At 36.1% G+C, this 72,089-nt stretch overlaps 1 protein-coding gene across 1 annotated transcript; it reads left to right on the top strand.

Moving 5' to 3' along the window:
• Positions 1-29,596: 29,596 nt before the first annotated feature.
• LGSN (lengsin, lens protein with glutamine synthetase domain) lies at positions 29,597-43,115 on the top strand. The gene is made up of 4 exons (XM_074333998.2): positions 29,597-29,714; positions 30,452-30,649; positions 37,171-37,337; positions 41,704-43,115. The coding sequence occupies exons 1-4, from the start codon at positions 29,642-29,644 to the stop codon at positions 42,901-42,903; spliced, it is 1,638 nt and encodes a 545-aa protein (XP_074190099.2). The 5' UTR covers positions 29,597-29,641; the 3' UTR covers positions 42,904-43,115.
• The last annotated feature ends 28,974 nt before the right edge of the window (positions 43,116-72,089 follow it).

A 72,089-nucleotide genomic window follows, 5' to 3' on the forward strand; every position in this document is an offset into this window, starting at 1 on the left:
ATCTGATTCTCAATAAGTGGTCTGATCTACATAAAAAAGGACAGTATTGGTTTCTGTTATTTCTCAAGTGATATTTAAAAAACTTGATTATCAAACTTCCTTACATGGAATAATACTTCAATGCTTTTAAAGAAATCTCATGGACCATAATATAATGAAATTATTGAGCAAAAATTTTCTAAGTGGCAGTTCTTGGCTACTGACATTCAAGTTCAATGTGTTGAGTGAATAAAAAAATACATATATATATATCTATAAGTGTCTAATAACTTTTTCTTAGACATAAAGTATAGCTATCCTCTGTACATTTCTTGTCATGTACATTATGTTTGTTGAATAATGAAATATGTGTCATGACTATTTCAAACCCTTTTAACTATTTAAAATCATCTTTTAAATATTTTAAATCATCTAATATTATATGCTAGTAAAGAAATACTAAAGTTTTGAATTAAAAAATACTATTGTTAATATTCTTTGGACTGAAATAAATCTATAGTTCCATAAATGAGTATGTATCAGTTGGGGCCCTTAGTGACAAAAATCAGCTATGTTTGATATAAGCAGAAAACAAACTCATAAGGAGGAACAGTGTGAACTATGGCTAAATGCACGACACATACCTGGCCTTACAAAGACACTGCATCACTGAGCACTGGGTGTTGTATCTTGTTCCCCAGCATCACCCCTGGGATACCAGACCCTGCCACTTCTGCTCCTGGAAACTAGATCCGTGAGCCACTGCCACCATCTTAAAAAAGAAATCTTTCTCATGTCTGCTCCTTTGCACCCATAGCCTTTGACTGGTCACTCTGTCTGACTGGTTGAGCACAGGACAAAGGTCCATTCCTACCTAAAGTGCACACAGGTTGGCTGCAGGTATTAGAAATTTAAGAACCTGATATTTTCAGCTTCTGTAGTGAGAGTCAGTCTATAGCTTCCTCCAACACTCTCAGTAGAGGCTGTCCACCCCCACCCCCAAACAGAGAAAGGGTTTTTAGATTCTAGGCAGTAAACAAAACAAAATAGAATGGTACCAATGTCCATAATAAGGGGCTAGGAATAAACAGTGGTCATTATGAATCTAATTGAATTGATGAAGCAAGTGGAAAATTGAATATTCGTAATTTTAACACTCACTGATAATGAAATTTAAAATGACCTAGTTTTAATCAATTTTCTAAAAATTAAATTCCTGTATGGGATCTTGTATCATGTTGTGAGATATCAAGGGTATTTCCTTTTTCTTTTGGGTTCTTGAGAAATGATTAGGAGACAATCATGTAGGAGGGCCTAAAGAGCAGAGAGTTGCTATTTGAAGGCATCTCTGCCCTCACCCCCACCATCTCAATCCTGGTGATGTGACAGTGCCCAGAATGCCACCTTATTTATTTATTTATTTATTTGAAATAATTTTGAACTTACAGAAGAGTTTCAATAATCGTAGAGCTCCAGTATGCTCTTTTCCAAGCTCCCTCTTATGTTAACATCTTACGTAATCATAGGACATTTATCAAAACTAAGAAATTAATCTTGGCACAATACTGTTAACTAGATAATTTATTTGTATTGCACCAGTTTTTCCACTAATGTCCATTTTCTATTTCAGATCCCACATTACATTTAGAAATGCCATTCTTTTTCTTTTTTTTAATTCCATATGCTCTACACACAGAAACTTTGCAATTCTTACCTGGGCTAATCACTAAACTAGGTGCTTAGTTGGAATTAATTTATAAGGTCAATTTCCTATTGTGACAATTACAGCATGGGAGCTGAGGGTGCACATAAAACTTGAAATACCACAGGGAGCATAAATAAGTGAGGGAACTGTGGGTAGGTCTTCCTTTCTTTAATGTTTTATGGAATCACAGAATATTAAAGTTAGGAGGAACCTGAGAGATCATCTTTTCCCAAACCTCATTCGGCACATGAAGGCACTGAGATCGAGAAAATTAGATGATTTGCCTTTAAGGAACAAGTTTTCATTTAGAATGTAGGTTTTTAATCTGCTGGCCTTTCACTACAGCAGCAGATCTCAGTGTGGTCCCCCAGAGACCCATAGACCCTTTGAGGAGACTGTGTGGTTAAAATTATTTTCATAAGATACTAAGACATTATTTGCCTTTTTCACTTATATTGTCTCACGAGTGTACACTGAGTGGAGCTTTCCAGAGGCTGCATGTCATGTGATATTACAAAAGCAGATATGAAATTCTAGTGGTTTTCTATTTCTGGATATTAAAAAGATTTGTAAAAAATTTAAATGGTATCAAGCTTCTATTACGTTTTTTATGTTTTGAAAAATGTAGGTATTTTTATTTAAAATGTTATTTATATTAATATGTGTTATATTTATTATTATCCTGTCTTAAAATATGGTAAATATTGATTTACTCCATGGAAACCACAAAATTATATAGGCAAGAAAAAATACAACAAAACTACATGGCTCAACTGTAAATAGCCTACATAAGCGAAAGGTTTTGGGGTTTTGAATAATTTTTAAGCCCTGTTTCAGCAGTTAGAATGATGTCATTAGTAAGAGAAAGAAATATGGACAACACTATCAGATCTGTTAAGTTAATGATGTTATAAAAAATGTATTCTGTGGCACTCCCCTTCTTTTCCTAACTATAGCCCTGGCTATTTTGGAATAATATTTAACTCATCACATGTGATTGCAAGCTCCTTACGTGCCTTGGAACTCAGAATTTCATGCTTTCATGTTTATGATAGACTTCATTTAACTTTATGAAATCTGTGCTAAATATATGAATGCTTATAGATATATGTCATTAATTGAAAATGTTAAATGAAAATGATTTGAACTAGTTTTGTACTTTATCAACTTTACATAATTGTCATGTACTTTTTTCAAGGAGTTACATTGTTTTCTATATGTTGCTTAATTAAGTTTACTGAAGGGGCAGATAACAGAAGAAATTCCCTTTCCAGAGGCCAAAAAAAACACAAAAAACAAAAAAACCACACACACAAAAATTCTCATGTTCTCTGCCAATGCGTGTTTCTGTTCTGCCAACAATTCACAGATCCTCTCTCTACTCAGCCCCACCCAAGCTATTTTTTTTTTTTAAATGATGTGTTTTAAATCTCAGTCCTGTAAACAGATCTACTGTTTCCTTAGGAAATGAGCTCTTTCTATGCAGAATTGGGGAGAGATGGGTGCTGGGTAGGTGGAGGGGACATCCGGGAGCTTTTGTTATCTGGAAATACAGGAGAACCTAAATATTACTCTTCATAATTTCTTTTGCCACATTCTCTTCAATAAAGGGTATCAGGGGCAGTTTTCTGGTTGTCACAACTGGATACAGATGAAAGAAGCAAACCCCGTAGCTTCTGGAACAAACACTTACCTGGAGAAAGATAAAATGGAAATGTTCTGTCATTGTTGTCATGGCCTTATGTGGACCTTATACTATGATTTTGTGATTGATGGAGGTGGTAAGAAAGACCATTCTTTTCTCTGGGCTCATTCTCACAAATCTGTTATTCCCTTAGTCCCATTGGGCATGTTTTATCCTATTTCTTTAGCAGTTAGTGCTGGGAAGGCAACAACTGTGTGTCTCGTATATTGTTTCATACATATAATACACATAAACATAAACTAAAACTAGAATCATTGTAATTTTATGTCCTCCCACTGTTTCTCCTACAATGAAAGAATAATTTTAATCTTTTACTTAATTTGCATCTTTTGCTCTTCCAATCCTGTTAAATAATTCATCAGAAGGCATTAACTTAGTGGTAAACAACATACTGTTTCCCCTTGTTGGTACTTAGTAAACTTTAGCTTATACAATCTGTTCTCATAAAATTAATCCCATCATTCCTTTCATCATTTTAGTCACTCTTTTCTGGACCTATTCAATTAGATTACATTTTTTCGGCAAGAGTAGTACTTGAGTTGAACAGTCTTCCCATATGTTATCTTAGAAGAATAGTAGGGGAAAGACTTGAATCTTATATTAATGTCTCAGTGGCTACAATCATTTTGACAAATACAGCCTTCTGAGTATAGTATGCATACACCAAATGCTTGCGAATGAAATATGTTGAATATGGACTTACTGGCAATTAATTTTTTCCTATTTATCTTTTAAGCCTTTTACTAACGTTTGGTTTCTTGAAAAAAACAGTACGACTTTTAATGTATCTAATGCTAATATCATGAGTTTAGTTACATACCATATATCTAAACACAACAAATGATTATAGTAGCTGCCTGCATAGTTAGCCTATGATGTAGCTATTAGCCATGTATGTACCGGGCTGACAACATGAGTGAAAGAATGAGTGAATAAACTAGGAAAGCACTAAGGAATTTCCAAAAGGACATAAAATATATACACATAAATATGTATAAGTAAAATAATGGACTTTATTATTCATACAATTTGTTCCTACTTTAATACATTTAAGAGTGAAATTTAACATTTTATAAATTCTTAATATAATAAAATTCCCTGGTTAAAATTACAATTGCTCTAGAAAATTTATTTGATTTCTTGGACCTTAAATAATACATTTTTCAATCAATATTTTAAAGACCAAATCATAAATCACCCTGAAGAAAAAAATTTATAGACCTCATAAAAGACACAAAGCATATCAAAGAAAGGAAATTGCATTAAATGAATAGTATTTATTCTTGCTTTTGCTGACTCTGAACAGAATATGAGGCAATGTGTTCAATAAGAATTCTACCAGGAATATGGACCTTGATGAAAGGAGATTTTTAAAAAGCAAATTTACTTTTGTTCATATATCTTCTCTAAATATTTTACATTTATTTTCAAAATAGTATATCATGTAGAGGATATATTATTACATACTTTCTTTTTATATTAAAAGTGAAAACAGAAAAGCTCTTAAGGGCGATCAGAAAGTATAAATGTATGTATCTGTTGATCAAATCCTCTCTATCAGGGGATTGGTAAACTGGCCACTGGCTAGCCTGCTGCCTGTTTTTGTAAATAAAGTTTCAGTGAAACACAACCACAGTAATTTGTTTACATATTGTCTATGGTTGCTGTCATTCTACAGTGGCAGTTAAACTTGAAATAGAGACCATGTGACTCACAAAGCTTAAAATATTTACTATCTGGCCTATCCAAAAATGTTTGATATTGTTCTTGGTCAAAACCCCAGGTTTAGTCTTTAAATTCACATGCACATTTTAATTATCTTTCAATAGTTTTTTAAAAAGCATTCCTTTACCTTTAAGGAGTTTTCTTTTTGAACATTTGAGAAAAAAAAATCAAGTTAGTAATTTCTGAAAAAGGTGACACAGAAATATATGAAATACAGACCTTCAGCTATCACTCACTTTCTACATATGAAGAACCATTTATTTCTTCCATCTGAAATCTTCAGTATTTAAGAATGCTAAATAAATATATATCGTTCCTAAAAACTAAAAACCACCGCTACCATTCTCAAATAGATCGACAATTTAATTTTTGCTGTAAGTGCTCAAATAAATTTCCCACTCAGATCAGACAATTTAAGGCCAAAAAAAAAATTAAAAAAAAGAGAGAGATCAATATTCTTCTTTAACTTGTGTGGCATCAGATAGGCTCCCACAAATGCAAAGGGACAAGCGTTATTGAAGTTCCCAGACTTTATATTTATGCACATATTTATATTTTCTTAGGTGTTACATTTTCTGCTTGTTTGGTCTGAATTCTTTTCCATCTTGCCCTACTGATTTAGAGTGTGGATTCTGGGGCCAGTTCAGATCCTCATTTTGCCACTTACAAGCTATGAGTCTTCAGAAAGACACTTAAGGTTTCTGTGCCTCAGTTACCCCAGTGGTTCACCTGTACACACTAACTTACCTAGAAGTTCATCTGTACACACTGTTACCTAGAAGTTCACCTGTACACATGAAGAACTCTGTAAGTGTAGATTGTTTTATCTACTACAATAATGTAGCAGTGTTAAATATCTGTCAATTTCCTAAAGCTGTTGTAATTACAAACTTTTACAACTGGAACAGAGGAAGCAAAGTGGAAATTTTAGCTTTATCTAGGTCACAGTTACAAAATGAAGAGATTGATACACATTGTATAGGCACAGGACTTTCATTGAAGAAGCTCAATTAAGGAGCCAAGGAAAGAGGTATTTTTGAAAGTTTTTTTTTTCATTTGTTTCTTTTTCTAAAGTATGTTTGCTTAATAAAGACATATTACTTTAAAATTTATGACGCCATCAGAAATTTATTTATTTGTGATATAACATAAAACATACCAATGGGCACGAGATATATGCCATTTTGATTATCACCATTCTTATGATAGCCAGTACACAATAGAAACCAAATTTTTCAAATGAGCTTGGTCTTTATTGTTGTAGAGTCTACTATCCTTATGGATTTTTTTGTTTTATTTTTTATGTAGATTACAATTCTCTCTGTTTTGCAGAAAAAAAATATTCATAAGTCATGTAGAGTCAGATAGAAGATACAACAAATCTTTAATTCTGTCAACTATCTAGGAGGCAATGTGGTGGGAATATTGTCTTCAGTTTGTGAATCATTCCGAATCATTCTAGAATGATTCGCAACAAACCTGAAACAGGTGTAAATAATATAAATTACTCTTTGAAATCAGCAAAATAGTCAGAGAACCCTGAAGGGTTTGGTATATAAATTGGGTGAAGGGCTCTGAATTTACCTAAAAAATAATCATGAATATAAATTGTTATTTATGGGTGAAGATATCTGACAATAGATGTTTTCAGTCCTTTATCTAATAGAAAGCAAGCACTCATGATAACTTTGGTGGCTACAGTGATTGACAGGAGAATAGAGGATATCCCTTGAAACTAAACCATCATAAAATTTTGATTTAGAATGACATAAGAGACTATATTTTCTCTGGCAATACATACTTAATTCTTATAATAGAAGTGTGGCATTTTTTCCCTAGATAATAAATTTAATCTGTTTCACACCTCATTCATTCATTCAACGAAAATATATTGATCTCTTATTATAAAACAGGCAGTGTTCCAGGTGCTTGAGTTACAAAGTAGAATATAAACCCTCTAGGAATTCACAACTTAGGTGGGAGATATAAAATCAGGTAAAATATAGTATGACGTGGTAAGCACTATGTAAAGTTATGTGAAAGCCAGATGATAGAGTGAGTAACTATACACAAAAATATTAATATTAAATATGACCTTATTAAAGGAAAAAGAGAAAGATCAAGTAAATACAACAATTGAAATAACGGCTCTTTAAAGAAAGAATATTAACAATTCATTTCCTCACTTCCATTTTTATGTTTATTAAAGTTATATATACCTATAGTTTAGAGTCAAAGTTCCTCACCTCACTTCTGTTTCCCCTCCCAAGGCAACTGCTCTCAATTTCTTTAGCTTGATTTATTTTTGTTTTACCTCAATATCTCTAAAAATTGTACTTACATTACTATTTATTCAACTTTAAGTTTTTGGCATTAGTTACTGACTTCTCACATTGAGTAAATGAGGATTTATAAAGCTCTCTTTCTTCCCTTTTTCATGAATGCACAGGCACACTTTCAATTCCTCCAATCCTCCCAATAAAATAATATTGTGATTTTAGTTCAATATTTAGTATTTACATTACTATGGTTATGTAAAGCTATTCACAGTTGAGCCATATAGTTTTATTGTATAATTATTTTTCCTTGCCCATATAATTCTTTGGTTTCAATGGAGTTCATTGCCCTTTTTCCAGTTACTTAGTATCATATATGTTAGAAATTCAATCTCAATTATTTCCCAAACATTCAAACACAAGAGGTATATTACTAATTTATTTTTCTGGAAAAATATTTCCCAGGCCTTTTGCCGTGAAAATATCTCATAGTACTTTATTCTTGGTATTCAGCTGCCATTCTGAGATTTTGCGTTATCAATTTCTGAGGGATTCTATTTACCTTCATCATGATGACTCTCCTGTTACTCAGATCTTTGGTTTTCCTCTGTATTGGTTTTCTATTTGGAGAACCATATCCTTTATTAGTTTTCTGAGAAAGGGTATAGGAGTGGTACATGAAACATATCTTTTTAGTGCTCTTCACTTGATTGTTTTGACTCAGTATAGAATTATGTGTTAAATATTTTCCCACAGGATTTTGAAAACTTTTCTCTATTGTTTTCCAGCTTCCAGTTTTGCCATTTAGAAGTCTGAGTTCCACTTTCTTTTCCTTGTTTTGCTTATGCCTTTTAATTAGATTTTTTGGAACAGTCAAAAGTTAGTATATGTATTAATATCTGTCATCTCTCCCCAAATGGCCTCACCCACTTTTTAAAGAAAAGTTTATAAAGATAAAAGAGCTCTTTTGTCTTAAACAATCAGGTGAAAATTGGCTAATCAAGAAAGGCAGCTGGGGCCGGATGGTTAGCTCAGTTGATTAGAGTGCTCTTAACAACAAGGATGTGGGTTCGATCCCCACATGGGCCACTGTGAGTTGTGCCCTCCACAACTTGATTGAAACAACTACTTGACTTGGAGCTGATGGGTCCTGGAAAAAACACACTTAAGAAAAAATACATACATATATATATATATATATATATATATATACACACACACACATATGACACATATATATGTATATATGTATATATATGTATTCATATATATATATTTATATGAAAGTCAGCTGAAATAGGGAATCATAAAAAAAGCACATACTTTAAACATATTATTTTAAATTAAGTCATATAATTATACACTTATTAGCTAATCTATTGATTTTGAACAATGCCTTTTTTGAGCATATCTCCATTGATTTGAATCCCATGTTGTCTTTTTTTGTATAAACCATTATCATAATGAAACATATAAGAATAATAAGATTTTTATTGTTTTTTTGGTACAAAATCATAAAAACCATTGTAAGATGATCTGAAAGAATAAGTCTTAATAAACTTTCTTCTTCTTCTTCTTTTTTTTACCATTGTATCACCTGAACTGAATATAACAACAATTATTAGACATGCACTACTTTAGACTGAATCCCTCATGAACGAGATTAAGGTCCTCATAAAAGAGACTCCAGAGAGCTCTGTCGCCTTTTCTGCCACATGAGAAAACTGTGAGACACTGAACCTGCCAGCACCTTGATCTGGGACTTTCTCATCTCCAGAACTGTGAGAAATATGTTTCTGTTATTTATAAGCTACCCAGTCTATGGTGTTTTTTGTTACAGCAGCCCGAATAAAGACATGCATCATTTTTAAGTCTTTAAAACATTGAACTTAGTTCTAAAGAAACATTAAATATCTTTCTTCATATTAGTTTATATAATATTTAATTAAACTGTGTATTTGCAATAATGATGCAACTAGGATAAACAATTTTGAAAATAACTACAACTGATTTTTAGTAAGTGTACTGGTGGGAGAAGAAGTTGGGAAACTTGTTAAAATAGCTAATCGTGAGGTTTAGAGTCAAGAAAGAGTCCAGTGATAATAAAGGGGGACTGAAGACTATTTGATTAGGATATTAGAGACGGCGGGGTACTGGTCCAGTGAGTACAACAGAATTGGAAAGATGCTCAGTGAGGAGGTTATCACTGGAAATGAGTATCTCTGACTTATGATGTGCAGTTTGTGCCACTACTGTACAGATAAGACTGCTCTGTCTGTTACATAAAAACTCTTCTAAATGAAGAATAGATAAGTTCTAACAACTTAGTAACATCTAATTGTTTAACTGACTTAATTGGTCAGAAATGTACCAACTCCATGTTTTATGATACAATAATTTTTCCATTTCATCTGGAATATTAGAATTGGCAATAATGATTAATTTGGAGGATTAAGGAAAGAGGGTGTACTGTGGATGCAAACAGCATTTATATTGCTGTGTTTTATATAGATATTGATTATCTGGAAACTTCAGCTATAATTTTTTACTTTGTCTTAATGCTATAAAATAAATAGATGCATTATTAAGGCTTATAATGAGAATCAGCATTTGGATTTGGATGACATTATGAAAAATTAACTGAGTGAATAGGTAAATAAGCCCAATTTAGTTTAAGTTTAAGAGAAAGATGAAAAATTTTCAGGTACTCAGTTTTGTGATTAAGAACAGAGGAGAAAATCTGTCAGCAATATCACAACTGTTATAAACAGTATGTTTGAATTCTATATTATGGTTTGATTAGAGAAACAGGGTAAACTGAGAAGATATTTAAATTCATAAAGTAGAAAAGAGAGACAAAGGGAGAGACAGGTGGAAGGAAGAACAAAGAAAGAAAAGAAAAAGCAGAGTTGATTACAGCAAACATAGAAGAATGACTATGCAGTTACAGAAATAGAACAAGAGAGTCAGACCTGGCTGTCTGGACTGTTGGCCTGGGCTTACAGACAAAGGCCTACACCTCCCAGACAAAAGTTATCAGCTATGGAGACTGTTCACTCATACATGGAAAATGCTTAGAGAGGGTTGGGTTTGATTCAGAAAACAAACCCCTCCACTCCCCTACCAACTGTTCTTGAAGCTACGATTGAAGGCAGCAGAAGCATAATTTCAAACTCCCTTTGAGAATGCATTCCCCACTTCCTCTGACTAAATTATAAAATTGTTTATGGGACCATGTAGGGCGGTCTGTAGATAATTTTATGCTCATTGTGGCCAGCTGGAAAGGGCTAGGGTTTGTCAGAGACTGATATTCGGAGAATTGGAAAGGCTAAAGAAAGATAGCTATAGTTATAGAATGAAGAACAAGAATTAATTTAGAGGCCAGAAGAGACCCTAGAAAGGATAATAAAAATGGGAATTATAAATGAGCAGATCTTTGCTGTTGGTAAAAATCTGGGTCACTTACAGCTGCATTTTTCCATTTGTGTTTTTGTCTGTGGACTTTGATAGCACAGTTGTCTAATAAGTGTTCATCATCTGAGTCTAACAATAGATTTCATTCCAGAATACCATTGTTACATAACAAAAATTCAGTATGTTGGAGAAAAAGTCAATCACCACAGTTTTCAGCTTTGTATGCCTTTGTTTGTAGGGAGTCAGGCATAAATGAGCATTTGTCATTCGACTGTTCTAGTGCATTCCCAGCACACGATGCCTTGGGCATGACACATCAGAGTCTGGTGTTTATCTTTTATTACCTGCCAGCCCCCTCTGGAAAGAGCCTCCATGGAATTCATCATCTGCAGTGTTTGTTTCAGGCATACATATAAATACATGTTGAATGCACTTGTTGGGGATATTGTGGTTTCCACGGGCGTCTTAAATAAAAAAGTGTGAGATGAATAATGAAGGGGACCTTCTGCAGGAGGTATGAAGTTAATAATTAAAATGTTATTTACCAAAATACTGACAGCGAAGATTTTTATTGTTGTATGTCAACTATTTGAGAGCTGGTATGAATAAGGACAGCATGATTATACTTTTGTTATGCCTGCTTTGGAGAAGTTTGTGAAGACACTCTGTTCTTGAGTACACATTGAGTTTATACATATAACAAAATCTAAATTCAGAATTTGCATTAGGAAGGCTCCTTTAGTTTTAATAATCATTTAAAATAACCTCATTAGGCACTGAGTTTCAGAAGCATAAGGAAGCTATAAAATTTTTTTTGCCTATTTTGGTTATTATTGAGAACACAATCTTTGTTTTTGTCAAAGTGTTTATCTCTTTCTAATAAAAATGCTTTGAAGTCAAATGATTCAAGTTAAGAACTGTGGGAGGCTAAAAAATATTAATGCTTTTTCTCCCACATTCTAAGTTTGTCTTAGATTATTAACTGGGCTAATAATCAAATTAATAGACAGATTAACAGGAGAAAATAAAATTTTAATACATGTACATGGGGAATGCGCATTAGCATGAAAATTCCAAAGACAGTGAGACAACATTGGGCATATATAACATTTTGGACAAAGGAGAAAAGGGTGAGGGGTTTTAGATTTCAAAAGCGAAGCAGGTTTTTCTGTCTGAATCTCTTGGGCAGGAAAGAGGGGTCAAAGGCTCTTTCTCAGTCATGTTTCTTAATAAACAGCTTAAAATCAATATTCTAAGAAGGTAGCTTCATGGTGGCAAAACTTTGGTTCCCTTCAGAACCCATTTTCAAATTATGTTTGCAATGCACAGCATTTTAAATAATGACAACTGCTCATCTAGTCTAGAATATATTAAAATACTCAGTTGTCAGCATGTAGCATTTCTCATTGGTTCTTAATGTGTATGTACCCAATGTCTACTCTTGTTTTTCTGACAGACCATTTTGAACAGCTGAAATGTAGACTGGGAGGCATGCTGTGGTCAAGTCTTGGAGGATGTGTTTTTTTTTTTAAGATGAACTTAAGAAAGTATAATGCAAGAAGCACACCTACTATGTGCAAAGCACAGTGGTAGAACAAAGCACTGTGTTTGAAATAGTGGCATATACAGTAGAGACCTGATCCTTACTCCTTCTCCATGTAGTGGAGAAGACAGCTAAAACCTAAGGAAGAATGTGGTCACTGCTATGAATATAAGCAGTGTACTTTGGGATGGAGACAAGAACACGTGTACTTTCCACAACGAAACTGAGTAACACTATGAAGAGGGGATTCGCTGAAGAGTAGCTGTGGCTTATCAAGTAGTGACCTATGATTGTCAGAGGAGTCAAATGATGGACTTGTTTGTGTAAGAGAACAAATTCATCTGAAAGTAAATTGGTGGTTTCTAATGATGGCTTAGAGAAAGAAAGTAATTAGTATGTATATCATCAGCTTTTTGAAATTTTGATTTCTAATTCTTTAACTTCTTGGAGTAGATTTTGCTACTCCTGAGCTTATGGTAACCGCGTGGTGTTTTCTCCCCAACCTCTCACAATTTTAGCCTTGGGTTCCAGATGACCATGACCCAGGTTTTGTGAAAACTCTTAAGAGTCACGCTCTCTCCAGATCAGTCTAGACCAAATGTCGATTTTCCATTGTTAGGAGAATAGAAAAACCAAGCATATAATTTTAAAGTACACAATTTTCACACCAAGAGACATCCTCTCTCTTTTGGGAAACAAATTCCTTGATGACTAAGATGGAACATTATATTTAATAGATGTAATAAAGGAGAGTCTTGGAGTCCACTTGACCCAACTCTTCCACTGAATGACCTCCTCTGTCCTCTTCTGAGTAGGGTCACATTCTCAGGAAGAGAAAGTATATGGGAGGAAGGAGGGAGATGGTGTATGACATTCCATTTGTAGTTAAATAATGTCTGGAAAAGGACAATCATTGTGTTCCATACCAGATGCTCTGGTAACGTGAGCAGCAACAGCATTAGTTTAACTGCAAAAACACGGCAGCTGAACAAATGCTTGATGGATTCAGAAGGGCAGATTGTGTGTGTGAAGAAAATCCCTCAGGATGATCACTGCCCCAAACAGAACAAATTCTTTCACAGAATATTCAGTAAAAATGAACAGTTATTCATCTTAGATTTGGTATTTCCCTAAAGGATATTTCACTGAGATTCCCTTTTCAAAGTAATGTCATAAAGTCATGCATTCAGCCAAATTCTAAGCAGTGGTGAACAGAAAACAGATCAAAAACACATTCTTATATCCAAAAATAGACCTCAGAGATGTATGAAGTTGTGAAATTGAGGGAAATGACAACACATCATAATAATTAAAATCTATTTATCACAGACCTTGTATATGGTACTGAGATGGGCAATATGCCAAGTGAGTTGGGTAAGATCTGTTCTCTGCCCTATAGATGTTTATGATTCATACAGAAAACACTTGCACAGGCAGAAACAGAGGGCTGATGCTTCCACACTGCAGGAGGAATGGATGCCGTCTGGGGAGAGACCAGAGGTTCATCCTGCTCTGCAGCCTGTATCTGTCTGTGTGTCAGGGCACTAAGTGCAGCTCTGTGGGATGCTACGGCTGACCTTCTAGAGGCAAGACTCAAGGCTAGAAATTTACCTACCACAACTTACCCTACTTTCCCTGCTTTATGCCATTGTCTGTGCAACTCTATAAAAACTTCCTGATTCTATTTTTATATTTTAAATGTGTTTTGTATTTTGGATTCAAAGGTTTGAGTTCAAATTTCAAAGTGTTTAGTTCATTTTATATTAATTTATATTTACCTCAAATCTGGCTTCTTCCAGTTCAAGTACCTCTCTCCCTGTTAAAGATTAGGTTTATGTTTCACATGCAGTGTTTGAGAGCACACTCTCTGAAGCCAGAGTGCCCATGTTTTAATCTTGGCTCTACCATGTTTCCCAGAAAATAAGACTGAGTCTTATATTAATTTTTGCTTCAAGAGACACATTAGTGCTTATGTTCAGGGGATGTCATCCTGAAAAATTATGCCAGGGCTTAGTTTCCGGTTAGGTCTTATTTTTGGGGAAACACAGTACTACTTACTAGCTGGATGATATGGGGCAAATTATTGGACTTCTCTGGGCTTCATTTGGATATCAATAGTGCCGATTGGAATAAATTTTGTGGAGAGATTAAATGAGCACATGTTAAGTGCTTAGAATAATGCTGAGATCATAGTGGACACTCATTAAACAGGAGTTATTCATCATATACACTTTACTATATTGTAGGCTGACCAAGAATAGCTCCCCCAAGTTTTCATTTTTACAGCTTTGAAGGGTTACACTTTTTCCTTTACACAGAAGACCTTTTTTTAAAAAAATTAGTTTCAGGTGTACAAAAGCAACATAATGATTAGACATTTATATACCTCACAAAGTGATCATCCCAATAAGTAAGGCTATTGCCCATCTGACACTGTGCATAATTATTACAACATTATTGGCTGTATTCCCTATGTTATACTTTATATCCTGTGACTATTTTTTAAAATTATAGTTGACATTCAATACTATTTTATATTAGTTTCAGTTATACAGTGTAGTGGTTAGACATTTATACAACTCATGAAGTGATCCTCCTGGTAAGTCTAGTACCCATCTGACACTATACAGATTTTTTACAATATTATTGACTATATTCCCCATACTGTGCTTTACATCCCCATAGCTATTTTATAACTACCAATTTGTACTTCTTAATCCTTTCACCTTTCTCTTCCACCCCCCGAACCCCCATCCTGTCCAGTAACCATCAGTTTGTTCTCCGTATCTTTGAGTTTCTTTCTGTTTTGTTTGTTCATTTATTCTGTTCTTACAGTTCCATATATAAGTGAGATCATATGATATTTGTCTTTCTCTGACTTAATTTCACTTAGCATAATACCCTCTAGATCCATCTATGTTATATTGTTGCAAATGGTAAATTTCATACTTTTTAATGGCAGAATAGTATTCCATTGTGTATATGTACCACCCCTTCTTAAGCTAGTCATCTATTGATGGGCACTGGTGTTGCTTCCACATCTTAGCTATTGTAAATAGCGCTGCAATGAACATAAAGGTGCATATATCTTTTAAAATTAGTGTTTTGGATTTCTCAGGATAAATACCCAGGCGTGGAATTGCTGGGTCATAAGGTAGTTCTATTTTTAATTTTTTGAGGAACCTCCACACTATTTTCCATAGTGGCTGCACCAATTTAAATCCTCACCAACAGTGACAAGGGTTTCCTTTTCTCCATATCCTCACCAACACCTGTAGTTTGTTGATTTATGTTGATGGCTATTCTGACAGGTGTGAGGTGATATCTCATTGAGGTTTTAATTTGCATTTCTCTGATGATTAGTGACATTGAGTATCTTTTGAACTTTGTCTTTTGATATGATAATGATAACCATTATATGCTGCATACATTTATATGAATAAAAACATACCTAACCATTTATAGCCCATTAAGGTTTTCCTAAGGTACAGCGACTAGAACTATATTATTCTAGTTCTAGGCATATTATATATTTTTAAAAGATAGAATGCCTTCTCCAGTCATTCTTTTTAATCAGGCCCAGTATTTTTATCTACAGCAGCCCATTAGTTGATCTTGTCACTGCCAGTTCTATAATATTCTTGGATCTTATTTCATACTCTATTACAGACCCAATTCTCATAAATATATACCACATATTATATGTATATTTACATTTTTCCACATCTTTTCTAATCCTTGAAGCAAATCTGTTGCTTTTTTGCCTATCCACAAAGCTTTCAAAAATTGCGTTCATACTCTCTACACAGATAAATATATTTTTAGGCACAAAAATCTTAATTTCTCTGGAAAACATGGAGATTTTTTTTTTTTTTAGTTCACTTATGAAAATGTTAAATAAGATCAGTACTAGTGCCAAGCTCAAGTAATTGACCAAACTTTTTGCTTCCTTTATTATTTCAGCTTCCTTTGTGATTTAGGTTCATCTAATAAAAATAACATGGCACTATGCCTTTAGAAAATAAATCATTTTTTCCCTTCTCTGAAATGGTTGGTTAGGTACATTTTTTCATACAGAATGTTTGTGGCAGATTTTGCGTTGCTGTGCCCCCAGAAGTGAGATTTGCTCTGGGCTTGGTGCTGCTGCCTTGTATTTCGCCCTCTTGTTGGGAATGGACGCGAGATCCAGAACTCTTCACCTAGGGAACAGCCACATCATTCACACTGTGACACTTCTTTCACACAGAGGCTCTTTATAATGATAATTTGTCTATAATTCCTGGGTGGCTGTGGAAATGTAGATGGAACAGGGTACAACCTCATCTGCCAATTTGGGTCTCGGTTATTTTATTGCAAGCGAGCTCAGCATCTCTGGTGGTAGAACTGGAAACGATTTGGTCAGCCCTGACACTTGACTATCTAACCTCTCCACAAATGTGCTTGAGGATAAGCAGTCTGATACTTTTCCAAAAGGGCCACCCCATTTTTAGCCTATTATATTAGGTAAAATTCTGATTCTCTGTAACTTCCAAGAAATGTATCTGTATTTTCCTTCTGTACTTAGTTTCACCTCAAAGAGATACTACTGAACTCTAAATTGAAATGTGAAGTTTTTAAAGAGAAGACTTGAATTTCCTGCTGCCTTTTATATAAAACTGTTCGGCATTTAGTATTAAAGGCAACATCCTTAGTTTTCAATATTTTGTTGCCTGTGAAGTTTGTAAGTAGCATGAAGAAATGAGAGTTTCAAATCACATGTTTGGATTCTGCTACTTTCACAGTGTGAAGTTAGGCGAGTTACTGCAACTTTCAGAGAGTTATCTTCCTCATCAGGAAAGTGGTTCTAGCAGCGTCTTCCTCATTCGTACAACACATAATTCATACACCTTTCTATTATGTATTATATCATGTGCCATGGAACAAAAAGTAATTCATCTTTATTTCTCCTAGAGCATCTAGACCTATGGCTGAACTATTCCAGGTAGTCACTAAGTACTTGTTGAATAAATGAATTAATTTCATACAAAGTAGAATGGTCCCAGTAACTCACTTTTCAACAAAAGTTCTGAATGTAGTATATCTATTCTCTTCAGTTTCTCTTTTTGGTATATTTTAAAATGTGTCTGGTTCCAATCAGTATCAACACATAAAATGTTTACTAGAAACAAGTATTAAAGAACTTATATTAGAAAATTAGCCATTACAAGAATTATTTGTCGTACCAAGAAACAACTCTTTCTGAAAATATTTACTTGTCAAAAATTTAAAGGTTATGGGAAGAGAAAGGACTTTTATTGTTTTGTTCTTTTTTTCACTTTTCCATTTTACTTTATGAGTTTCTGTACCTTTGAATTTTTGCAATAAAGATTATTACATTTATAATAAAGAACAAAAAAATCTCCAGAGATTCCCTGTATTCAGATGGAAACTCCTAAAATGCAACACAGTCTAAAGATTAAAATTCTTTAAAAATGCACAGATCAAGGTCTGGTTTTCAGGATAAGTAGGTCAGTAGGTAATGTCTCCCTAAGAATTTCTCATTTTCTGTAAGTTGGGAAATGGTAGTCCTTTGGGTACTTGTTCGTAATGAGCTTGGGGACTCTCTAATTTTGTGTAAGACTTAAGTGACTTTGCAAAAACAGCTTGGTTGAAGGAGTGAATCACTTACTAGACCATAAATCAGTGTTCTGAGTTTTCAAATAAGCTCCAAATGATGCTTATTTATCTGGTTGGTGAACCAGATAACTACCGTGTTTTCCCGAAAATAAGGCCTAACCGGAAAATAATCCCTAGGATGATTTTTCAGGATGACATCCCCTGAATATAAGCCCTAATGCATATTTTGGAGCAAAACTTAATATAAGACCCAGTCTTATTTTCAGGTAAACACAGTAACAAGGAGAATACTTTGGGCAGGGTCTTGAGTAAGATATGAAATAGATCAGAGTCTACAAACATAGTTAACTACCAGGACTACAGAAAGTAAGTATTTTGTAATTTGTTCTTTTTAATGTCTCTGAATTTTCTTTAATATTGAAGTTTAGTGTTTAGAAAATTCTTTTGAAATAGCAGCATATTTTAGCTATGCTATGAGAAAGCATAGAACATCAGGTTTCGTCCATGTCTTAAAGAGAGTAACCATATTTCTGGAGATAAAGCACGGTGTAGAGAATAAATATAGTGAAAAACCCTGAAGGAAAGGTGAAATTAATATGGTAAAGGGATAGAGTTGTTGTGGAGCAGCTTTTCTTTTTCTAAGTCCTTCCTGAGGAAACGTTGAGAGTCTATGCTCTATTTTCTCTAGAAAAACTGTTTTGATTACATCAACCTATTGGGTTACCATCAGTTCCTAATTGACATCCAAATGGCTCTCATTTGGAATCATTTATGAAGCAGAGATTTGAGTCAAATGTTCCTTCTGGCCTTATATTTCAACATGGTAGACCTTGGTTGCCATTCATTCATTAATTTATTAGAAAATATTTATTTAGTTCCTATTTTATTCTAGTCAATATATTAAACACAAGGATACATTTAAAATGTCACCTTCTAGGAATCTTCAATCCTTCAACAGGGCTCTCTTTGTCACTTCCTATTCCATTCATCTTGGATTCCATATTTTATTATTTTAGTCTCTTATTTGCCAATATCCTCAGCTTATTTTTTATCATTGTCTTCCTGACTTTTTATCCCCACATGTCCAGCAGAACTTTGCTAGAGAAAAAATATTTACCTGTTCAGATTGGCACCACTACAACTTCAAAGTCTCCAGTTCTTGAAGGGCACTCAATATTTTTATTTCTGGAGTTGGCTCTTTCTCATTCTTTGCTATGACTGTATCAAACCATTTCCATCCATTCTCCTTAAACCTTTACTCTTCTATATCCCTATTGTCTGAGCCTCTCCCACCTGGAGGACAAAATTAGATGCTCCACTATTGTCCATCTTTCCTATCCAGAATAAATAAGAAACAAATCATCTTTATTTTTCAGAATGGTTAGAAAAGATCAAGTGTTTAAAATGAGTTTTAAATTCAGATTCTGCTCCTTGTTGGGTGACCTTAAGCTTCCTAAGGCTTAGTTATGCCATTTGAAAAGCACTCATTAAATATTGACAATTACCTTTTTCCTCTCCTCCTCCTAATTCTCCTCTTTCTTCTTATTTTTCTTCTTCACTCCTCCTTCTAACATTCTATCATCTTTTCTTTCTCTTACAGCGACAGATACTGTAAAGTTAATTTCATTTCAACTCTTTCTGTCCTCTCAACGATCTCACTTTATTCTTTTTGTTTTCCTTTTCTCTTCAACATCTTTATTGATTCCTTTTATTAAGCATTTAAATATTTGTAAGTCTTTTATTCCCAAAAGCAACATAAACTTTTCTTAGATCCCTATATATTTCTCTAGTGGCCATCCTCTCTGTCTTCTACTCTTCCTATTTTTGAGTTATATTTCTGGACTGTTTGTACTTGACAATAGAGGATATTTCTGGTGTGCTTATTGTGTTAGATCTTGGGCCAAGTACTTCTCATTCTTCCTCAACTCATTGCAGTCTGGCTGCTGCTCACATTCTTCCACTGAAACTGCTCTTACCAAGACATCTAGTGACCTGGGGAGCAAAATACAATGGGCGAGTCTTAATTCCAACCTTATTAATCATTTCCGTAGCACGGCCTATTTGTGCTCCCTTTTTTTAATACACCTTTTATTTCTTGATGTCAATGAAACCACTCTGTCCCAGCTATTTCTTTCACCTTCTGATCATTTCTGCTCTGACTACTCTCTGAGATTCCATTCCTATCTTTACTCATTGTTGTTTCTCAGTTTTATCTTAGTCCTCGTATTTTCTCAATCATTCTTTTCAGTAATGATTCCAACCACTATCAGGGCAATGCTTTTTCTCTTCCATTTCATTTTTTGGATTCTGACCCACATGGTCCATGCTTGCTGGATTCCTCCAGATGACACGGTTATCTTAGATTTCATGTGCCCAAAACAGAGCCCAGTAATTCCCCTCTCAAGTCTCTTCTTCATTCTAGGTTTCCTAATCAGAAACCTGACTGTTACCTTTTAGACTTCTGTCTCTTTTACCTTCTATATCCAGTTAATTGTCAAATCTACCTCCCAATATATCTGTAGTATGTTCATTTTTTTCCATCATCACAGTCATTATCCTTATTCAGATCAAGGTACTCTCTACCCTGCGTCACCCAAGTGGATATTGAAGTCTAAGTAGTTCCTTGGTTTACAGCTGCAGTGTTTCTTAGAGGGGTATCTAAATATATACTTGGAATGTAAAGAATCACAATATTTGGGCTAAACTGATCATTACCTTTTGGTTTGGAGAAAACAGGTATGTAGGTTAAAGGAAGCTACTTTAATGATACTGAGAATTATTTTACAAAGCACTACATAAGATCTCTAAGGAGGACTAAACATTTTACCAATTGTGATGAAGAAGATCATAATTATGATTTATTTGAACAGGCTGCAAAGTTTCATAAAGGATCAACGTTTACTGGAGATTAAGAAAATTAATCATCTTTGAATGGGTTAGCTATAGTAAATTGTCCAGGGGGTTGGGTTAATTTTGATTTGTGGCCAGAAGAGTAGCTAACTATCTCGCTGGGATAGGCTAGATGATCCATAAGAGCCTAAGTAAGAAGGAAGCAATGGCAGTCACAGGAATGATAAAACTAGTTTTGTTTGGAGATAGGGTTTGTGTGTAAAAATGGCCAGCTGTGGAGCTTGGATGGATTGGAGAGGCTGGATTATGCAGTGCTTCAGAGAATAGGAATTAAGATTTTTCCTGAAATTGATGGGAAATTGTGGAAGTAGCCTAAGCAGAGAAATAATAAGACTGAAATTGTGATTTAGGGAAGTAACATGGAGAGTAGTCTGGAGGATGTATATAAGAATGGTAACAACGAATGCAGGGAGAACAGTTTGGTAATCGCTATGGTAATCCAGGTGATAAGGTGGGAAGTGGAAGCACTCATTTCTAAATGGTGAATTCACTAAACAGAATTATCACAATGTATTTTAATTCATCCTACTTTAATTTATGCTGCTTTCAAGTTTTCACTGTTATAACCAAGGTGGCGTTGAACATGCTTATTTTGAATTATTTTCTTAGACCAGGTTGCCAGATGTAGGAATAATAGTTAATTGGTATGGATATTTTAGATTAGTTGGTGCAAATTTGTGATGTCTTTTTTGAAATATCTCTTCTGTAAATAATTTGAATACACTGTCCACCTTTTTTCTTTGAAGAATATACTTTTTTTTTTAAATAATGGCTAACGTTTATTGTGTACTTATTAATTATGTTCTAGTCTGTTTGAAGAGCTTTGCAAATTCAATTCACTTCATCTTTACAGCCAGAAGAATATACTTTAAGGAAACTGAAGACACATTCTTTTCAGTTTGACATTCTTTTCAGTTTGATTCTTTTAAATTGGTAATCATTGATCCTTTATCCTCCCATTATTTCTAACAGTGATTAAACCTTGATGAATTTTCTTGGTTTGCTTTTTTTTCTTGTGTACCTTTATCATTAACGAAATTAGAGTGTATGTTTATACCTCAGACTATAGCCAGTATACAGGGGTCAAAACAAAGGTTTGGACATTACAAAGGTAACCATTAGAGAAAATTAAAAGTACATGAATATAATCAATGATATTTAGAATCTAAATAACACTGGTTACTTTATTGGAAGGAAACTTATTAGGTCAAATTAGGGTCTATATTTAATGCTTGGCAGAATCCCTTTAGGTTAAGCCTCTTTTGGTTAATTTGATTAAGCCACTGAGTTGAAATGCAAAATGACTAACTTATAGTAAGCCACATAAACAACTCTCAAAAGAAACCCTGTGATGAGAAAATATGAATTATGAAAATACCTTGTAATATGAAACATTCTGTAAGGCCATTCCTGTGTATGAGACAAAGAGTCATCTGATTGAATGGTAACAGAAACATTTCTGAAGGGGGAACCTTTTTTTTCTGGTGGAAATGCCAAAAGAAATCAGAATCAGCCTGTTGCAGTAGAATTTTGAGATTGTCTACGTTAAATGTGAATTAGATTTGCATATTTATGTTTATGTGATCAAAATGAAACTGCGTATCTGTGTTTATGCTCGTGGTTTTTCCAACCCGGTTTATTTCATCCCTCTCTAGCTTCATCTTGGGTGTCCCCTCTTCTGTTTAAGCTTGGCCTAGTTTCTCTGGCTATCGAAGACTCTACTTATGAAATATTCGGCCTGTTTAACAATAGCAGTTTCAGAGTCCAAGTACAAGAATGTGGGGCATGCTGCCTCCTCTGAGAATCCTCACACTACCTGACATACCCTCACCTCTCCGAGAGCTTCTTTGAGTTTATTGTGTTTAGACTCTAGATCTTCTTAGGTAAGAGATTAGAGCCTGACTCAATGGGCATCATCTCCTGTAAGTTAGGGGCCCATGAGGTAACCTAAAATGAGGTATCTTCCTAACAGAGATCCCCAGTAATGCATGGTGACTGGGTATTAATAATCATGACTAACATCTATTTAGTTACTTACTGTGCATCAGGCACGGTTTGTTCAACATTATGGTGAAACCAGAAGATTTTTCAGCTGCTTGATAAACGTTTCCAAACTTATTTGTAAACAGCTGTAGACAAGAGACCCTTGAGGGTCCCCCTAAACCCTCCAAACTTCTCTAACTGTCCTACTGTTCCCCTAAGACCCTTGGATCTCTCCACAATCCATCAACTAAACCCTGTAAGGGCTCTCTAGAGTTCTGCCCAAGCTTCCCAGCACCCCAACAATGATTGAGGGGCATTCTGAGTGACGGTATTCATTAAAGATGGTTTGAGCATTTGTGCTTTGGAGCCAATTGCCTGAGTTCAAATCCTAGCTCTACTACTTATAAGATGTGTGATTTGGGGCTAATTAGTCTTTCATTGATTCAGTTTTCCTCACCTCTAAGATAGAGATGATAAGGTATTATCTAAAGTGATTGTTTTGAGACTAAATGAATTAAACATGCAGAGCATTTAGAAGAGACTTGGCACATAGGGGGCATAATAAAAGTGTTTGTTATTTTTATTACCTGTACTTATGGTTTAATATTTTGACCATCATCCCTGAGTACCACACTAGACACCACTCCTGGGGAAAAATAGGTGGTTACTTGCTGCTGCTATCATTGTGCCTAGGGGCCCTCTAAAATTGCTGAATATTCTGAACAGCATTCCAGGTTTTTGAGATCTCCTTTTTGTAGTTGGCAAACTTTCTTTTATACTTTACTCCTTACATTATACTTCAAATTAATTGCCAACATTTAAAAGTCATAAAATTTCACATAAAAATCCGGATTTCTGGCATTCCTTGGATATTTGGAAAACTGGCAACCCTGGGGAGACATTTTGTCATGGCAATGATCGGCTAGAGTCATGTGTTGGCTCCTTCCTGGGAAGAGGTATCAGCTCTGGTGTTCACCATCCAGCCTGCTGCGCATTTTTGTTATCTGCCTGGAATTTGAGTTTGCTATTCCTGAACTCCCTGAATCACATCTTTCTTTATAACATGGAAAACTTCAACTTCTATACAACATTTTACTACCTGTTCTAGAGTGTAAGATTCTTTATGAAAGGGACCAAGTTTTATTTATTTTTATGTCTTTGACTTTGCATTACCCATAGTAAGTTACCCCTTGTCTTCACTGTTTGTACTGATGAAGTTTAAGCTGGTGGTGAGTTAAGATGGTTTTAACCCTTATACAGGAAAGAGTGGTAGCAAATACAATTATAAAATAATATAAAATTGAGGAAATTGAACAAGTTTTTATGAGTCACACAGATAACATTATATAATAGAGGTGGAATTCCATTTAGTTCAACTGTCAGGCTATGGCAGTGTGAGAAACTCCCTAAATAATTCCCAGTCTTCCTTGACAGTCATATCACCTTGGACAAATCACTTAAACCCCTGTGGACCTATTTCTGCCTTGGCAAAATTGTAGGTAATAATAAATGTTCCCTGGATGTTTTGTGAGGATTAAATGAAACATAAAATATTGTCTGTTTATGAAATACTTGTAAACTGTTAATATACTTGCTGAGTATGATTGTATTTATGGTATTGTTTATAGATGACGATACCAAGCCTTTAGAAGGACTTGCTGCTTAGTAGAAAAGTCAGAATTAGACCCCAAACCACATGAATCTTGGCTAGTAGATTTTTCACTAAAACATTCACCCTGTAACTAAATATAATTGAGAAATTAAGGAGAATAAAAATACTCTAGTGGAGGTGGTATAAACCAGGGATCCACTAAATTTGTTTCCGCTATTAAAGCTATGTATATACTCTGAACATCCTAGTATATAAGAAAATCAAAAAAACTGAACTAAATGTATTCGTCACCTGAAAAAAATTCTTTTTGAGCATCTCTTATGGAGTCAGAGGCATGTACTATGACTTAGTTTTTGGGTTTCTATTGGTGAGATTTTCAGATTAGTAACTACTGTATTTTCCCTGAAAATAAGACCAGGTCTTATATTAAGTTTTGCTCCAAAAGTCGCATTAGGGCTTATGTTCAGGTGATGTCATCCTGCAAAATCATGCTAGGGCTCATTTTCCAGTTAGGTCTTATTTTCGGGGAAACATGGTAGGTGAATTGCCTTTGTTGTTTTCTTCAGATCCTTTTCATTTTGGTGTGGTTTATAGGAAGGCAGGTGAATGTCACTAAAATTAACTTTCTCTGGGCTCGAGTCTCTGGCATTTAGGAAGCAGAATGGCATTTTGAAATAATAAGACCTGTTTATAAACCGCATCTTTCATTCACTCTTGTGCCCCTGGGCAAGCTATTTTGGGTCTCACTTTTCTCATTTGTAAAATGGAGATTCTACAACCCTGAGGATTATGCTGAAGGAATGTGCCTGGCAAAGTGCTCAATTTTAGCACATTGTTAATTCAGTTGTATATTAGAGTTTCAAGCTGGAAGAAATCTTAAAATTTTTCTCATTTGATTCCTTCTGTCTGAATATGAGGGGATCCCTAATGGGTCAAACTAATACAAATGTTAATCTCCTCAGTTTCCTTTGGTATTTATATACCTGGCCAAGTATTTCATTTTCTAAGCAAGACTTCTTAAAAAAAACAGACACATGTATATAGAAAAATATTTATCAAAAATACAATTATATAACATATATTTCTGGCAATCAAATTTTAGAAATAGTGAATATGTACAATAAGCTAGTATATCACTGTCAGAATTCGATCAGAAGTATATCGGAAAAATTTACACAAATATTTGAATAAAATCATAAACTGCTAGGAAAAAAAAAACCCCTACTATCTCACACAAATATAAGATTATCTGGAGTGAAAGAGACTACAATTTTCTAAGAAGTGAAAACTTTAAAGTAACAAAAAGTCTTTATCTTGTGAAATACATCTTTGTTAACATAGAATCAAAAATAATATATCATAATTACATATAAACACAAAAAAGTGAAATTCTTTTTTCCCTCTTTTAATATGCAGAGGCTGAATTGGTTTTATTGACTAATGGGTACAGCTGTGCCTCAGCAACAACTCTGGTCATGTATTTATACAACTTTCTCCCAGATGTGGAACTTATCAGAGCCTGCTCTTCAAAAAGATAAAATAGCTCAAAACATTTTAGAATGTAATTTTTGACCCTGACCCTGCCACTTTCCTCTCCCCTCAAACCACAATGAGGAGATTGTAACAAACAAACACGACTAAAAATAGCAATGTCATCTTTAAAAATAAATTAATTTTTTTCAGTGTTAGCTTTTGTGTCCTGGGACTGTAGGCGTGATTCTGTCCACTATTGGTGTAGTGACAGCCTAGCTCTCCACCCCAAACTGTCCAACTCTCTGCTAAAAATAGCCCTTGACAGGTCTGTCAAGGGATCCTGTCAAAGATTATGATTGGAGTTAGAAGTTTGATCATTTTGTTTAAAGATGTTTTTCTTTACATTTTCTTAAGCTGTAAAACAATTTGAGTATGATATTTGTTTTACACATATAAAACACAGTCATGTTTTGCTTATTTGTAGACAAAATTAGGTTTACATTTAAGAGCAATTTTAGAACACTAGCCATGCCACCATGCAGATTAAAATGTTGAGGACAAATAAACTTTTCTGTAGTTCATAATCTGATGAAGTACACCTCAAAAACTTAAGCAAATATATCTACAAGGGAAAGCAACTTGATCTGGAATTTCACATGGTTCATTTCCACATCAAGATCAAACATATTTATTAGTTGCTTTTTTTTTTAAATTTTATTTTATTAAATTTATTGGGGTGACAATTGTTAGTAAAATTACATAGATTTCAGGTGTACAATTCTGTATTACATCATCTATAAATCCCATTGTGTGTTCATCACCCAGAGTCAGTTCTCCTTCCATCACCATATATTCGATCCCCCTTACCCTCATCTCCCACCCCCCACCCCCCGCCCCCCTTACCCTCTGGCAACCACTAAACTATTGTCTGTGTCTATGAGTTTCTGTTTCTCATTTGTTTGTCTTGTTCTTTTGTTGTTTTTGGTTTATATACCACATATCAGTGAAATCACATGGTTCTCTGCTTTTTCTGTCTGACTTGTTTCGCTCAGCATTACTCTCTCAAGATCCATCCATGTTGTCACAAATGTTCCTATATCATCTTTTCTTACTGCCGAATAGTATTCCATTGTCAATGCAATCCCCATCAAAATCCCAATGGCATATTTTAAAGAAATAGAACAAAAAATCATCAGATTTGTTTGGAACCACAAAAGACCCTGAATAGCCAAAGCAATCTTAAGAAAAAAGAACAATAATGGAGGTATCACACTTCCTGACTTTGGCTTGTACTACAGGGCTACAGTAATCAAAACAGCATGGTATTGGCAGAAAAACAGACACATAGACCAATGGAATAGAATTGAGAACCCAGAAATAAAACCACATAAATATGGACAGATAATTTTTGACAAAGAAGCTAAAAACGTACAATGGAGCAAAGACAGCCTCTTCAATAAATGGTGCTGGGAGAATTGGATAGCCACGTGCAAAAGAATGAAACTGGACTGCTATTTGTCACCATGTACCAAAGTTAATTCAAAATGGATCAAAGACTTAAGCATAAGACCTGACACAATAAACTGCATAGAAGAAAACATACGTACTAAACTTATGGACCTTGGGTTCAAAGAGCATTTTATGAATTTGACTACAAAGGCAATGGAAGTAAAAGCTAAAATAAACGAATGGGACTATATGAAACTTAAAAGCTTCTGCACAGCAAAAGAAACCATTGACAAAATAAAGAGGCCACCAACTGAATGGGAGAAGATTTTTGCAAACAGTGCCTCCGATAAGGGGCTAATATCCAGAATATACAAGGAACTCATGCAACTCAACAACAAAAAAACAAACAACCCAATTGAAAAATGGGCAGAGGACTTGAAGAGACATTTCTCCAAAGAGGACATACAAATGGCAAATAGACATATGAAAAAATGCTCAACATCACTAATCATCAGAGAAATGCAAATCAAAACCACAATGAGATATCCCCTCACCCCAGTCAGAATGGCTATCATCAACAAGACAAATAGTAACAAGTGTTGGAGAGGCTGTGGAGAAAAAGGAACCCTCATACACTGTTGGTGGGAATGCAGACTGGTGCAGCAGCTATGGAAGGCAGTGTGGAGGTTCCTCAAAAAATTACGAATAGAATTGCCATATGACCCAGCAATCCCTCTCCTGGGTATCTACCCAAAAAATCTGAAAACATTTAGAGATAAAGACACGTGTGCGCCAATGTTCATTGCAGCTTTGTTTACGGTGGCCAAGACATGGAAACAACCAAAATGTCCTTCGATAGATAAATGGATAAAGAAGTTGTGGTATATTAGTTGCTTTTTAACCAAATAAATTCTAGTTGCTTTGGAGAAGGAGCTCCGAAAAGTCATCCAAAAATCGGCAATGACCACTTTTCACTGTAGATCCCTTCCACAGTAAGGCTTTCCGGGTTCGATCAGCAAACAATACAAAGAAGTGTTCAAGATCTGGACTGGCAGTGTGACACCCTCGGACCTCCCCATTGGGTTGCACGGTATAGTGGAAATTGCTGTGCTCCTTTACTGGCAGTCCCTGTGAAGGCCTGCCAACTGTAAGCCTCCCAGCCTCCTGGGAATGATTCTGCACTCGACCCTGAACACTCCTCTTACCTTCCTCCAACACCAGGATGAACTGCCACTAGGGAGTTGCCACTCAGAGTGGGTGGCTAATGGTGGCAACTACAGAATTTAACTAGACTTGGTCAAATTATATTTGGGGACGAGAAGCAGAAAAGATAAGACACCAAACAAATAATGGCCCAAGTGCTTTTATTCAAAGCATTTGTATTTTCAAAAATTAAAGGATAGAACTAAATGTATTCATCATCTGAAAAAAATTCCATATGAAATCTTAGAAGAAACAAGGTTTGAAAGGCACAAATGTAGTAGGGTGTGAAGGTAGAGGGACAGCATCACCCAGGCAACCTTCACTTTTGATACCAATTGCAAGTTGTAGAGTTCCCCATGACTAATCTTAGATGGATATGGCTATTTATGAAAAGTTTTTTTTTTTAAAGTTTATTCAATTGGTGACAGAGGAAATATGAAATTAATAAAGACTTTAATAAAAAAAATAAAATGATCACCAAATAGCCTTTTATGACGTGCTTTTTTTGAAGTACAGTAAATATTGATGCAATAAGGATAAGCGTCAGGAAGTAAAGAGAAAATAATAAAATTCTGAGGTACTTATACCTCTTGTTAAAAACATTAGAGATCCTAAAAAAGATACAAATCACAAAAAGATGTGTGAGCTGAAATTTGTTTGGTAAAATTTTTTAGGAATAAATAATGTAAAACACCCCAGAGTAAAACATACAGATAGAAATCTTGACTAGTTGGACAAGATCTTAATTTATTTAATATTTTCTGTATCACATATGAAAGGAGCTACAGAAAATCCAGCCTGTCAGCAGAATGTTGGACCTTGTAATTTTGAATTAGTCAAGTAGATGTGGAAATGACAAAATTTGCCTTGTTATAAAAGTATCCTATAATCACTTTAAAATTTAGCTATCCAACCATCATCCCTTCTTGCCATCCAAATTTAGTTGTGTACATGATCTGTTATTTGGTTTTTTGTTTATTAACTATTACAGGATGCAAGAGATGATGGTAATGAAACTGAAGCCAGCAGGATAAATAAATTAAGAAGAATGAGAAAGAAAGTCACTAAACCACATATTTCTTCAACTGAAATGGGAGAAATGGATATATCCAACTCAAAAGGTATCTTGCTGCTATGATCCCTCAAGAACATGTGGTCAATGACAAACTCAATTTGGTCCCCCTTTTCATAAGACATTTTCTTTTTTTTCTAATGGAGAAGCAAACACAAAGAAATAAAATGTATTTCTACATAGGCAACATGAAGAATGGTAAATATAGGATTAGAATGTAAATATATAAAAACAATCAACCTTAATATTCAGAACTTAAAGGGAGCAGAAATAGGAGGTAGTAGAGGGGAAAGAAAAGAGAGACTACAGCAGACGGAACATATAAGTAAGAAGAGAAGCCCATATTTGCTCTGAGAATAAATACAAAGATCATGACTGAGGATTTGGGAGTCCACAATAAAGACGTGGAATACGTTTCCATACCACATGTTGGATTCCAACAAGACTCTGGTGGATCTGAAACATTGATGGAAACAGAAGTTAATTTGGACAACGGACTCAACCCCAGGACCAGTGGTGTTCCAAGGCAGCGGCAGTGGGAACAGCCAATACTTTGCAACAATAAAAAGCAGTCAGACTTTTTGTAGATTTTATTGTTCTTAAATTTTTTACACACAATTTCATCCCCTATGGTCTGCGACCAGGGTGGGCTACTCCCACTGCCCCTTAGTTGGTATGTCGCTGCTTAGGAATAAATTACTCTCCCAAGCATTCCTCTCCATATAATATTGGAAGACAGTTAAAAACAATGGCAACATATTTTAACATTTTTCTTTGTTACTACAGAAAGGAGCAAAAAACAAATGGTGTGCCACAAATTGGGGGATATGAGCAAACCAGTTCTGGGACCTGGTTCTGCTGAATCTCATCTGCCACAAGATGACAAGGCCTCCCAGAATCAGACAATAGTGATAAAACCTTCGCTCTTGAAAACATCAGCCAGTGCTCCTGGTGCTGAATTTAACCCAGACTCCAGTTCTACTGGTAAGGACTCTGGGATAAACTGACATATGATTCCAGCCACGAATCCTAAATTTGTATTTGAATTAGAGATAATGTGATGTTGGTTGTAGAATGCTAGCCTGGGAGTCGGAACACTTAAGAGAATTCATATAGCTATCATTTGTAAAGTGTTTTACAGTTTTCATTACCCACTAGTCTGCTTATCTAGAAAAGGGATGGGTTGTAATGGATGGTCACTCAAGTCATTTCTAAAAGTGAAATTTCGTTATTCTAAATTTCTGGCTTACTAATAGTGATATGGCTATTTTGGACTATGAATGTATTGGTTAAAAATCTCTGGGCCAAATTGCAGAAACTAGTTAAAAAGAAGTTATTCCCTTATTCCACAAGGGAATCCATGATAAAAGGGTTGAACAAACAAGATTTGGAAAGGCACAAATATAGTAGGGTGTGAAGGTAGAGGGACAGTATCCCCCAGGTAACCCTCACTTTTGATACCAATCGCAAGTTTTGGAGTTCCCCAAGACTAATCTTAGTTTTGATAATTCTCTATATGGATTCACAAAACTCACTGACAACAATTATACTCAAGGTTAAGGTTTATTATAGTGAAAGAATACAGATTAAAATCTGCCAAGGGAAGTGACTCATGGGGGAGAGTCCACGAAAGCCCTAAGCATGAAGCTTCCACTTGCTTTCTCCCAGTTGAGTCATGGACAACACTATTCTCTTGGTAACAGCGTATGACCATATGCACAGAGTAATGTCAACCAGAGAAGCTCACCTGAGCTTAGTGTCCAGAGAGTCTTTATTGGGGCTACACAGCCAACTGTCCATATAACTGACCTCAGTCTCCAGTCCTGCTGGGGGTCAAGCTGATACCATGTGACTCAACAATAAATGACATTGCTACATTTTCTAGTGTGGCCAGAAGCCCCAGGTAAACAAAGACACTTTTGTTAGGCAGGAAACTCCAAGAGCTTAGAGATTACCTTCCAGGGGCCAAAGGTAAAGGCTAGAACTCTGCTTGGGTAAGGTGAAATTTTTACTACACCTAGAGCCTAAGAAAGAAGTACAGACTGGGAGTGAACACTCCATATATACTCCTATATTAGTTTTTTATTGCCACCATAACAAATTATCACAAACTTAGTATCTTAAAAGAATACAATTCATTATCCAGATCTGTATCTTAGAAGTCTGGACTGGTTTTTCTTTTTCAGGTTTTGCAAGGCCATAATCAGTGTTAGCCATCTGGGTTCTTAGCTGGAGACTCTAGGGAACTATCCACTTCCACTTCATTCAGATTGTTGGGAGAATCTAACTCCTTGCAGTTGTAGGACTGAGGTTTGTTTTTCCTTGCTGCATGTCAACTGGGGTGGTCATTACCTCCAAGAAACCTTTCTCTGGTTCTATATCTCAAAGGCAGCAATGCATCAAATCCTTCTCAGGTTTGGAATCTGTCTGAATTCCCCTTCTTCCATATCTCTTTTCTGCCTACAGCTGGAGAAAGTTCTCTGCTTTTACGGGACCACCTGGATAATCCAAGACAATATCCATATTTCAAAATTCATACATAACCTTAACTACATCTGCAAAATCCCTTTTGCCATGCAGTTTAACACAGTCTACAGGTTCCAGGGGCTAGAGTGTGAAAATTGTTGGGATTTTCTATTCTGCCTATCACACCACCTTTCGTCTCTGCATTTCTTTGTGCTTTGGCTTCATGAATTTCTCCACGAAGAGCAGAGCACTGACAGCCCCTAAGCATCAGGGATTAGCAACACAAGTGCCACAGGGGCCAGGTAGATAAAAAATGAATGAGGTGGGCTGGTATAAGAAAATGAGTGGTGCTGGCTGTGAGAAACTAGAACAGAGGTTAGCAAATGATGGCCCAGGGACCAAATTCAGCTTGTTGACTGGTTTTTATAATTAATATTTATGTATTGTCTATGACTGCTTTTGTGCTACAATAGCATAGTTGAGTAGTTGCAGCAGATACCAAATGGCTTTCAAAGCTGCAAATATTTACTGTCTTGGCCCTTTACAGAAAATGTTTGCCAAGCCATGAATTAGAGGATGCATGCCTGTTCCAAACCACCTCAGAGCTCCAGCCAACGGTTGCTATGGAGAAATATCCACCTGATGTTGTCAAATCTAGTTTTTTTCAAGATAAGCTTGAACTCAAGATTTTTACATGAAATTTTCTGATGCTTAAGTGTCAACTAATTTTTAAAAGTTTTTAAATGATGGAAAGACTAATAAGAAAGCATCTGTTGGTGATATTGGCTCTTCTACATTTTGTGACCTTTGTTTTATATAGTTTCAGCCAAAAAGGAGAGATGCAATTTACCATTTGTTAGTCTCAAGTCAAAAAATCTGAGGAAAGAACTATGTCATGAGCTTTCTTTGCACAGATCAACTGGGAGTATGGGTGCCGTTACTGACTCACCTTAGTTAATTCAGAAGCTCTCTCTCTGGCCCAGGGCTAGATTAAGTTTTTATAGGCCCTTAGGACCAAGAAGTTTACAACCCCAAACAAACCATCTTCATATGTATGTCAAATACATAATTTAAAAATAAGTATAAGAATGAACCCCAAAATAAGTGTAATGAATTACAACATGGTATTTTCTTCTCTGGAATAACTACTCTGAGTTTTAAAAAAATAACTTTTTTTTCAAAAAGAAGTCACATTCCTCCCACCCCCATGCCCATATTTCCACATTTTATTGTTTTTGTCCCTGTTTTGTACCAGGTTATTCTGCCCCCTGGGCTTTCTAACACTGCTGGGCTAGTGTGATATGGTTGGAGGGTGGGATGCTTTTGCATTAGTAGGGTGGCTTGTGGAGTGGCCATGTGGATGAAGGAGGGCTGGCTCTGGGAAAGGAGCATGGCGGATGATCCCGGGCATTCATGAGTTAAATGGATTACAGCGTGTACTCTTCCCTTTTTGAATTGATATTTCTGAAAGCTAAAATGCCTATTCAATCTGTCTTTTATAAGTGACCATGACTTTCTCTCCACAACTGAAATATGTCCTCATTGTCACTGAACACAGGCAACATTTCTCCCAGGCCTCCTAGTTGCTACAGAGCATGGAGGTTGTGTGTGTGTGTGTGTGTGTGTGTGTGTGTGTGTGTGTGTTTTCTTATTTTTTCCTCTAAACACTTACAGCAATAAAACTTCCTCTATAAAAGCACACTGATTTAATTTATTAGTCCTCTTAGGGGATGGGAAAGGAGAACACCTCCCAGGAACTACACTGTAAGCAAAACAAATGAGCACCTGAATTGGGAATCATCTGCCCGCTATTCATCATGTGCAACTGGGAGGGGCTGACCAAAAAGTTTAATTGTAACTAACAAGTATGATTTATTTGAAGAAAAGAGATTCAGACAATGATGCAACAAGATTAGTTACTGCCTTGAAAATGAAATTAGATTGGAGAGGGTTGGCATATTTGGTGAACGAATTATACTTTTTGGTACTTAGGATACATGCCAAATATGTGATGTCAATTTTTGCTTGTTAATTAGACAAGGTCTACACACACAGTATTAATTAATTAAATAAATAATTAATCAAATCACACACCCACTTAATAAAGTCATTGAGTCCCTGTAATATGTCTGTACTGCTACAGGTACTGGGGATACAGCAACAAGTAAAGCTAAGCCCCTGCTTTCTTGAAGCTGACATGCAAGTGGGGAAAGACAGACAATAAATACGTGCTTATACAATATGGCAGGTGGTGATAAGAATTCTGAAGGAAATGAGACCAAGATGGTATATTGTTATGGACCAAATTGTGTCTTCCCAAAGTTCATATGTTGAAGTCCTAACCTATAGTACTTCATACTGTGACTGTATTTGGAGACAGTGTTTTAAAAGAGGTTATTACTGTTGAATGAGCTGTGTAGAGTGGCCCCTCATCCAAATGACTGGCATCCTTATCAGAAGGAGAGATTAGGGGACACACACACACACACACACACACACACACAGAGAAAGAGAGAGAGAGAGAGAGAGAGAGAGACAGAGAGAGAGAGAGACAGAGAGAGACAGAGAGAGACAGAGAGACAGAGAAAGAAAGAGAGAAAGAGAGAGAGAGAGAGAAGATAGACATCTATAAGCCAATGAGAAAGGTCCTCAGAAGAAACCAACCCTCCACACATTTTGATCTTGGATGTATACCCCTCAAACTGTCAGAAAATAATTTTCTTACCACCTAGTCTGTGGTATTTGTTATGGCAACTCAGCAAACTAATACATACACTTGCTATGCAGCCATAGTGCAATTTCATGATCTTAAAGTGAATCAGTGATTGGACCTGTCCACATTGTGATCAAATCTCATATAATTAATACTCCAGGTGGTTGATAATATTTTGTTCATTTTTTTCAACATTTTTCACCATAGTAAATTATCTCACCTCTATGGCATATTTATTATCTATAGTTACTCAATAATATAAAGCTGTATGAGGGCAGGGCTTTTTCTGACTGCTTCTTAGATCTATGTCCAGTATAAATAATAGTGGTAATTAAAAAAAAATGTATCTTGAGTGAATCACTGTTTTCTTATTTTAAAATAATACATATTTATTATAGAAACTTTAGAAGATACAGATAAGGCAAAGAAGCAGTAAGATTACCTGTGATCATATTACTGGTGAACAAACAAAATGACCTCACTCCTTTAATAGGAGATGTATTCTGACTGTTTATGTCATTAAAATATTTATAGCTTATATATAATTGCTTGCAATGTTTAGAATACTGATTATCTGAAATTTTCTATATTTTAAAGTACCTGTACATTTTATTTTCTTTAAGGAACATTATTCAACTTGGGCAGAAAACCCAATACTTCAGAATAAGTTGGGAATACAACAACTGCTAATTTAGCATGAAATATTTTAATTGCTACAGCTTAATTGTTTGTGTTAAGTGGAAGGTAGTTATAAACCCTCAGGAGTCTCAGAGTAGCCAAATGTATCAGTGACAGGACATTATCTCTAATGAATTTGCATAGGTGGAACCAGTAATTTGTTTTCCTCCATGCTTCATGTACTTAAAATGTACTTAATCTATGTTTTTAAGCTGTCAATCTTTATGCTTATTTTTAAAGCTTAATTATACATTGAAAAAGATTACCCAGGTATCACTTTAAAATCATAGCTGTTCGATGCCAGTGATGTGACACATTGATGGGTATTCAGATTCAGACATGTTCGTGATACCATTACTAGATTTAGAGTAATTGTGTTCACTTTATGCATTTAAGAAACACTTATATGGTGCTTACTGTCTTCCAGGAATTGTTAAATAAATAACTTGCTTAATTGTCATACCAAGCCTGTAGGTATATTGTGTCAATGTGAAAGCTGAGACAGAGAGGATAAGAAAGTTGCCAGGGCAAAGGCAGGATTTGGAGGGAGACGGATGGGCTTCAGTGTTTGTGCAGAATTACTACAGTCTGCTGACTCTCCTAAAAGTTGGGACATTAGCTAACATTTATGATGAATACTATCTTCCTGACCTTTCTATATGATTTAGACATATTCAGTCATTTTATGGTGATGAACCACCCACTAGAAATCAAAAGATTCAGATTCTAGTTTTAATTTTGGCAATGAACTGAGAGTATTATTTGGAGAACCTCATTGTACCCTCTGGGACTTAAGCTAACATGTTGAAGTTGGATGAGATCGTTTATCTCCAAAGTCTCTTCTGACTCTAAAGTTTTAGAATTTGAAGACTATCTTAAAATTTTTGAAAATAATATATTTTTTTAGCTTTCTAATTTTAAAATTGAGTACTCAGTCTAGATTTTTCATCTCCTATACTCTTAATCTTGACAAACACTTTTTTGCTTGCTTATTCATATAAATCTAAATTTGACAGAAAGATGCAGATGTCTTCAATTCAGATGCCAATATAAAGATATAAAGCCTTTTTGGCAAACAAAACAAGACAAAAAACATATAGGAACTTTTAATTTAGGTATTACCAGTTTGTTCAAGAAGCTCAAAATATTTTTAATGGTAGTCATCTATGTACAGATTTATGTGGTGCCAAAGCTGTCCAGTTATATAAATATATTCTAATTTTCATAAGCAAAGGCATCTTTGGTAAGTACTTAGATATGATATTGCTATATGCTTATATTAATAATCTTAAAGTTCACCCAGTCCCAAATGATAAATAATCTCTTAGAGACAATATTCTTGGGAATATGGTAAAGGCAGAGTAAAAAAGGTAATATCTCTAATCTAAGCCAATGACATGAATATACTGGGGTGCCAAAAAATGTATGCACATAACTTGTATTCATCTTTTCTTATCAGTATATATTGAGTATTACAACTTTAATACAGTTTTTTTCCTTTCTTAAAATGTATATACATTTTTTTTTTGGCACCATCTGTGTGATGCTTTTGTTAATAATCATAATGAACAATTCACTACTCTCTAGCTTCCTTTCAGTTCTCAGTTCATAATGATCTAATGCTCTAGAACCATCCTTTATCTTACAGATAACACCAGCAACAGCACTCAAATTCCGACTGCACCTCAACTCTCCTCTAGAATGAAGCAGATTAAACAAGAGATGACCAAAAATCACCTTCAGTTTGTGAGATTTGAAGCAACAGATCTGCATGGGGTGTCCAGGTCTAAGAGTATCCCTGCACACTTTTTCCAAGTGAGTTTTCCAAGTAGAGTTATGCTTGAATGTAATTTCATGACCATTAGCAAGCAAATGGTCCTTATTACTCTCTGTTATTTTATTGTAATCTATACAGCAACTTTAGTTGAAAAACAATAATTTATTTTGCTCCTTCCCTTGTCCCTCCCCAAACACATTATTGCTCCCTGAGGAGCTGAACATATACTTTCAGCTTCCAAACAGCAATTTCTTTACCCAATAGAAATATAAAACTAATTAAGACTGGTAATTTTAGTCCTTCTGCCTTGAGTAATTCCCCTCCACAGAATTATATTTTTTATTTTACTGCAATTATGAAGATTATATTTTGTTTGACATAAGAAAATTGCAACAGAAGACCCAGGAGTAAATATAAAGGGAAAAAAATTAATTAAATAGAAAGAATTGGCTAGATAAAAAGCACATCCCTTCTAATTCTGATAAGAAAATACCCTATTGTTGTTGGATGACTTAATTAATATTAAGTTCTCAAAAATAGTGATATCAAGAAATATTGCATTGTTGAATATGTTTGGAGACTTTCTGAGATTGTTTTTCAGTTTATGTCATGTATTTATTTTAATAACGGATTTATTGTGCTACTGAAATATTGCTTCTTAGGAAGAGACACCAGTCAGTATTATATACAAAAGTATAAAAGTTAAGCATACTTTAAGCTTATTTTTTAAAATACATCTTACTTTTATCACTTTCATATCAAATTATAATTTTCTAATTTGCTTTATGTTTGAAAAAAATGGGCGTCTTCAAAACACTTTTTCAAAGAATTCCAACAGATTCAAACTTGTTTCTTAAAACATTCTTTAGATCTACAGATATTATTTCCTTTTTATCCAGGCAAGAGCACATGTTGGTTAATTTTGATAACAAAATGTGAAATTTATTGTGGACAGGCCCAGAATCTAATTCACTTGAATTTCTTTCAATCAATAAGAAAACATAACTAGCACTTCAGCCACTTGCCAGAGACCTCAATATGAAACTGTTTGCTATTCAGCTTTTATCAAATTCTAATCATTTATTCAACTAATGGCATCTAAAACTACATATTTTAAACCTTACTCTAGTCTTTATGAAAATATAATTTAATATGTTCCCTACATTTGTTGAGGATTGATACAATTGACATAAAGAGAAAATGTCTGCCTTCTTATTTTAAACTGCTATTGAAAATATTTTCCATTATCTTGTTCAACGTCCCACATATAAGAAGCACTTTTTCTTTTTTTAAGGTTTTGATGGGGGAAAAGTTCATCTATCATGAATATTTTAATATAACTCATTATACTTCATCTCAATTGCTGTATTTATTCTTAGCCCCCACTTTTTAATACATTTCATTACCCCTTTCATTATCTAGTTATTATTATTTTATTCTTATTTAGTGACCAAATAGTATCTATATATTTTTTTAACAAAATGATTTAGATTTATTTTGGAGATTGTAAAGGTATAAACAAGAGTTTACATCATGAATATTTATAATTTAAGATTAAATAATTGATTTTGGAAAATTTATTGTGACTAGACATTAAAAATAATTTCATCTGTGCAAACCAATCTAAACAACATATATATATATATATATATATATATATATATATATATATATATATATATGCAACTCTGTATGGGAAATTCAATAAACAAAGAGTGCAGTCAATAATTTGAATTTGTCAATGGCTTAGTAAAAAGTAATTTCAAACTTTATAAAATAATTTTAAAACTGTTTTTCTATTTGTGGAAAACAAAATGCTAATGTGAAAATTATTGTTAGACCATAAAGGGATATAAAAGATAATATAATCCATCTTCTTCATTTACAGATGAAGGGAATAGGCCCAGAGAAGTTAAGGAAAGCATTTTAAAAATACTACAGGCAGTTAGTGGTAGAGCTGGGATGTCAGTCAGAGAATCCTCACTTCCATTTCCAGTGCTTTTTTTTTTTTTTTTTTTACTGAAATTTCTGCCTCTGGCCTTTATATTTCCTTTTATTATTAATTATAGCTAAGTGTTCTTTCTTATAAAATTGAAAAAAATGTTGATTTTTAAGACAAGTCTTCTACTAAGAAAACAGGCAAAGGTTGTTACGAAATGGGAAAAGGCCAAACAGGGAACTTCTGATAATGATGGTTTCTGCTTCTTTTAGAGAATTTACCATGTGCCTGGCACTGTGCTAAATGCCTTTCAAACATTAGTTTATTTAAACTTACAAACAACTTATACTATCTCTGTTTTACCAAAGAATTGGTGTTTATTTAAATTATATGCAGATAATGTAGGTTCTTTCTATCTTTGATTTAATCAAAACATGATACATTGCTATAGAATTCATAACCAATTCTTCGGTTATTTCAAAAGGTGACCTTTACTGTGGTCCAAATTTCAGTTATCAGAGATTTGAGCTATTCTGTAAGAATTTTTATTGAGCCCCTGGTGTTCTATATTGGAGTATGAAGTTGTCCTAGTGCTTTATATTTATAAACACAATTTAAGTTAACAATCGTTGTCATGAACAAGATCTGTTTTTATGTATTTATATATTTGCCACCACTAATAAAGAATTGTTTGAATCCAGAATGTCCAAAAAAGAATAAAGAAAATGACAATTAAAAAAGAGTGCTCAGAAAAATACTGATTAAATAACCTGAAGTTGTGACTTTTTACTATTCTGTCAATTCGTGAAGGACTATTGGAGTGAAATGGTAACAAGCTAGTTTCTATTGTTTACAGCCAAGTGAATACAAACACAGATTTAAACTGCAGCAACTCTAGGTAGTCTCATGAATAAAATACATTACCCCCCATTTTCGATATATGCAGAACTAACATACAAATTTTCAAACTAAGGAATTGACAAGTAGGGAAATAACATTATTTCTTACAGTGAAAATCTGAACGAAAGGATTTCATGTTTAGTATTCTAAAATCCCACAATGTATGTGTGTGTGTGTGTGTGTGTGTGTGTGTGTGTACAGTTTATACAGACAGGTCCTTGAATGAGTTGAAAAATTAAACAGGCAAATGAGAAGTGCTTGACTTACTCAAGTTTATTACAGGTAAAAGGAGATTTGGATCAGCCAAATCAAATGGCACTTGGCAATACGTATAGAGATGGTGGAATGTGAAGAAGGGTGGCACACAAAGGCAGAAGAATAAACTAGTAGCTTGCCTCTGCTAGCACCAACCTCTCCTGGGTAGCCATGCTCTTTGCGATTTGGAGGTAGTACAAGAAGCAATTTGGCTTGTAGGATGTCAGTATGTTTTATTAACATCATGATACTCACTGACATCACTGGAACCAAACTTTATAGTCAGCTTTTTCTCCATCCATTAATGTAACCTTCAACACATGAAGCCTTTTTGATATTCCCATGACACAATTTCTAGAAATTGTTTTATGTGTCTATTTGACTTTAAAACCTTACCACGTCCCTGTTGTCTGGCACATAGCAAAAGCTAAATAAACGACCAAATCCATTGACCCCAAGAAGTATATTGCTCGAGAGTGTTTTAGTAGTCACCTAGTTTATTATGTGTGTTTCACAGACATGGAAGCTGATGCACATAGTCCAGCGACTTGCCTAACTTCACACAAGTAATTAATGGAAGAGCTAGGAATAGAAGTCATATGTAGTGACCCCAGGTCATGTTGACTGGAAGGCTACCACATTTTGGAAATGATAACTTTGGAGATATGGGTCCACATCCACAGGCAAGGTTTCTGGGACTCTTTGAGTCTGTGAGGTAGTTCATTGTTAAGTAGGCTGTAAAAGTGAATGAAGAGAAGAGTGCGGCTGTCAGCAGGCTTGGCCCCTCTGGTGTTAGGACAACTATCCTGTGTGTTGTAGGACTGACTAAAGTCGGGTGAGACGGACTAGGAATTCTTTACTGTAGACTTTTGAGAGTCAGCTAACTATGGAGATTCCAATAGAACAAGCCCAAAGAAAGCCTTATCTGAAGTATTAGGAACTATGCCATAAAACTAAAAGTGCTTTAAGAAGTACTTTTGGTTATGATCACTTCAAATAATTCCATATAGTTTTACTTTACCTTTGTCATTTGCTGTAAAGCCACTTTCTTTCTCATTCTACCTTTTATTTATGACTGCTATTTTCAGATTCAAGAGCGTATGAAGACTTCAAGGCTAAACATATTAAGAGTTATTTTTTAAAAATATCTTTAGGATTTTATTTTAAAATATTTAAAATTTATCTGAAATTAAGGTAGTGTTGACCAACAGATGTGAAACACATTTTTTTTTCCTCATCAGCAAGTTCCCCCCTCCACTTCTTGCTTTCAAGTTTCGAAACTAAATTGCTCTATCCTTTAACTTCTTTAGGAAAAAGTGACCCATGGTGTTTTTATGCCCCGAGGTTATCTTGAATTGATACCAAATCCTAAGGACAATGAAGTGGATCACATAAGAGCAACGTGTTTTAATAGTGACATAGTCCTGATGCCAGAGTTATCAACCTTTCGAGTTTTGCCATGGGCTGAGAGAACAGCAAGAGTGATATGTGACACGTTCACTGTGACTGGTGAGCCTCTGCTGACGTCCCCCAGGTACATTGCAAAGCGGCAACTGGACCAGCTGCAGGACTGTGGCTTTTCCCTGCTCTCTGCCTTCATCTGTGATTTTTGCATTTTTGGTGTCCCTGAAATTATCAATTCAAAGACCATATCTTTTCCTGTTTCAACATTGCTAAATAATCATGACCAGCCCTTCATCCAGGAACTTGTGGATGGTTTGTATCACACTGGAGCCAATGTTGAGAGCTTTTCCTCTTCTACCAGGCCCGGTCAGATGGAAATATGTTTTCTGCCCGAATTTGGCATCAGTTCAGCTGATAATGCATTTACCCTCAGAACAGGTGTCAAAGAAGTGGCGAAGAAACATAATTACATCACTAGCTTTTTCATTGAGACTGGATTCTGTAATTCAGGAATTTTGTCTCATAGTCTCTGGGATGTTGATGGGAAGAGAAACATGTTCGGCAGCAGTTCCGGAACTGAGCAGCTCACGATCACTGGGAAAAAATGGTTGGCAGGACTCTTGAAGCACTCTGCTGCTCTCAGCTGCCTGATGGCTCCTGCTGTTAGCTGCCGAAAACGTTATTCCAAAGAGAGCAAAGACCAGAAGGAGAGTGTGCCTACAACATGGGGATATAATGATAACAGCTGTGCTTTTAATATCAAGTGTCATGGGGAGAGAGGAACCCGGATAGAAAATAAACTGGGCTCAGCGACAGCAAACCCTTACCTGGTGCTGGCTGCGACTGTTGCTGCAGGCTTGGATGGACTTCAAAGCAGTGACGGTACATTGGCTGCTCCAGATGACAGCACAGAGCTTTATCAGTCAAAACCTTCTGAGATCCCTTTGAAACTGGAAGATGCCCTTGTGGCACTGGAGGAAGATCAGTGTCTGAGGCACGCTCTAGGAGAAACTTTTATTCTCTATTTTGTTGCCATGAAGAAATATGAATTGGAAAATGAAGAAACGGATGCTGAGAGAAATAAATTCTTAGAATATTTTATTTAGAATGGAACCCTTAACTATTCCTTTAGAGATGTGATTTTTACTTAAGTAGCTGATCTACCAGAAAGAAAAAAGTTGGATTTTATAATTAACAGCAAGCACATTACACATGCTTTTGCTCTTTTTTTGTCCCCATGGAATATTTGACAGATGAAGTGGGACTGCTGAGAGGATTCTGATAACAATAAAGTTGTGGTGAAGCTGTAATATGCAAACTTACCAGGTCTTGTCAGTCATTCATCATTTTTTCTGCGTATGTTGACCTAGATAGAAATATTGAGTGTTGTTTTCAGACAACAGATATATTCACACAATAAAAAAGTCTGAAGAATTAGAAAGCAAATTAAATGATTAAAAAAAAGAAGAAATCATTTCAATTATACAGACAGGTTGTGACTGCCAGGGAGACAAAAATACTTACTAATATAATCTCACTACTCAAGACATATTGAGGATCTATTTTACAAGCATCACTATGATGTTTCTAAATAAATTAAATAAGTTTTGCAAAAATATGTCATGATAACAAGTCAGCAGAAGTGTTCACATATGTCTCTTCTCTTTTTATCCTTTGTTATTAGTTCCTGAAAGGCCTAGAAATTTCAAAACTATAATGTTCACAAGAAACAAATCCGTAAGAAATAGAATTCAGGCTGGGAACGATGAGGTCAAATATTTAAAAGTAGTTAAAACCGTTTTTTTAGACAATGCCTCATATAGTAGCCCAATACATGAAATATAGGTGGAATGGGTATGTGTGGGTGGGGGGTGGGGGGCAGCTCTCTGTGCTTTGCTCCTTTCTTTGAAACTAGAGATTTCAAAGATACCTCTAGTGCTTTGTGAAGTGTGGGACCAACTGCCTAGATAACTAGGGCTATGTTTGCAGCTTAAAGTTGTATTTAAATTACTGATTCTGCTGCCCACAGAGGTTGGTATCTCCCCAGAGAATATTCATTCCAGACCTTTGTTTGAATAAGATAATATTGGAACTACCAGTAAAGTTTAGCTTCTTTTGGGAAGAAATCCAAAATCCACTTACTAGCGAATGAAAACCTTATTCTGCTTAGGATCAAACAGAGATTTTGTGTTCAATTAAAGCTGACTGTAGTCTCAGTTTAGATAGCACACAAGCAGAGGATTAGCATTTGGCTCAGATCCTCCTATTCAAATCTGTAGTACAGCAGTCCTTCCTCTTCTGTGGGGATTATGTTCCAAGACCCCCATAGAATGTCTGAAACCGAGGATAGTGTGGAACTATATATATTATGTTTTTCCCCCTATGTATTTATATGCACACCTTTTCACTTAAAGAAAGCACCTCACGGCTTCTCCTCGGCATATCTGAATTGCCAGCATCACTTCTCTTGTGCTTTGGGCCATTATTAAGTACAATAAGGATTGCTTGCACACAAGCACTGCACATGTGATATGCACATGACTGTCGATCTCGTAACCCAGTTGACTACTAAATGACTAATGGGCCAGTAGCATATTCAGCTTGGATATGATGCACAAAGGGTTGATTCACATCCTGAGCAGGATGGACTGGGACAGTGTGAGATTTTATCACGCTACTCAGAAAGGTGTGCAATTGAAAACTTATGAATTATTTATCTCTGGAATTTTCTATTTAATATTTATGGACTGCAGTTGACCTCAGATAACTGAAGCCATGGAAAGAGAAAATGCAGATTGGGGGACTACTGTTCTCAGTAGCTTAAATAGTGCAACTTGGTCTGTTCTTCACTAATTGCTCCCCTTTTTTCTCCTTTGAGCAGAAGTGTGCTTGGATACATAAGAATAAGGTTCTTGGTGGAGTAAAAGGTGTAGGGAAAGGTAGTGAAGGGTGAGTAGAGAAGGAAAGGAGTCTTCCCTGAACCCTCTGAGAATGAAACCCCACACATTATATCATGGAGGGGAGCGTAGAGAGGAACCCCATGGCAGCTTGCCGGTTGTCTGTCTTCCTCTCGCTTCTCAATGATAACACCTAAATGGGTCAGTTGGGAACACACTATAAAAAAAAAAAAAAGACATTTCTGAGCTTCCATTGTGGCTGAGTATGGTCATGTCATTAGGTTCAGACCAAAGAGGTATCAGTAGAAGTGCTTTATGGATGCTCTAGGAAATGCCTTAGAGGACAGATGCTCTGTTCCCTGCCCTTTTCTTATCTTTCTGCCTTTACCGTTCCTGCTGGCTGGCCTGCAGGTAAGGTGGCTGGAGTAATGCCCTTGGGAATGGAAGCCACACAAGATGGAGTAACAAGATGGAAGCTCTGCTTTGTGGAGCAGAGCTCGATTTGCTCAAGTCCAGATTTTTATTTGAGAGAGAAACAAACTTCTGTCTCCTTTAGGCACAATGATTTTGGGTCTCCCTTACTTGTGGCAAAACTTTCTTATTGGTGTGTGAATGTGACAGTGATTGTAGGTATGTGTGTGTGTGTGTGTGTGTGTATGTGAGTGCATGTGTCTGAGTGTGCATGTACGTGTGTGTGTTGGGGAAATGAGGGATGATGGATTTGGGAATGAAAGAACATAGATATAAGAACAAATAAAAGACAACTTCTTCAATCTTTAACACCTCTAGAGAAGATAATCTGAGTTTAGGGATCCACACATGCAAAAACTTGTATTGTCTCTCATCCTACCAGAGCTGTAGAGACCCCTTCACAGCGCATGGGCCTTTATGAAACATGTTTAGTGCTTTGGCTTGGCTTGACCATATAGAGTAAAAGGTATTATAAAAAAACTCTTCTAATAACGGTATTTGTAGCCTTTATTTTTTTTCATTATTCCTGTTATTAACATTTAAAAAACACTATATTTAGAATGCCCGTGTGTGGAAATTATGTAACTGGGAATATTATCTTCAGTGTTGAGTGGACAGTAGTGAGTTGACAGAAAACAGCAGCTATGTGTTAACAATCTGTTTATAACATAAGTTGCTGTGGCAATCTTCCTGGAAATTTCCCTTAGGTGTGTGCTGATGTATATTCTTATTCTTTAAGGCAAACCAAAAATAAACATTTGCCAATAAACTTTAGGGCTAAAGAAAAATAGGGGTAGATGTACAAATTCAGTTATCTGTTTCTTTTCTATTTATCTGTTCAGAGGGTTTCTATTTTTGAGGGGACTTTCTGCAGATGCTTATATGTACCTTCTCAGTCATAGTAAGAAGACCAGACAGATATTCAGTAGCATTTATTAGGCATCTTTTGTATGCAAAGCCTTCTGATGAGACTCATAGTACTAGGGGAGATCAGACAAAGAAGATAAGTAGACAATGAAAAAGTTTTGGATCTGTGTATCTTAAGCAGAACAGAAATAATATTTTTGTATCCCTAATGCTAAAAAGAAACTACTTAGAAGGCTGTGTTACGGCTTGACAAGGATGCTTTATGAATCTCTTTACAGAAATTACTTTCTTATTTTCATTTACTATAATTGTTCTAATCAAAGCTTAGGGGGAATGTGATTACTGAATTTAAAGTTGGTTATTAAATGAGTATACATAAGAAATGTAAATTAAAAACTATAATGTTTTAAGACTGGAAAGCAAAACATTAGTATCATAGTAAGAAGTTTCTATTTTCAAGGGCATTTTATGATCTAAAATTTCATTTTACAGTGAGGGTCTGAATAACAATGAAGCTTGAAATTATTTGAAGTCAATGAAAGATCTAAAACCTTAAATATGAATACAAATTGAAAGCACACTGTAAAGTCTGAACTTATCAGCATCACACAACAGTCTATTGACATATCTCTAGTCACCCGTTTAACAAAACAGACTTACCAAAAATAAGCCTATTTTTGTCATATTGCTGTTATCAAACAATACCTTTAATCTTGGGTTTCCTATTACAGCTGCTAGAACTTGTATCGCTAAACATTACATATGGGCACAGAACCTTGCATCTTCCCTGTTAAAGCTCTTCTCATGTTGCCCCTAATTAGTGGTTTACATTACAGATTTCCTAATTCAGATGTGAGTTCCAAAAATGAAAGGCACAGATCTTATTCACGTTTATATTTTTTGTACCTTACAAATGTTCTGGAATTCAATAACTGTTTAATCAATCCATTGATTGACCAATCAACCAATATTCTGTAAGCATAATACAGTTCTATCCTTGTATGGTATGATACTCTCATCCATATTCTTATACCCAGAGACAGTGAGAAATAGAAATGGGGACAGCTGAGACAATCAATAATTTGTGGTTTGTTACTGGCCCTAAAATTGATGCCATTAGATGAACTTCTTCAGCTTCTCTGTTCCTGAGTAAACACGATTTGATCAGCCTGATGGGGATCATAAAAAACAAAGATCTGGGTAAAATGGTCTTGTTTTGTGGCCACATGGGACCCTTCCATTGCTTTCTTGTATTTGTGAAATTCCTCTCCTATTATCTTCTGTGTCCCAAGGTAGAAGTCAGAACCTCACCTTTCCAGTTTCTCTCATAGTCATTGGTGCAAAGAATCTGCCAGTCAGATGCAATCATTCAACTCTCTGTGAACTCCATTCTGGGTAAGCCTGAGGGAGGCAGCAGTGATAAGAGTTCCAGTGGTAGTAGCATCCTGAGGTGGGGCTGTAGGTGCTTTCGCCTAGTGGCAGTGGCTTATGGCCTCTCTGGAGCAGTCAAATGCAGCTTCCAAACCTGATTTTCTGATTCTCCCCAATTCTGTGAATTACCTACTATCTTTTAATAAATTTATTTTCTGCTTAAACTAGCTAGATTTGCAAAAAGCAGCCTGACTGAAAAACAATAGATAAAAGATGCACGAAGAGCAAGAAACTTTGATAAGGGGAAGGGGGGAAAAGACAGAGAGTGCTCCTTAAACAGAAGGCAGGAACAATGTAATATTTATATTAAACTTGGATTAAACAAAGATTTATTAAGCTCCTTGTATAGAGCATACATCATGCTGGTCCTTTCTCATTCACTTTCTTATTTGATGCTCTCCACAATTTTATGAGAATGGTATGGTATACTGATTATTTTAAAAATAAAAGATGTTAAGACTCAGAGAAGTTAAGTGTTGAGAATACTGGGGATCAAATGCAGGTTTTTTTCTACCTTTTGTCTCATGGTCTCTGCTATACCAAAATGCCATTCACTATACAGTTCCAGTTGAGTACAACATTGAAAATTACACATATACAACATGTTATATTTCAATTTTAAAGCTTCTGAGCACCAAAATGTAGGTGGATGGTTAAATAATCAGACCTTTCCCTTTTGTTAATATGCAGTTCAATTTAATGTAGTTTCGTTGAGTTTTAGTCAGTATGTTTGACTACAAACAAATCTCAGCAAACCAGGTGTGGAATTGTTCAGGTAATAGCTACCTGCCAGCTACTCTATCCAGGCCAGAAAATCTCATCACCAGAGTATCATACCCTAACAGCATTTATTCCAGAACTTTTCTCATAGAAGAAAAGTAATTCAAGCCTTAATTAGTTTTATAATTTTTTGAACATAAAAAATACCTGGTTGAAATTTCTGACAGTCCTTGAAATTTGAACTGAAATTATTTTGTTCCATCTTCAAAAACATCCTTTTGATAACCAGTTCTCAGCCTTCACCAAGCACATAAAAGATTTGACACTACTCCCTGGATGCTTAAGGAATAACAGAAGAAAGCACATTGATTTTTTTAAAACAGGCAGCTTACCTGAAGGGAAAAAGGTATAAATTAAGGTGAAAAGAGAATCGACTGAGAATCTGGCACACAATGAGATAACAGGTATTTTTTTCTTTTCTTTTTATGATTTTTCCTTTTAAGATTAGTATGATCAGTCGACCACCTGATCATACTACTCTTATCCAGAAAGGAAAGAGATGTATAATTTTAATTAATAACCATACGAATTTAATTGTTATAGAGCTTCCAATACATGATTCATTGAAAAATAATGGTTTTCTATTTATTGGGCGTACACAAGAGATTTATTGAAAAAATTGTTGCGTTGTAGGGAACTTTTCAAACACCAGCTAGAGGGCAGCAGCGTACCATTAAAGAGTGAGTACTAGTGGCTCTGAATTCATCACAAAACCTAATATTAAACATGAAAGTAACCTGATCTTGAATGAAAATTGGAAAAATGTATTAGAAACACTAACAGCAGAAGTGCATTTCCAATCACGTGACTTACATTTGAATATATTTGGTGAACAGATATTAAGTACAGGCTCAATAGCAGTGGGGAGAGGGGAGAGGAGCATTGGAACATTACTGATACTGAAGGGTATATTTAAGAGCCATTAGAAATATGAAACCATGGAAACATTAGCTGCATTATGTGATGCCTGAAATTAATCCAGGTTTTAAAAATTCTGGATGACTCTGCAGTGGATTTGGAAGAAATATTTCTGTAAAGGAGTAAAGAATAAGTGTTTAACATTTAATAAACTGTGAAAAGAATGATACAAAAAAATCTAGTTATGATTTGTTACTAATTTGGAGTTTCATTTAAATGAATCAGATTATAAAATCCTCTAGAACCTCTACAAAATAAACAAATTCTACAAAGTGCGAGTTTTCTTTCTGAGATCACCTGAAAACACATATGCCAATTCAATTTTTACAAGGTAATCAGAATTACACTTTTGTGTCAGAAGTAAAATGATGGTTAGCTATTAAGTTGTTGTTGATGTTAGATACTAAGTAGTATTTCTATTCAACTTATTAAATAATTGTTTGTGAGAGCCCTTTGTATGTAAGTTACCAAAGAGGAAGTTGCACAACTGAACAATATATGTTTTTCTCCATCAAAGAGCTTTCAATTTAATTGAGGAAATAAAGAATACTTATAAATCTAGCGGGGATGCCAAAAAATGTATGCAAGTGGACACTTTGATCAACATTGTTCAAGCAGTGGTTCGCCATAATCAGAAGTGTCTGGACCCTGATGGTAACCACTTTGAGAACCTCTTGTAATTGCAGAAGTCAAATGTGATTTGTATTCATCTTTTGTTATCAGTATATACTGAGTATTACAATTTTAATACAGTTTTCCTTTTTTCAAATGTGTATACATTTGTTTTTTGGTCCCCTCTGTATATGGATTGAGGATAGAATATGTGTGTTGCAGAAGAGAACTTAACAGCATAGAGGAGGATGACATTGATCAAATATGTTCAGGTCTTGTCTATATCACACATTTCCTTGGTTCCAACCTTGTTTCCCCTGGCATGGCAGGAGTTTCAGGCCTCATGTCTTTAGGAGGTGAAGAAGGAAAAGAAGTGTGGCTAGGGAGGAGAGAAGAAAACCAACACAAGTAGTGGCTGTGTTGAGCTGCCCCACTTCCTTAATTCTCTGGCAGTGAACTGGCATCTTACTTCAGCTTCACCATGGTTCCCCCTTCCCTCTGCTTGCAATGTGAGAGGTGTCCCTCAGGTGTTCTCTGGATTCCACCCTTCTGGCCTTCTCAGGCCCTAATGCTACACATTACCCCCCTCAATACTGTATCTCCAGTATGTCAATCTCCTGAAGTTTCTTTCCCATCAGAATTTGAATATGTTGACATGTTTCCAATGTGTATAACACACACCCACACATTCCAAGAGGAAAAAACACCAAACTATATTAATCCCAAGTACCCTTCATATTCTCTCTCCTCTTTAAAATTAAATTTATTAATTGGGTTACATATCCTTGCTCTTTCTACTTCTTCTTACTATTTACTCCTCAGAGCTCCACACCAATCCACTCCAACTGCTCTCACCAAGGCTAAAAGTTACCTCCCTTTTGTTAAATCCACTGGCCATGTCTCATTCTTTATGTTTCATGACTACCAGACAGGGAGAATTTGACATGACTGACCTCTGCCTCTTGTTGAAATGGGTTTCTCTTGTAAGGCACTATAGGCTCTAGGTTTTCTTCTCTCTCTGGCCACTGGTCAATCTCCTGTGAATTCCTCTCTCTCACCCGATATTTAATGTTGATTATTATTCAGGACCCTTCTCTCTGAAAAGTCCTTTCCTCATTCTAAAATGTGTCCCTATAACATCTATCATTAATATTACTTTTCATGATTAAAACTCTTGAATTAAAATAATAGAAATAGAATTAAAGTTGATTAGATAAAAAGGAAGATTTTATTTTGGTAGAGATAGAATGGTGTTCATGGACCCTAAGACCTTCAATGCAGCTAGCTATGTTTCAAGGATGGATCTAACCAGGGACTAAAGCACTGCAGATAAACCAGAACATCTTTTCTCTTTGTTCTCATCTCTATGTTTCCCTTCATGCTAGCAGTATGCATTCTCTCTTGTTGTAGACTGACTTTCTTTGTTTCTTTCTTTACACAATGGAAAATGGCTGCTGAAACAACAGACCAAATTTATATGTTTTATAATAAGCAACCTGACTGAAGTTGGACTTTCCTAGTTCCAATTCCAAATTGTCTGGTTCTCTTTGGGGAATGTACTCACTCCTCATCCAGTTAAGTGTGGCCTGGAAGGGAGAAGTCACATTGTACAATCATGGCTGCTCTCTCTATTACAATGTGTCTGGGACAGAAAAGGGGATTCTTTGTGGGATGATACGAAAACCCAGTGAGTATCCATGGTAAGTCCCATACCTTCAGTCTCCATATACAAGCAGATGATTGCCACATTGGTTTCTCACAATGCACCTCCACGTGAGTGTCCCCCCAGATATGTCAAACTCAATATATACAGTGTTTAACTCATCCTTTTGGCCTCAAAGTCTAAAAATTGGCACACTGATATTTTTTGTCTTCCCTGGTCTCTTCCTAGGAGAAATTCCTTGTCACTCTTGCCTGGTTACAGGATATCTGCTGCCATCCATTGTTCAAGCTCAGGGGTGGTGGTGAGATGTGTGGTCTCTACTTGTCACATAGTCAGGGCATTCCCCAGATCCCTTTTATCTGCTAATGCAGTCCTTCTATCTGCAAATAGGGCTTCTGAGTCTTAGCCATGTCTGGTTTCCACCAAAAGACCTACGTGGTCCACTAAGCAGCTTCAACTATGGCTTCACCTCACCCCACACACCTGCCTGCAGCAGGCCTGCTGTCTCTATGCTCTTGGTACATGGTCTTGGGCAAGTAATCTAATTTCTTTGAGCTACCATTCCTCTATCGATCAAATAAGGATACCCTTCTCATCTGTAGCAGGAAACCTGTTACAATAATTCCTTCCCTGCTTTTTTAACTTAAAAATACGACACATAAAGTCAGATCACATTGCTAAGAAGCTTCACAAATGAATTGTTCTGAGTTTCTTTGGACATGCCTTTAACAATGTGACACTAAATGAACAATTGTATGATTTGATTATCTAAGAGTTATTGAAAACTTTGTTACCAGTTGGGTTAACAGAAACCTAAAGCTGAGTGGAGAATAAATGTCTTGACTGAAATCTGCAGAGAGCATCTGAATCAGACCCCACATATTCTCTACTTCAAATATTCTTGGCTTCTCTTAACAGTATAAAACAAGGATTCAATTGGCAAGGTCACCTACCATAGTTGAAGCTCATGGAAAGGGTAGGATAGAATGGTTCCCCCAATTCAGGTTCCCCCACTCATTTTCCGTACTGAGGTACCCAGTTGAGGAAGCCTTATGCTGCACTGTGAGCTCATAGTTTCTGTTGTTTTTGGCTTTGGTCAGGGGACGGTAATTGTTTTTGTATTTCCTATCATTGCCAAAGCTGTTTCTCTGTCTCACTGGTATGAGAGAAAAGAAAAAAAATAGTGAGAAAGTGAGGCAGCTTCAGGAATCACAGTGGTTACAAGGATGCCCTAAAACAGCACAAAGCTGCTCAAAGGGGTCCTTGCATCTGCAGACGCATCACCTTGAGCTTCTGAGAAATGTACACTCTCAGGCCCAGGAATGTGTGTTTTCACAAGTGCTCTAGGCAATTCTTCTGCTTCCTTAAATTTGAGAAGTACTGCCCTGCAAGATCAAGACCTGTCCAATAGTTCACAGAGATTTCCATAAGGCCTGAATCTAAGGGGAAAAAATACACAAAGGCTTCTGCTGTTTTCAAGATGCTACTTCCATGTTTCTAGTTTCTTGTGCCCCTGGGGCTAACGTTTGCTATTCTAAACTGCTACAGAAGCCAAACAGCTGTTCTCACACCTAGGATATCGTCTTAATATCCAAGGAAGGCTTTTACACTCTTCAGAAAAGTATGTTATCTGCTGTGCTATTAGGTCCAACATGATGTCTATTAATCAAGTTTACAGCTAAGATAGTTAAAAGCTTCTTGACATGTGTATGTTCTCACTTTATACTTCATTCACTTACTTCTTTAAGGAAGGAGAGTGACTCTATAAAGAATAGTTTTTGATGGAATGGTTTACAACTTATTGGTTTGGGGATATTTTTAAAGATAAAATTTTGGCAGCACATTTAACCTCAGTGAGATGTCTGATATCTCAGGAGGCAAAACTCTTGCATGATTGAGAAATCGTTTGCCTTTTGTTCAGTATGGGTTAGGGTTATGAAATGCCTTTTAATTCTCTCAAATAACAAGTTCATTTTTTCATAGGACAGAAACAGCTATGTCAGAATATGTACTCACAATTGGAAAACATTGAACACACTATGTTTGTCCACATTCCTCTAAATGATTCTTAAATTTTGGAAATACATTATTAACATCAGCCTCTCTCTCTCTCTCTCTCTCTCTCTCTCTCACACACACACACACACACACACACACACAGGGTAGTGGAAGAGAGAGAAACAATGTACTTATAGACACTAGATCTAAATCTTTACATAAAACCACATAAACGGTACTAAATATTTGGAAAAGTGTAATTAATCATTATCCCCATTAGGGCTGTCTAATATAGAGTCTTATACTGCACAGTCTCTGCAATTAGACTGCCTGGGTTGGAGTCCTGTTCTACCACTTACTATCTCTGTGTCCTTGGGAAGATTTTGTAAACTTTCTGTGCTCAGTTTCTGCATCTGTAAAATGAAGTTCATAATAAAACCTCAGAGGTCAATGTGAGAATTACATTAGCTGATGCATGGAAAGCCCCTAAAATAGTGCGTGACATTTGTTAAGTATGCAGTAAATATTTGCAAGTGAACTACAGTATTATTTTTTGTGACAAGAGAAAACATGGATTTCACCCTATCCATATGGTTTGAAACCTCCACAGTTGGGGGCTATAGCTTAAAAAAGGAGTTTCCTTGGAGACATTTATGATGGGGGGGGGGCGGTACATAGAGGAAGCAAATGGAGGGACCAATTTTAGACATTTAACCTTGATGTTTTCTGGCCTCTACGTTTGGTTTCCTTTTTCCTATCACAAATAATTCTCATTGCTCTGGACAGGATAAGAGAGCACCTTTTTTGAGTATGTATTATTTTTAAAAATTTACTTTATATAACTTGTAATATACTTCAGAGATAATTAATCTTAAACTAACAGAACTAAAATATTCTATCAGATTCAAGCAGTCTCTCAAACATCATTTGTCACAGTTGTATTCTATACACATGTAAGAAGAAGAGAATATTCACAAATGGAACTTTCTGGAAGAAATCCCATGTAACATGGGTTTTCATCTGCCTGTGAAGTTGAAAGGAATCTTTGTAGCATAGTAAATCACAATATGTTTCTTGAACAATACAAAAGACTGAAATGAAAGACTATTCACTCATTTTCTTACTACTGAGTACATTTTTCATGTGAAGTCAAAGAAGAAATGTGCAGGGTTACAAGAAAGACAGATTTGAATAATTTATGTAGAGAACATAAACCCAACATATACGAAAAATACAAAAAATAGTGTTTGACACTGGGTTTTCTTCTGAAAAGAGCTCATTTTATTAGATTTCAAGGAAAACCAGCTTATTCTAAAGAGTAACATATTTATGATAACCTTTTAAATAAAATCCTTTCCCAATGAGGAATAACTATAATTAAATTTAGAAATAAAATATTACAAATATTTGATAACAACATTTAGACCAAGAAACACTATACGATTTTACACATTTTATGACTTACTTTATATCATTTTCAAATTTGAAAATCTTGGAAAACTTTTTTCCTTGAAGACTTTTAAAAAAATCATCTCCAGAATAATATTCTACTTTATATTGTGTTAACTCATTTAGTTGTACATAGTTAAAATAATGATTAACAGACTTTTCTAAATAAAAAATAAAATATGGTCAAATTAAGATGTTTACAAGCAATCTCAAAGTTTTTATAAAATATGGTTAGTATTAAAGTGAATGAACACTAAAGATTATCACACTGTTATTTCACCTGTCATATTTGGCATTTTTATACCATGAAATTTGGTTTAATGATTTTTTTTTTTTTTTTTTTTTTTGGTGACAATAAAATCTTTCATCCTTCTTACTAAGGGAAATTTTAGTAACACATGTCTTATGTCAGAAGCTGTTCTGAGGTTGTTTTATCATGAGTTAGTTCTACAGAGGAAGACTGTGCTTGCTGTTGTTATGGTTGGTTGGCCCTGCATCTCAGGCTACAGAAGGGCTTCTTTTGAGAAATTCACAATGGATTAATGAAACTTCAAGTTTTCTTATGATAGAATGACACAATAAAATCCTCTGGAATCCATATTAAACCAGAGAGTTTCATCACCAAGATACTCAGTTGGTTTCATGCTACTGCACAGTAAATAAACGTCTCCCAATAAAATGACACCATGAACTTCTATATATCCTACAGTAAATCAATAGCATTTTACAACAGAATTACATGGTAAGCTTCCCTGTGCTTTACTCTAAATCAATGGAGATTCACAATAGGAATCACCTTTTAGCTTCTATGAATTGCATGGTAAATCAATTGTCCTTATTTATTTTAAAACTGGATAGTTATCATCACATTAGGCAATAAAGCTTATAGGCACACTTTTTCTGGTAAGAATGAAATTTTATTTCTAAGACTTGACTCAAGATAGCTATGAATTTTTTAAGAATAGAGGTTTTAGCTTCTATGATGTCAAATATTAGAGTTTCCTGGAGGAAAGGAGCAAAACTTACTGGAAGGAACAAGACAATTTTCTAAACCATAAACTCATGAAGAAACTGAGCGCTAAGAAAAATCTTCCTGTTGTGGGAAGGTGAAATGATGGTGGGAAAAAGGATTTTGAGAGAATGAGGAAGATGTAGGAGGGAAGAGGATAGTATGCTGGTTAAGTATTGATTGAAAAATCCCATCCATCATTTAGTAATACTTATTGTTTTTTATCAGAGACAAATAATTACTTGATTCCATGGTCTCTTTTAATTATGTTTTTGGGGGGAATTAAGGAAAACCAATTTCTAGAGAAAATATTTTACCAATTTCAAAATAGTTTCTTGATTCTGGAAACTTCTTGTCTTTTCAGTACAACACTATTAATTTTCTTTAAACTAAGTTTAAAAAAATATTTTTATTAAAATTAGCTAACATACAATATTATATTAGTTTCAGGTGTACATAATAGTTATTCAACATTTGTATACCTAAAGAAGTGAACACCATGATAAGTCCAGCAACCATCTGGCATCATACTACATTATCACAGTATTATTGGCTATATTTCCCATGCTGTACATTACATGTTCATGACTTATTTATTTTATACCTGGAAATTTGAACTTCTTATTCATCTTTTCCCCCCTTTTTAATTTTTCAATTACAGCTGACATTCAATATTATTTTATATTAATTTCAGGTGTAGAGCATAGTGGTTAGACATTTATATAATTTGAGAAGTGATCCCCCTGACTAGTCTAGTACCCACCTAGCACTATACATAGTTATTACCATATTATTAATTATATTCCCTATGCTTTACTTTACAGCCCTGTGACTATTTTGTAACTAAGAAGTAATTTGTATTTCTTAATGCCTTCACCTTTTTCACCCTCTCCCCCAACCCCTCTCGTCTAATAACCCCAACAAATCTAGTACCCATCTGTGGCGACAGAGCCAGGAGTGCAGTTTCCAGGCTCTCGGCCTCACGTGGAAAGGTGCTGGCTCAGGTAGTAAATGGCCATCAACTGTGATTGGATGGCCTTCAGCTGTGGCTAGTTGGCCATCAGCTGTAACCAGTGAGCCATTGGCCACAAATATAACTGCTGTGGCTACGCTAGCAGAAAATGGGGGTTAGCAAGAAGATGGTGGCTGAGCTAGTAAGTGCGGATTGCGAGAGGCGGATGCCGCCAGCGAGAATATAGTGGTATGACTCCCCCATCTATGGCTCCATGGGTGTTCCTTTTTGGCCTCACCATATCCTGTGTTATTATGTGGGGAGCGGGACCAGAGACCCCGCCTGACACGCTGCATGACACCGTCTGACACCATATGTAGTTATTACAATATTATTGCATGACTATGTTCCTTATGCTATACCCAACACCCCCATAACTACTTTGCAACAACCAATTTGTACTTCTTAATCACTTCCCCTTTTTCATCTATTCCCAACACCCCTCCTGTCTGGCATTCATGAAAATATTCTCTGTATCTATGAGTTTATTTCTGCTTTGTTTGTTTATTTTGTTCTTTAGATTCCACATATAAGCAAAATCACATTGCATCTGTCTTTTGCTGTCTGACACTCAGCACAGTACCCTTCAGATCCATCCATGCCACCACAGGTGGCAACAAACAATTCCTTTCCAAAGCTGAGCAATATTCTTTTGTACATATGTACCGCCTCCTCTTTATCCATTCATCCATTGATAGACACCCAGGGTGCCTCCACATCTTGGCCTTTGTAAACAATGCTGTAATGAACATATGGATGCACATATCCCCTCAACGAAGTAGCATTTTGGGTTTCTTTGGATAATTATCCAGAAGTGGGATTACTGTGTCCTATATCACTTGCTATAACCTTTGTTTTGAAGTCTATTTTATCTGGTATAAGCATTGCTACCACAGCTTTTTGTTGTTGTTTCCATTTTTATGAAATAGCTTTTTCCCATTTCTTTACTTTCAGTCTCTGTGTGTTTTTTGATCTGAGTGAGTCTCTTGTTGACATATGTAATGGTCTTATTTTCTTACCTGTTCAGCTCCCCATTTGGGCTGCCTCCCTATGTTTGTTTCTGTGTATTAGGTAGGGCTGCTATGCCTCTCAGTCTTAATAGAGTGGCCTTATGGAGTAGGTATCCCACGGGACCCAGTGATGCAGTTTACTTAGTCACCAGAGCCGGTGCTTCGGGTGTGTCCCTTGTGTGCATTGTGTTTTCCTTCCTGTTGTAGTTGAGACATGATTACTGTTTGTATGTCAGTAAGAGGGTTGACCCTCAGGCTGATTGGTTGCGAGGACTGGCTGTGACTACAGTGGAGAAACTGTTATGGGAGCTGGCCCTATAGAGCATGGTTTGCCTTAGCAGGGTTCTGATACCTGTCCAGTCTGCCCTTTGAAGTTGGCCAGGAGATACTCTGGTCCAGTACAAAGCTGGCCACTGGGTGTGCCAGCCCTGGGGCCTACGGGGAGGGGACCCACTGCAGGTCAAGTTCAGCTGCAGTCTATGCCCTACCCAGGGCCACCTGGCGTGAGCCACAAAATCTAGAGATGGGTACCACCTGTGATGTGCTTAGTGGTGCCTTCAGAGGCCAACTGGCAAACCAAGGCAAGCTGTTGCTAGTGCCAGGCTTAGGACTGCTCAGCCAAAGATACGGAACACACCAAAGCCAGATGCTGCTTGTTTGGGGATTGTGAACCTTTATGAGATTTTAGGAAAGTCTGCAGCATGAGCCAAGCAGACCGCTTATATGGAAAAGCTACTGGAATTTGCAAGGGTGTGCCCTAAAGTTGGGGGGATGTGTGGCCTCAGGGAATCACTGGGCTGGGGCAGTAGAAAGGTGATAGCCCATTTGGTGGAGGCTCAGATATAACGTATTCTTGCGTCTGCACGCAGGGAGGGGGAGGGCTCAATGAAGAAACAATGGCTTCTGCCTGCTTTTCCCTCCAGGAGAATGCTGCCTCTCCAGCCCTCACCCTACCCGAGGCCACACAATTCAGTTCCTCCCCATTTGAGCCTGGCACCTTCTCAGCCACTGCCCCAGTGCTGGAGCCCAGAGCAAGTGAGTCTGTTAGCAAATACATCTGTGCATGGGACCTTTAAGAGAAGCACCAAGGAGTGCAGCCGCCCTCCATCTCAGCTACAATGTCTACTGGTTTTCACACCAGAAATTATGGGGACTTCTTTCCTTGGCATTGAAACCCTAGACTGAGGAGGGGCTGAGACCCCTTGCTTCTCAGGGGGAGACCTCCTCAGTGGAGATATCCCTCCTTATTTTTCATGGCCACATGTGGGTGGGGGACTAGTCCATTTGCATCTCTGCCACTCCTACCAGCCTTAAGGTGGCTTCTACTGTATGTCTGTAGTTGTAGGGCTTTGGTTCAGCTAGACTTCAGGCAATTTTCAATAATGGTTTGTGGGGATAGAGTCAGGAATGCAGTTTCCAGGCACTCCTTCTCACGTGGAAAGGTGATCACTTGGGTAGTAAATGGCCATCAACTGTGAATGGATGGCCATCAGCTGTGGTTAAATGGCCGTCAGCTGTAACCAGTGAGCCATTGGCCACTAATATAACTGCTGTGGCTATACTAGCAGCACATGGGGGCTAGCAGGAAGATGGTGGCTGAGCTAGCATGAGCAGATTGTAATTAAGCACGGCGGATTGCAGCTAGCAAGTGGGGTTGGTTGGTTGGCAGAGAGAAGTGGACGCAGCTTGTGGATAATGTGGCTCCCGTTTCCTGTGTCTCCAACCCAGCCGCCAGCAAGAATATAGTGGTATGACTCCCCTATCTGTGGTTCTGTGGGTGTTCCTTTTTGGCCTCACCATATCCTGCATTCTTGTGCAGGGAGCGGGACCAGAGACCCTGCATGAGTCCCTGCATGACATGGTTGTTCTTTGGTTTAGTTGTAATTGATGCGATCCTGGGAGGAAGGGAGCACAGTGTTTACATACTCTGCCATCTTGACTGGAAAAGTTTCTGTAAGCTAAATTTTAGTGGGGTGATTTCAGAGTGTTTTAATCTGTTGTAGGGGGAAGGAATTATAAGTATCAAATTTGATTTTAAAGCAATTTTCTGTATAAGATAATCAAATGATGTAGACACCTTTCAGACAATCTAGTGTGAGGTTTTTAAGTACGTTTTTAAGTAGATTTAGAACCACACTTTTTAGAGTGTGAGAGATATAAATTATCCCTTACCTTACTTTTAAGGATGAGGGAACTTAAGGCTCAAAAATTTTATATAACTTGCCTAGGGCTGTTAGTTACTGGCAGAGACACAACTATATCAGGATCTGCTAATTTTTTCAGTCTAGTGCTTTTTTTTTTTAATGTTGTACAATGTCAGCTTCCTATTATCTCATATTTAAATAGAATTTTTGTGCTGTCACTGGAAATTGTAAAATATTTTTACCCTTGAATCTGCCCTTTTATTTGCATTTTACCATGTTTTAAAGTCCCATTGGTTTTCTGCCTAGAGGAATTTTGAATTAAATTGCCTTTTGGGTTCTAAATTTGTTTTAAAACTCATTTTGAATTGGCCCGTAAAACTGTGAGCTTGTCCTGCTTGAGTTTCGGGCCATCCCCTGATTTAAATTGACTTAGACATAAACTGGAGATAATTTCCAATTTTTCTCTACTTCCCAATCACCCGTCAGACTCATACTATCCTGTTTTATGTTCTTATGACAGAAACTGAGGAAAGCATAGCAACCCTTGAGGTGATTTTAGAGCACCTTGGACCAAATTCAAACACATAAAGGAAAAAAAAAAAAAGAGTGGTGGTAGATTTTAGATAAAAAGTGGATTCAAAACTGTCCCAGAAAAAAATGCCAGCAGGTCTCGATGACTCATAGTCCTCCAGTCCTTTATCACCTCATTAGCTTTCGATTGCCTGACCCTGGATGCTCACAGCTATATCAGTGTCAGCTGCTGGCTTCCTATTTTCTCAGGAATTGGAATTATTCCCCCACTTCACTTAAAGCTTTTACCAACAATGCCCTTTGGGAGTTGGAGTAGCAGAGAAATGCTATGTAAACATATTGGTTCTGTTTTGGGCACCTTTACCTCTAACCTTCAATAATCTTTGAGGTTTTTTCTTTTCTGTGTTCAGTCTTACGTAGGATCCTGGAGCTCCTAACACTTCTTCCTTCCTTTCTTCCTGACACTGTCTTAAAATACATAAAGGGACAAAGTTTTAAGCAGGATTTTGTCCTGGACATTATATAAGCGTGTGTGTGTGTGTGTGTGTGTGTGTGTGTGTAAGCGTGTAAGCAAGTTAGAAATAGAAAATCATCCATGTTTCTTTAAATGAATGAAAAGTAATGTTTCATGGGGACAGACAGAGTTCCAAAGAGCAGCTTCCAGGTTCTTGGCCTCACGTGGAAAGGTGCTGGTTCAGGTAGTAGATGGCCATCATCTGTGACTAGTTGGCCATCAGCTGTAACCAGTTAGCTATTACCACTGATATAACTGCTGTGGCTGCTTTGGTTGGTTGGTTGGTTGATTGGCAAGCAGGCAGAGAAGTAGACTGTGGATTGCAGTTAGCAAGTGGCATTGGTTGGCAGAGAAGTGGATGGCAGGTTGCGGATCGTGTGACTCCTGCTTCTGGTGTCTCCAACCCGGCCACCAGAGAAAATATAGTGGCATGATTCCCCTATCTATGGCTCCGTGGGTGTTCCTTTTTGACCTCACCATATCCTGTGTTATTATGGGGGGAGCAGGACCAGCGACCACGCATAACAGTTTACATTCAGCTTAAATATCTGTGGCGCAAATGAATGAAATTAGGATATATTTTTCTTTCACATTTCAGTTTTGGACTCTTAAATATTTTGACCCAGTGGAAGACAGTCTAACTTGAAGTGCAGACCCAGTTCCTTGCTCTCTGTTGGAGCTACACACAAGCTCCAGACAGATGTTCATATGTCCTCATTCAGAGTGACAGCTCTACAATTGCAGCCCAGAGAGTGGAAGAAGGAACAGAGAGAGGTGATCTGGGTGAAAGCAAAACAAAACAAACTCTAACTGATTATTTCTACCCATTAAAGCAGTGGTTCTCAACCTTGGCTGCACTTTGTAATTACCTGGGAACCCTTAGAAAACCCTGATGCTTAGGTCCCACCCTCAGACATCCTGATGTGTTTGGTCTGAGGTGGGACCTGAGCATCAGGATTTTAAAACTCTGCTGAGGTGATTCTAATGTGCAGCTGAGTTGTACTTAATCTTGACCTTAAGGAATTATTGACTAGCAATTCTGCTTTTGATTTCGCCAGTAGTTCTCAAACCTGCCTCTGAATGAGAATTACCTTGGAAGGCTGTTAAAAGTACAGATTCCTAGGCCTCATCCCAGCTCAGCTAAAAATAATTATTCGAGGGTGGGTCTGTCAAAATCTACTTTTAAGAAGATACTTCTCAGTGATATTTTATGCAAGCCAGCTTCTTGAGAAACAGAGGATTATTTATCTTCTCTGACATTTACTAAATAATTTTTATTGAGCTTGGCCTTAGAGTTCCACAGGGACTTCTGCTAACAGTACTATTCATAGCTGGTGGTGGGGGTGGGGGGCATGCAGAGTTGACAGAGAAGTGGAAGACAAGCTGGAAAACACCTTCTCAGTGAAGAAGAGTAGGAGAAAATATAGAAAAGGAGGATAAATTTTTGTGCAAATTTAGTATTATTTATGGATGAATTTATCTTAAGTATAGTTCAATCAAGTTACTCTAATGATATAAAAGATCTGGATTTGTATCCTGGAGCTACCACTCACCACGTGTAAACTTGACAGATCTGTGTTTTCCGCTATGAAATAGGTATAAGACCACTTTTATTGTGTGTGGAGTTCTTGTGAAATAACATATATAAGGTGCCTAGTACAGTCTTTGTGTGAAAGATAGTAAGAGGCAGGTGTTATTTTTATAGTATATACACAAATTATTTTTCTGAGCAATAATACATGTAGAGTGGATGACAAGGAGAGAGGGATAATTAAGCAGAAGCATATTGAGCCTGGAACAATCATAAAATTTAATTGCCATCTATTAAGGAAAACAAAAATTTCAAGGTTGTTTTTTTTATTTTACTCTTATATTGCTTTTAAAAATGTAGGTGGTCTCTAATATGAATTGCATTTTGAAACGTTTCCTTTTAATATCATTAGTGTCTTCAATCTAATCATCTAAGAACACTTGTAATTATCACCAGTATTATAATCATCATCCAAAGAATTATTTTTTCATCTTATTAGGTTGGTGCAAAAGTAATTGCGGTTTTTGCGATTATTTTTAACCTTTTAAACTGCAATTATTTTTGCAGCAACCTATTAGATATCCAAAAATAGCCTAAAAGATCAATTTTGGATTCATTATGTTGAGGGTTTTTTCTGTTCTCCAAACCCTATAAGTTTCTTAAATTATGGAAAAATAACTAAGTTTGATATTTATTAAATAGGGTATCTATTTGATATGATATATCAATTTTAATATATTCAAGTCTCTGAATAGTTTATATTTACAGAAAATATAGACTATGTAAATATGAACAGTAGCCTGGCTACATTTCTTTTGCTTTATTGGGAAAGACTGTGATTATAAATGGCAAAGAGGCTTAAGATATCTCCTGGTCTGACAATAGATAATCATCCCATCTACTACCCTCATAGCCTCATTTCAGAGAAAGCGGGAGAGAGAGGGGGAGAGAAAGAGAAGGTCTATTACTATTGCAGAAGTTCCTTCCTTCCTTTCTATGACTCCCACATACAATACCTCTCAGTGAGTCACAAAGTAGGTATGGTTGGTAATTACCACAGGCCCAGAAAACACAAAAGAATTAGTAGAGAAAAAAGACTTCCAAGGCCCAATGGTAACAGGGATGTGAGAACCACAGACTTACGTTCTTGAGATGAGCAACTCCAGTGGGAGAAAAGACAGAAGACATGGAATTCGCACAGTAGCTTAAGGTTATGGGGGTAAAAGCTTCAAATTTCAAGAGACACTGCAAAGCAAACATAATATTAATAATTTCAAAGATGAAGTAAGAAAGGAAGATTTCAAATAGACTTCTATAATGAAGGAAATTTATAATATTATATAACATCATGTTGATGGGGAATGGCTTTTTAAAGGTATTAATAGTTAGTGTTCTATCAGACCTGTAGAATAATTAGCTTAAATGTGTGGTTTATTCTCCAATGGCTTACACCATTTCTGAGAAAACATCAGAGTGGGGTGGACCAGAGCACTTATGCATTAGGATATGCTAAGTGGGCCAGGCATTCTTCTCAATACCTGAATAGCAATTCTTAGAGGGAGTTTTCCATTATTATATATGCTTGCCATTATTCATGCAAAATAGTAATATCTCTGAGGATTGGAATCATAATAAAGAAAAAAGACAGATTCTTTCAGGCTGGAGGATTCAGATCTTCTCAGTGGGTGGGATCTCCAGGGAATTTTTCAAGCAGAATAATGAATAATCCAAAGCCTATTAACGTTTGAGGTTTGGAAGGATAGCCCACACCTGGTCTTCCTTTTTGATAAGAGGAGGTAATTTAGGTAACCTATGCACAAGTCCCGTCCTGTGTTCCTTATTTTGGTTCTCGGATGCCAAAATAAGTGTCTTCTTATATTGTGTTTCATATGTTAGTGTGGTGATATACAAGATAGTATACAATACCTTTTTCTCACTATTTTTCTACAAACAATGATATTTAATCCTCTTAAACAGTTAAATCTTTTTGAAATATAGTTCAAATATTGTCACTTTCCTGAACAAAAAATTTAGTGGCTCCCTGTTGCCTATAGAACAACATTTATTGTATTCCTTGGCTTTTATCCACAGTCTGTGCTCCTCTTCAAAGACCTCATAGCCCAGCGGAACTGAACGATTCACGATTCTTATTTTCACTCAGTATTTTAGTACTAGTGTCCCTGCTTTTGCTCTTCTTATTCCTTTCACCTCAATTGACATTTATCCATATCTCTATCTGCCCAAGTCTTCTATCCTTCACAAGGATATCCTACAACATTCTTTCCCACTCCATCTCTTATTTCCTTTAAGCCATACCTTAAATTGAAAATACTCTTTATTTATATTGTTAACTCTTGGTCTAGCTTGCACATTAGGAAAAGATTTAATGGACCTCACAAATCCAACCAGAGTCTTCTGAGTAATCAAAGTAACATCTGGACTCAAAGGAGTAAACATTTCTCACTTTAATATGGACAATTCCCATGCTAATGGTACAGTGTCTTTTCTAAAAGATTTATTAGGTCAGCTCCCTTCTTATAAAAGAAAAAAACTGAATCCTTGTTTTGACAAGGTCCATTATTAAGACAGTCAGACGGGGATACAGATTGGAGGAAGCTTTAGACATTTTTCTTTAGGTCATCTGATGCTCTTATTTTTTAATGTCTTTTATCTTAACTTGGGCTGCTATAACAAAACACATGGACTGGGCGGCTTGAACAACAACATTCCCTTATTTCTCACAGTTCTGGACGCTGGGGAGTCCAAGATCAATGTGCCAGCAGATTCAATTCCTGGTGAGGGCTCCTTTCCTGACTTGCAGATGGCACCCATCTCATTGTGGGTTCACTTGGCATTTCTTCAGTGCATGTCTGTGGAGAGAAAGAGTGCTCTCTGTCTTCCCCTCCTTATAAGAGTGTGAATCTCATTGTGAGGGTCCCACTCTCATTACCTAATCTAACCCTAATTATCTCCAAAAGGCCCCAATTCCAAATATCATTACATTGAGGGTTAGGGCTTCCACATACAAAATTTTGAAGGGACACAATCATTCAGTCCACAATAGTTGTTTAATGTATTTATACCTGCTACGTTTCCAGTACAAGTTCTAGATGCTTTGGAGAATGTCTGAGATCTTGGCCTGAGGTTTTCTATTTAAGTTACTATTTATTCTCCTCATGTCCACAATCCATATATCAAAGGAAAATGAGAACCCATCTTATAGAAACTCTGCAGAACAAATAGGATACAGGTAATGGAAGCACTTCTAACATCCCGACTATATGTTAATGATAGGCTATAAAATATCTCAAGACAAAACGGAATTCAGAGGGCTTTTCATTTTTTCAGATGATAAAACACGGGACATTAGAGAAGGTGTTATTTATGCCAAAAACTTCTAACCTGGAACCACTAAAGGAGCTGAGATAGGTGATCAGGGTACAGCTTAAGAACACTGCACATTTAGGTGGATGACCAGATGGGTTTTATCCCACTTTTTGAATGTTCTCATTTAAAAAAAAAATCTAAATCTATCAGACAGTAAGTTCCTTGAGGACAAGTTACACATTTTTATTCTTTATAATGCCTGCAGCATGATTCTTTGTATGGTTTAGGCACAGAAATAATTTTTCAATTAAAAAAAATGAAAACTGGCATTGCTGAATGGGAGGTCAGAAAATGCTTAATTTTGAGTTGAGTTTCAGCTTAGTGATTTGCTAGTTATACGATATGGGTAAATCATTTAACTTCTCAAGTTCTTAGTTCAGCCATCTGTAAAAATAAGTTAGGAATGGCATATAATTTACAGTTTATTGCAAGGAATAAAGTGTAACTTAAAATACTCCTGTCCTCGGCTTGTATTCATTTATGCAACACGCAGTTAATGAATACTTGCTCTGTCTCAGGCATGGGACAGGCATTGGGATACATCAGTAAATAGAACAGACAGAAATGTCTGTCGTCATTGAACTTGTATTATAGTGCAGAAGAGAGACAATAACAAAAATCAATCAATCAGTCAATCCATTGATCTGTCAGTAGTAGAGGACGTTGGAAAGCCACAAGAGCCATGGAGAGAAAAAAAGAAGAGAAGTGAGGAGGGGATTGGAATGGTGGGGGTAGTGGTGCAGGGATCATATCACTGTGTTGAATAGGGTAATCAGAGGAGGCCTTACTGTGAGGGTGAGATTTAAGCAAACATTTGAAGATGATGAGGGAGTTAGCTAAGGAGATGCCTGGAAGAAGAGGGTTCCAGGTTGGCCAACTTTCTCAGGCAGCAGAGAGCTTGGGGGCCGGGTGTTCTCTGGTGAGGCTGTGGTCAGTTGAGGAAGCAGGGAACAGTAGGTAAGTCAGAGAAGGAAGGAAGTGATGGGGGGAGGAAGGGGACAGGCATGTAGAACATTTGGGGCCTTGGAGGACCCTGTAAATATTTCAGCTTTTCCTCCAGGTCAGATTGGGTGCCATTGAACAGTATGAGCAAAAATGGCATGGTCTGATTTTCATTTTATTTGCATTTGGTGCATAGAACACAGTGGGCCTCAAACACATCTAATGATGCTTATGAAATGAAATAAAATTCATTTAAAATTATTTATTATTTTCAATAAGCTGACAGAAATTCTCGTTTATGGTTTTATCTTATTGACTACTCTGGCATACTACAGTAAAGAAAATCATAGATAATCATTATAAATGACTAAATATTATTAATGAAACATTTGGATTTATATTTTCCAAAAAGTTAGTTCTTAGAAAGTGAACAAATACTGGCTTTTATCAAAGTCACTATAAAATTTCCTATCTTCCTTTCTTAAGTGCTCTGGAAAGTTATGAGAAATTTTTGGAGAATTTAAAGCACTTTATTGTTCTTTTTTTTTTTTTTTAATTTATTGGGGTGACAATTGTTAGTAGAATTACATAGATTTCAGGTGTACAATTCTGTATTACATCATCTATAAATTCCATTGTGTGTTCACCACCCAGAGTCAGTTCTCCTTCCATCACCACATATTTGATCCCCTTTACCCTTATCTACCACCCCGCTCCCCCCTTACCCTCTGGTAACCACTAAACTATTGTCTGTGTCTGAGTTTCTGTTTCTCATTTGTTTGTCTTGTTCTTTTGTTGTTTTTGGTTTATATACCACATATCAGTGAAATCACATGTTTCTCTGCTTTTTCTGTCTGACTTATTTCGCTCAGCATTACACTCTCAAGATCCATCCATGTTGTCACAAATGTTCCTATATCATCTTTTCTTACCGCAGAATAGTATTCCATTGTGTATATATACCACGACTTCTTTATCCATTCATCTATCGAAGGACATTTTGGTTGTTTCCATGTCTTGGCCACCGTAAACAAAGCTGCAATGAACATTGGAGTACACGTGTCTTTGTGTATAAATGTTTTCAGATTTTTTGGGTAGATACCCAGGAGAGGGATTGCTGGGTCATATGGCAATTCTATTCGTAATTTTTTGAGGAACCTCCACACTGCCTTCCATAACGGCTACACCAGTCTGCATTCCCACCAACAGTGTATGAGGGTTCCTTTATCTCCACAGCCTCTCCAACACTTCTTACTATTTGTCTTGTTGATGATAGCCATTCTGACTGGGGTGAGGTGATATCTCATTGTGGTTTTGATTTGCATTTCTCTGATGATTAGTGATGTTGAGCATTTTTTCATATGTCTATTTGCCATTTGTATGTCCTCTTTGGAGAAATGTCTCTTCAAGTCCTCTGCCCATTTTTCAATTGGGTTGTTTGTTTTTTTATTGTTGAGTTGCATGAATTCCTTGTATATTCTGGATACTAGCCCCTTATCGGAGGCACTGTTTGCAAAAATCTTCTCCCATTCAGTTGGTGGTCTCTTTATTTTGTCGATGGTTTCTTTTGCTGGTTTCATATAGTCCCGTTCATTTATTTTAGCTTTTACTTCCATTGCCTTTGTAGTCAAATTCATAAAATGCTCTTTGAACCCAAGGTCCATAAGTTTAGTACCTATGTTTTCTTCTATGCAGTTTATTGTTCCAGGTCTTATGCTTAAGTCTTTGATCCATTTTGAATTAACTTTGGTACATGGTGACAAATAGCAGTCCAGTTTCATTCTTTTGCACGTGGCTATCCAATTCTCCCAGCACCATTTATTGACGAGGCTGTCTTTCCTCCATTTTATGTTTTTAGCTTCTTTGTCAAAAATTATCTGTCCATATTTATGTGGTTTTATTTCTGGGTTCTCAGTTGTATTCCATTGGTCTATGTGTCTGTTTTTCTGCCAATACCATGCTGTTTTGATTATTGTAGCCCTGTAGTACAAGCCAAAGTCAGGAAGTGTGATACCTCCATTATTGTTCTTTTTCCTTAAGATTGCTTTGGCTATTCGGGGTCTTTTGTGGTTCCAAACAAATCTGATGATTTTTTGTTCTATTTCTTTAAAATATGCCATTGGGATTTTGATGGGGATTGCATTGAATCTGTATAATGCTTTGGGTAATATGGCCATTTTAACTATGTTGATTCTTCCAATCCATGAGCACGGAATGTTTTTCCATTTCTTTGTGTCTTCTTCAATTTCTTTAAAAAATGTCTTATAGTTTTCAGCATATAGGTCTTTCACATCCTTGGTTAAGTTTATTCCTAGGTATTCTTTTTGCTGCAATTGCAAAAGGAATTGTTTTTTGTATTTCTTTTTCTGAGATTTCATTGTTAGTATATAGGAAAGCAATGGACTTTTGTACGTTGATTTTGTAGCCAGCAACTTTACTGTATTCGTTGATTGTTTCTAATAGCTTTTTGGTGGAGTCTTTAGGGTTTTCTATACATAGCATCATGTCACCTGCAAAGAGTGATAATTTAAATTCTTCATTCCCAATTTGGATGCCTTTTATTTCTTTCTCTTGCCTGATTGCTCTGGCAAGGACTTCCAACACTATGTTGAAAAGCAGAGGTGATAGGGGACAGCCCTGTCGTGTTCCTGAACGTAGAGCAAAGAGCTTCAGTTTTTCACTGTTAATTATGAGATTAGCAGAGGGCTTGTCATATATGGCCTTTATTATGTTAAGGTATTTTCCTTCTATACCTATTTTATTAAGTGTTTTAATCATAAATGGATGTTGTTATTGTTCTTAAAAATAATACTCTTTTTCTATGAGGTGGCATTTTTCTGACTTAGGTCTGGGAGAAATTACAATTCAGGCTTCTGTTCTCTAGTCACTGAAATGATTTCAGTGTGTTTTGTACTGTTTGGGGTTTTGTTGCACTGCTTTTCCCTTTAGCTCAAACACTAATCCAGGACTCTCTCTGTTGCTTGTACTGCTTGGCATTGTCAGAAAAGAAAACAAAAATCAGATTCAGCATTAGAAGTTTCATAGAGCTTTAAATTTTCTCCTCTACTAAGATGCCACTACTTTCTCCCAGCAACTTCCTTACTTCTAATCAGAAAAAACACAATTTGACTCTTTCTTATTTTTAACGTGTTCTGAGGGTACAATCACAGCAATACTAGTTACAATTTGATTGAATGACATTCTTTTCTGGATAAATTACTGACATCCACAGATATTTAATCTTCAAATTGTCTTTAAAATCTCAAAAGGATAAAAGGCCTTTACAAATTTAGCAAATAATCACAAAAGAGAGGTTTGAATACCTTTATCTTTAAAATCATTTTATATACTTTATTGACATATCTTATGTCCATGAAATGACAACATTCTCTAAAACTTATGTTATTTAAAAATATTGATGATGTATTTGAGTCAGTGAAAAGATAGATTTTAATCAGTTGTTAATTAGTTATAATGTTGTTTATATCTTTGTAATTCATTTCAAAGAAATAAAATACTAGTAAGTTACTTGGTAATACTTAACTATACTGTGGTAGACAGAATAATGTTTCTCCAAAGATGCCCATATTCTAATCCTCAGAACCTGTCAATAGGTTACCATACCTAGCAAAAGGCACTTTGAAAATTTGATTAAGTTACGGATCGGAGTTGGTGAGATTATTTGGGCAGACCAAATGTCCTCATAAGTGTCCTTTTAAGAAAGAGGAAAGAAGATCAAAGTTAGAAAAGGTGCTGTGGTAAGAGCAGAGGTTGGAGAGGTGTGGCCACAAACCAAGGAATGGTGATAGCAGCCTCCACAAGCTGTAAGAATCAAGGAGCAGGTTCTCTCCTAGAGCTTCCAGAAGGAACCAGCCATGTCAACACTTTGACTTTAACCCAGTGAGACTGATTTTGGACTTCTGATATCCAAATTTGTGGTAATTTGTTACAGCATCAGTAGGAAGCAATTAATGCTCCACATAATTAAAACAGATCTACATTTAAAAAAGTTGATATGTTGATTTACGTTCAATTATATTCCATATATTTGATGGTGTAAAAAAAACAGCAAGAAATGTCATCCAGTTTTGTTTCCATGTCATTAATATGGATGGAGAGCTAGAGGACTACTTATAAACTCTTGCTGAATACATGATTACAGGCATACCTAGCTAACAGTTAAGCAATCTATTAGATTATCCTGGAGGTTACTATGTTTGAATGAGATGTCAGAGACAGTTGTAGTTAAAATTGGGAAGAAGTAAAACTTATTGTTGATACCCATTGCTACACCTTTCTGGGATCTTTTATCATTAGTCATACTTTCTCCATCTGATTCTTACCTCTGCTCTATGTTCCACCCATCAAAAGTAAAACATCTGGTAAGTTATTGTATTATTATGGCTCAGTGTAATTTGTTGAATATAAGCAGAGATATTTTTTGAAGAAGTATTTATATATTTTGAAGAAAGCCAAGAGAAGGAAACAATAATGGGAGAATTTTAGGCATCACGATATTTTTCTGGAAGAGAAATTGAGCAGGACTGAGGGTGGGAAGGAGTTCTCAAAACACAAGGTACGTTCTTTAGATCCATCCATATTGTTGCAAATGGTAATATTTCATTCTTCTCTATGGCTGTGTAATACTCCATTGTATAAACGTACCACAGTTTCTTAATCCAGTTGTCTACCGATAGGCATTTTGGTTGTTTCCATGTCTTGGCTATTGTGTATAGTGCTGCAATAAACATAGGAGTACATAAATTTTTTTAAATTCGAGTTTTGGATTTCTCCAGATAGATACTTAGGAGTGGAATTACTGAGTCATAAGGTAGTTCCATTTTCAAATTTTTGAGATACCTCCATACTGTTTTCCATAGTGGCTGCACCAATCTGCAATCCAACCAACAGTGCATGAGGGTTCCCTTTTCTCCACATCCTCACCAGAACTTGTTGTTTGTTGATTTATTGATGCTAGCCATTTTGACTGGGGTGAGGTGGTATCTCATTGTGGTTTTTATTTGCATTTCTCTAATGATTAGTGAGGTTGAGCATTTTTTCATATGTCTGTTTGCCATCTGTATGTCCTTTTTAAAAAAATGTCTCTTCATGTGCTCTGCCCAATT

The sequence above is a fragment of the Rhinolophus sinicus genome, chromosome 2, assembly GCF_057876585.1.
Source record: "Rhinolophus sinicus isolate RSI-liver-muscle chromosome 2, RSI-T2T, whole genome shotgun sequence".
NCBI lineage: Eukaryota > Metazoa > Chordata > Mammalia > Chiroptera > Rhinolophidae > Rhinolophus > Rhinolophus sinicus.

What these genes read in the sequence shown, in the direction of transcription:
- LGSN (XM_074333998.2), top strand. Translation starts at nt 29,642, where the DNA reads ATGAGAAAGAAAGTCACTAAACCACATATTTCTTCAACTGAAATGGGA. An exon ending in GGATATATCCAACTCAAAAG is followed by an intron (nt 29,715 to 30,451) that starts GTATCTTGCTGC and finishes TTGTTACTACAG; the next exon opens with AAAGGAGCAAAAAACAAATG. An exon ending in CCCAGACTCCAGTTCTACTG is followed by an intron (nt 30,650 to 37,170) that starts GTAAGGACTCTG and finishes TTTATCTTACAG; the next exon opens with ATAACACCAGCAACAGCACT.